A 71,053-nucleotide genomic window follows, 5' to 3' on the forward strand; every position below is an offset into this window, starting at 1 on the left:
GCAGGAGGAGACCCTTCCAGGACCTGCAGCTGCATGGCCCTACAGCCAGACCCTTACCTTGTCAAAGGCTGTGCAGGATTCTCCTGCAGGCAGCTCTCAGCATCCTCTCACTCACAACTGCCTTCAGCCCCTGTCCCCTTTTCTTCTTTCTGTGTCTGTGCCTCTGTGTCTCTTTCTTGCTGCGCTGTGCAGAGGAGCTGCTCCTGGGCACAGCTGTCTCTCTGCACCACGGCCCTCTTGCCACGAGCTCTCTCTGTTCCATGAGTCTGGCCCAGCTCAGCAGCACAGCACCAGCCCAAGGCACTGCAATCACCCCTCTGGGGCTTTGCTGATGAGCCCATGAACCTCAGGCACTCAGAGACAATTGAAGACAGCTCTCCAGAAGTGCAAGTCAGAGGCAAGTTTCCTGCAGTGTCCCCCTGAGGGCCAGCACTGACACAGGCTCCCTTGGAGCTCATTAGAGCAGAACCCTGGAGGCAGTGAGGACAAGGAGACAAAGGCAATGTGAAGGTGACACTGAAGTGTACATAAAGTGGATTTGTTTCACTAAGTACCAGGGTACAGACAATAATGAATGATTTAAAATTTGAAAATACAGAAAAGGAAGATAAAACAGTAATTAACATTGACAATAATAATAACAATAGTAATAACAATAACAATAATAATACGTACAAGGCAAGTGAAGCACCATGCAATTGCTGAGAAGCCCCTCACAAATGCTCAACCTGTCTCTGAGCTTTGGTCCCACTGACCCTGCCCAGCCTGCATCGGGATCTCTTATTCATGTCCCTTGACCTTAATTTATTTTCGTGCAAAATCAGCTCTCAGAGGAATTTGGAGTATTCTCTTCCCTTTCTCTAATACTCCCTCTGCTGTGTCACCCCACCCAGTAATGCCATCGATGTAGTGCAGGTGCTCAGGAGCTTCCTCCTCTTCCAGGGCAGTCGGAATCATGCTGCTGGCATGGCAGCACTCAGCATTGCGGGACTTCATTCAGGTCATGTTAGTCCTCTGTTAGTGCACTCGGTTGCTGCTATACTGACTCAGGTGCATGGCTGTGGTAGGGATTGGCACCAGCTGTCCTTCAGCCCTCATCAACCCCTCAACAGAAGGGTCCTGTGAGAGACCAAGGCAAGGCAGACAACAGTATAATGTCCTCTGTCTCCAAGGCAGCTATGCCTCAAGCCCACCGATACCCTTTTGGGTCCCTGAAATATCTATCCTCTCCTGAAGCAGTCTCTTCCAAGGATGCACAGAGTCTCTGGGCCAGTGTCAATGGGGTGCTTTTGCCACTTAGACACACTTCAGCCTCCAGTACAGTTCAGAGTTGGGATCCCCCTGTCACTGCAGACATACAAATGGGTTCGACCCTCTGTAGCTTGATGGCATTAGGGTACACTGTGCAGTGGTGCCCACTAGCACCTGATACTTCTGTGGGTCTGATGTGCAAGGCCATCAAATCCACACAGTCCAACAAACCCGACTGTCCCCTTCCTCCCCCTGGCTGGAGGCACAGCCCCTCTAGTCCTGCTCATAGTATTCAGTACTGTGTCTGCAGGACAGCCCGCTGGAAATTGGAGCAGCAGTTTTCTAAGAACCCCTTTTAGTGATTGTTTTTCCTTGCCACTCACATACATGTGCCTCTAGGCTGGAGGTAGATTTTCCATCCCACTTTCTCATGTCCTCTCCATGGTCACACCGGTAAAATCACAGGGTGGCACATAGTGTGTGCCCACCATATCTGCCTTCCTGCCCTCTAATTCCAGGGAGGGGCGCCGTTTCTCCCAGCACCAGAGCAGCATAGGGACAGGGATCGCGTGATTACTGATGCTCTTATGACTTCTTTCTCTTTGTCCTCCTACTCACATGATGGCCCAGCTTTTCTGAAGCCTGCCTCATCTTCTGACTAACTGACTTTCACATTCACTGTTTTTTCTTGCATATAGGAGCAACTGATACAGACACAGGTTGGTTTTCTGGCTCAGACACAGGGCCCAGAAAAGAGCTGGAGTTGCTGCAGGGCATTTTGCAGATGCTGTAGTAGCTGCAGGGTCTGTCAGAGGGGTTGGAGTGACTGCAGGGCTTTTCACAGAGGCTGGAGTGGCATTGATTGTGGCTCTGTAAGCACAGGCCAAGACCCAGCAGACTGCAGTGGCATGTGTCTCTTTGGAAATGCCAGGGTGATAACACCTCCTTTTCAAGCATTTAACTGTGAGATATGTTCATCTGATTCATGTCAATATGAACGATGCTAGGGGCCTCATGGTATGATGAATGTGACCTTCTGTCTTACATACCCTGTTATAACCATACGTATAAGTGAAACAGCATGATTAATGTATATAGTTCTTGTATCTTGCAAAAGAATCGTCTAGCAGTTCGTGTCAATAGAGGGTTTGAAGGGTAAACTTTGAGACTCGGGTCTAGGGGATAAGAGAGCAAAGGAGTTTCCAAAAACTGCTGACTTTTGCATGGGACAAGTATCTGATATCTGGGATAAGAGAACAAAGAGGTTTCAAAATAACTCCTAACTATTTCATGTGGCACTGCACGGGTCTCTGATATCTGGCAAAGATATGACCAAATAAAAAGAAAGGGGGAAGAACACAGAATCACAGAATCACAGAATTTCAAGGTTGGAAGAGACCTCAAGATCATCGAGTCCAACCTCTGACCTAACGCTAGCAGTCCCCACTAAACCATATCCCTAAGCTCTACATCTAAACGTCTTTTAAAGACTTCCAGGGATGGTGACTCCACCACTTCCCTGGGCAGCCTGTTCCAATGTCTAACAACCCTTTTGGTAAAGAAGTTCTTCCTAACATCTACCCTAAAACTCCCCTGGTGCATCTTTAGCCCATTCTCCCTCGTCCTGTCACCAGGCACGTGGGAGAACAGGCCAACCCCCACCTTGCTACAGCCTCCTTTGAGGTTGCTGTAGAGAGCGATAAGGTCGCCCCTGAGCCTCCTTTTCTCAAGGCTGAACAAGCCCAGCTCCCTCAGCCGCTCCTCGTAGGACTTGTTCTCCAGGCCCCTCACCAGCTTCGTCACCCTTCTCTGCACTCGCTCAAGCACCTCAATGTCCTTCTTGTAGCGAGGGGCCCAAAACTGAACACAGTACTCGAGGTGCGGCCTCACCAGAGCCGAGTACAGGGGGACGATCACCTCCCTAGCCCTGCTGGCCACACTGCTTCTTATACAAGCCAGGATGCTGTTGGCCTTCTTGGCAACTTGAGTACACTGCTGGCTCATATTCAGCCGACTATCAACCAATGCTCCCAGGGCCTTCTCCGCCATGCAACATTCTAACCACTCATCTCCCAGCCTATAGCACTGCTTGTATACCACAAGTTCCTCATCTATTCTTTACAGGTACATACTCCAGCCCTAGATTATCTTATCCCTCTCTTCCATCCTTGGTTACAATTTTGTATGGCCTTACAGATCAGGTGTTAGTGACTAAGGTAGCATCAGACATGAAAAGTTTCTAATCTTCTATCTAATTAAACATAGCAACATATTTCAAATCTGGTTTTATTATTCTAACAGGAAGAGAACCAAATGTCCTTCTGAACTTGTGATTTCACCAGGATATGCAGGGATGTCAGGAAGGGCCCAGGGCCTGCCTCTGCTCTGTGGTGCAGAAGGAGAGGGTAAAGACACGAGGTGTGGGGAGAAGCTGGAGCTGCTTGGCCTTCCGAGCAGGAAAAGCTTTGTCCTCCGGATCAGGGCTCTTCCCCAGTAAGGTGGCCACAAGCCCTGCCTGCCCTCCTCCTGCTACACTGCATGCGCTGGCTGCAGCAGAGGGGACCCTCAGCCAGCCCCTGCATGGGGATCTGCCACCCGCCTGGCCCCAGCCCTCTCCAGCGCCCTCCTTGCTGCTCTCTGATGCACGCCAGCACCTCCCCGTGCGTGCCGGCCAGCACATCTGCTGAGGGCCAGGGCGGCTGCTGCAGGGGCAGGGAGCTCAGCATGACCCGTGCAGTCCCCTGCCCTGGGCCTGCCTCTGCCCTTGGGCTCGGCCCTGGCCTTGGCTCTGCTGGCAGGAGCGCTCTTGGCATGCGCTTCCTGGCCTCCCCTCGCCTGCGCACAGCTGCTGCCCACTCAGGCTGCTGCCACAAACGTGTCCTCACAAGCAGCACCAGCCCTTGGGCTGCTTCTGCTGGCCTTCCCCAGCACACTGCCTTGACTCCTTGTCTCTTCTGGGCCCCAACTCCTGCACTGAAATTCATGCCATGGCTGTCAGTGCCCTCTCCCCTACCATGGTTGGATGTTTTTCCAGTGGGCCATCTACCATGCACCGTAATGAATACTATGAGCAGGACTAGAGGGGTCCTGCTTCCAGCCAGGGGGAGGCAGGGAGGAAAGGGACAATCAGGTTTACTGGACTGGGTATATTTAATGGCCTGACACATCACACCTACAAATGTATCAGGCTCTACTGAACACCGGTGCACAGAATATCCTTTTGCCATCAAGCCAGAAAGAGTTAGAACCCACCTGTATTTATGGAGTGACAGCGGGATCCCAAAAGTTAACTGTACTGGAGGTTGAACTTAGTGTAACTGGGAAGGAATGGCAAAAGCAGCCTATTGGGACTCACTCGGAGGCTATGTGCATGCTTGGCATAGACTGCTTCAGGAGAGGGAACTTCAAAGTTGCAAGAGGGCACCACCAGTGGGGCTTTGACATAGCTGCCTTGTGAAAAGAGCTGCCCAATCAATAGCTACTCTATTGACTGGGCAGGTCTTTTCACATTACTCAATTTAGTTTTCAGTGTCTGGAAGGGAACAATGTCCCCAAAGAGGCCAAGCTCATGGGTACAGCTACAGCCACTTGAAGAAATATTTTCTTTAGTTTTCATTCTGAGTTTTCCACAGCAGAACCAAGAGAGACTGTGGATGTCCAGTTTTCTAGTAAGATTCAGGCTGTATTTCTCAGGTTCCAATGGTCATTTCAAATTTATTTTATTTCAAATTTATTTTATATTATATTTTATTTTATATTATATTTTATATAATTTATTTTATTTTATTTTATTTTATTTTATTTTATTTTATTTATTTTAATTTTATTTTTTTCCCAAGGAACCCCTGACTTGTCTTAGAAAGGGTTTCCCGTGCTGAACTGGGCTGCATTTACAGGGACAAAGACCACTGCTGGCAGTGGAGGTGTCAGACCTCCAGTCTCTGCTTTTCCTCCCTATGGAGGTCTCCAAAGAAGTCAACCTGGATCAATAGCAATAGGAGAATGATGCTCAAAACTGAAATGCAGCAAAATTCACCCTTTAAAAACAGAATATATTTTTATTAGGTGCTTTTTTAAATCTTCTACCTTAAGTACGCCATGCAAGTTCTGCAATTAGGTGCAAAAGCTCTGAAGACTTGAAGAAAACTATGGAGGAGATGTTAGGAATTTCTGCATTTTAATGAGTTCCATGGTGTATTGTGGTGCTCAGTCTATGAAGCTCAGGTACTGAGAGGAGAATGATGCAACTGCTAGAGAAAGTAAAGTCAGGAGGAACAGCTGAAGTGACTTGGAGTATTAATGGGCCCCACTGAGGGCTGTTCCTAACAAAGCCTCCCCAGGGCCTTGTTAGGGCAGATAATAGGAGGCCATGGTTACAGCCAGGCAAAGCACTGTGTTGAGAAATGTCTTTGTTGGTTTTAGTGAAGCAGAAGAGCCAAGGCCTGACCCCTGGAAATGTGAGAGGAGATCCTGCACCCCCATGTCTGTGTCAGGGCTCTTGCTGGGGTCTGTGGGATGTGGTGGGCAGTGTGATGCCATGAGAAGAACAGTGGTACTACACCTCTGAGCTGCTGCACAGGGTTGTAAGGAATCCATGAGACCCCATCACAATGAATATAACATCTCTCCTCCTAAGCTCTAGTCAAGAGGACAAAAACCTCAGGGCTGTTGGGCCCTCCATTCTTGCTAGCATCCTCTGCCTTCTCCTATGTAGCTTTTCCTATGCTGTCCCACAATTTGTCCTATTTCCTTGAAGTCTTCAGACAACAATCTCTGTTCACCACCTTGCTCTCATCGCTTGCTTTCACCGATGTCTCGTCAACCCTCACCAGCTGTTCCTTGAAACATGAAGCCATGGTCTGATAAGAGGGTTACCTCTGGCACCACAGCATGACCCTTTGAGGGACATTTCTTCCTCCTTGTGGACAGTGCGCAACTTCCATGGTGCACTTTGTTGAGTTTCTTCTCCCCTGCTCTTTCCTACTAGCAAAGGAAAGTTCCATCAGGCTGGAAACCACTCCTGAAGTAGGCATCCCAACCCAGCAGGCTCCTTGCAGCCTGTCAGCAAACCAGACACAGGTTACCTCAGCAGCAGCTTCCAAGCCAGGGGCCTGCTGCTGGCCTTGCAGCTCCTTGGCTACACACAGCCAAGCCTTGCGCCTGTTGCTGCCCACTCATGGACTCAGGCAGAAGGGACAGGACAACCCATCTGGGGGCCTTCTTTCTGCCTGGGTCGTCCTGGGTCTGGAGGCAGAGGGGATCCCCCAGTCAGCATGCCAAGCAGGAGCCTTCTGCTGGCCTAGCAGGGCCACTGCCAGATGTCAGCCCAAAAGTGCAGATCCCAGGGAGAAGGCAAGGCTGACCTGCCACCTCCAGACACAAGTGACCTCCCAGTCCCTTTCCGTGACACGTTCCTGCTGCTGCCCTATCAAGTGCAGAGACAGAAGTGACCTCACAGTCCCTGCCACAGTCACATTCCTCGTGCTGGGGCAGGAGATGCTGAGGCAGAGCTGAGCTCCTCAGAGCATTGCCACCCATCTCCTCCTTGTGACCCACAAGCTGATCAGATCCATGGCCCCTCACATTCATTTGGAGTTAGGGTTTTGTTTAGGTCTCTTAAGCAGTTTTCCAGTGTTAAATAGACCATTTTGATGCTAGTATTAAGGGCAGAGATCAGAGTGATTAAGAGAATAAGAGCTAGGATGAATCAGCTATGGGCTGAGTTTTGTCTTCTAGGGGTACGCTGAGGTCACTCATTAGAGTAGTGGATTCCTGTCAGGGTGCTGAGTAGCATTTAGTTTTAGGAATTAACTTTACAGGTTGAAGCCAGGGAATAGCTTTGTATGACTATTTTAAGTCACAGTTACAGATGCATCAGCATAACCTGGACCCTCTTACCTCTACAAAATCCTTAATTTTAGCTGGCCAAGCCCCTATTCCCTCCTCTCAGTCTCACATTTCTCCTGGCCAGGCTTCTCCTGATTTCCCCATATCACTTATCTTTTTAGGGGCATGCTTATGATGCCTTTCATGATCTTAGACTATCTGTCAGTGCTCTGTTGGCTACTCTATTCCTGAGAAAAGTGGCACTTAAGACATGATGGAAAAGGACACAAATGTCCATCAGAGCACCCTGCACAATGTGCCCAGCAGCTCTGCACTGCCACAAGTGTGGTTCCTGCCTACAAGTTTTCTTTCCAGAATGGCTCCTATGGCTCCAGGGTAACTTTTCCCAGGCACTCACTTCCTCAGGCCACACCACTCTTGCCCGCAGGCCCCATGTGTCCCTCCAAGCCTCCCCTCTGCCCCTGCAGTAGTGGCACCTCAGCGCAGCAGGTTGGTGCATCTCCAGGCTCAGGGGTGTTTCCTGAGGGCCTGCCCCGTGTGGGGAGTGGTGGGGAGGAAGAGAGCAAGGTCATCTCCTGGGGCATAGCTGAGCACAGCCCAGCCATCCCGCACTGTGGGCAGGCCCCTGCTCCCAGGCTGAGGCACACATGCAAGGTGGACACTTCTCATTCATTCCAGCTTCATGCAGGGCCCTTCAGCCCTGCCCCAGTCCCAGGAGTGAACTCATCCTCCTACTCACACAGAATCACAGAATTTCTAGTTTGGAAGAGACCTCAAGATCATCGAGTCCAACCTCTGACCTAACACTAACAGTCCCCACTAAACCATATCACTAAGCTCTACATCTAAACGTCTTTTAAAAACCTCCAGGGATGGTGACTCCACCACTTCCCTGGGCAGCTTGTTCCAGTGTCTAACAACTCTCTCAGTAATGAAGTTCTTTCTAACATCCAACCTAAAACTCCCCTGGCACAACTTTAACCCATTCCCCCTCGTCCTGTCACCAGGCACGTGGGAGAACAGACCAACCCCCACCTCGCTACAGCCTCCTTTAAGTTACCTGTAGAGAGCGATAAGGTTGCCCCTGAGCCTCCTTTTCTCCAGGCTGAAAAAGCCCAGCTCCCTCAGCCGCTCCTCGTAGGACTTGTTCTCCAGGCCCCTCACCAGCTTCGTCGCCCTTCTCTAGAGTCGCTCGAGCACCTCAATGTCCTTGTAGCGAGGGGCCCAAAACTGAACACAGTACTCAAGGTGCAGCCTCAGCAGAGCCGAGTACAGGGGGACGATCACCTCCCTAGCCCTGCTGGTCACACTGTTTCTTATGCAAGCCAGGATGCCATTGGCCTTCTTGGCCACCTGAGCACACAGACAGCTGCTAAAGCCCTGAATTTCTTTGTTCCTCACAACCTTTACCCAAATCTTTGTTGTGGCCCTCCCCACTGCCCAGCACTGCCCCTCAGGTGGCACTCAGTGACCCTTCAGAAGGGCCTTTGGGCGTCCTCAATTGTCCTGGTGCTTATTAGCACCTTCCCAACTCCTTCCAGAGCTTCTTGTCCATTGTGGGGATGCTGACTCATCGCTGGGACGGTGTTTCTCTCTGCAGATCAGGCCCTGTGGTGCTGTGTTTTTGATATGTGACCAGAACAGTGTTGGTCACCCGTGGTTGCACAGCGTCAAGGCCTTCTCGGCTTCTCACTCTGCCCCAGGAGACAGTTGGCTGCAGGTGGGCAAGAGGCTGGGAGGAGAACCTGCAGTGACAGCTGATCCAGCCTGAGCAGTCTGAGCTGCCCATGCACTCCTCAGATTCACCTTGTTTGTTACCTGAAACGACCTTGCACAGTCATTTTATGAGGTTCTAATCACTACCCACTCAGCACCCTGTCCCTGGAGATCCCCTGACATCTCCTGGAAGCTCCAGATTCCTCTCCAGGCTGACATCGGCCATCAGCCCCACTGCAGGGGGCACAGTCCCATGCAGATGAGTCCAAGACCAGTTGTCATCCCCTTAGGCAAGTGCTGCCACAACAGGAGTACTTAGTCCTGCCCTTGTTTCCGCACAAACCACCCTGGGACTTTCATCCTGTGTCCTTCACTCCATGAAGATCCACAGGAAACAGAAGAGCAGGGAGCAACCCCTTGTCTGTGCTCCTGATAGCACATTTGGAAGAGGTGTCCAGGGTCCTGGGTTTGCCCTGAGCAAGACCCTCTTGTTACTGTGGTGCAAGCAGGGAGTCCAGCTGTGACCCAGGGCTGCACAGTGCCTGCTGCTGCCTGCAGCCACAGGGATGCCACTGTAGAGACAACAGGACTGTCACCAAGGTACACGACATATCAGGGCTTACCCAGAAAAAAAGAAGCACGTTGTGGAAACCAAAAGAGAGCAGCAGTGACAAGGCCATGTCCTGCTGCTGGCCATGGCCATGGCTCCAGGGAAGCAGCAGCCCCAAACCAAAGGCAGCAGAGAGGCAGAGCCCAGCGGGCAGGGAGGGACAGCCCCAAGGACCACCGGGGCTTCTCCTGCATGTGTCAGCTGGGCTCTTGGCCCTGAGCCCCTCCTGCATGCTGGGGCTGCTACCCTAAATCCAGAGGAGATGGGAAGAGATGGCAGCTGACACCAACAAAGTTCACAGCTTCTTTATTCTATTTATCCACAGAGAACCCAGTTCTGTATGTATATTAGATGATTGCGTGACAGATAATAAAATAATTAATAGGCAGGATGACACAAGTAGAATTCAGTCAAAATCACAAGTTTAAGAAATAATTTTAAAAATAATAAAAGTATTACAAGCTGTTGTATGCAGAGGTTTTTCAGAAAATCTGTCTGTCCTGTTCGTTTTATAGGCACATTATTGATGCCAAAGTAGCATGTGTCCAAAGAGTTTCCACAAGGCTTTCCTGAGCTCCCAGTTCCTCATGCCATAGATGAGGGGATTCACTGCTATAGGCACCACCATGTACAGAACTGTCACGGAATATTCTCTACAGGGGCTACTTGCAGTGCTACAGCTCATTTCTCTGACCCAGCCACAGGAGCCGGAGCAGCTGCAGGAGCAGGAGCTGGAGCGGCTGCAGGGTCCATCATAGGGGTAGGAGTGGCCGCTGGGTCTGTCACTAAGTTGGTAGTAGTATCAGCTGCAGCTTGATAGGCGTGGGCCAGATCCCAGCACACTACAGTGATTTGTGTCACTTTGGAACTGCCAGAATCATGACACCCTTTTTTCAAGCATTCTACCCATTTTTTAGGATTTTGCAGTTGTTCAGGGGAGAATTTCCAAAACATTGGAGGTGCCCACTGCTCTAGAAACCTGCCCGTATCCTCCCACACTCCCTGCCACTCACAAGTATCCCGCCTCAGGACAGAGCTCTGGATAAAATTCCTAAGTGGTTGTTTAACCTTAAACAAAACCTGAAACACATTCAGGAGACATAACAACAAGAACATGCTGGTCTGAGTATCCCAAGGATATTCAACATCTTGGAGAACTATCGTACCAAGCTCGGAGGATAAGAGGGAGGTGAAGGAGAAAGGAAGGTTAAATGTCTCCTTCTTTCCCCAGATAGGCTCCCTGACAAAAAAAAAAAAAAAAAAAAAAAAAAAAAAAAAGGCAATAGGTGTAATTGCTAATAGTTTCCAAGATATGGTTTCCAAAGTATAGAGTTGACGACAGCACTGAGTACAAATACCAGGTTAGGGTCATGACCAGAAATTTCATCATATCATAAGCCACTGTTACACCGCACAGTACCATAACAATTTTAAACCAGGGCCCGGAAAGGATAAATAGCATGGCAGGGAGCACATACATAAAGTAATGTGCTATAAAACAGTTTGGAAAACAGGTGCAGCAGACTTGATATTAAAGCAATCAGCATTGTGACTAGCAACTATTATGCAGGTCTAATACTTTTACTAATTTTAGTTTAACACATTCTGGTCAGATACGTCGTTATCTCAACGCTTCGAGCCCCACGTTGGGTGCTAAAAAGGATTGTTGTGGTTTAACCCGGCTGGCAGCTAAACACCACGCAACCATTAGCTCACCCTCCCCTCTGCCTCTCTGGGATGGGGGAGAGAAACGGGAAAGTGAAGCCTGTGAATTGAGATAAAGACAGTTTATTAAGACAGGAAAATAATAATAACAATAATAACAACAACAATGATTATAATAGAGCTACTACTAATAATGTGTACAAACAAGTGATGCACAGTGCAATTGCTCACCACCTGCAAACCGAAGCCCAGCCTAACCCCGAGCAGTCCAGCCCTCCCACCCCTGCTAGCCACCCCTATATATTGTTTAGCATGACATCAGATGGTATGGAATATCCCTTTGGCTTGTTTGGGTCAGCTGTTCTGGGTCTGTCCCCTCCAGGCTCTTACTGCACCCCCAGCCTGCCCACTGGCATGACAGAGTGAGAAGCTGAAAAGTCCTTGGCTTGGTGTAAGCACTGTTCTGCAACAAGTAAAACATCAACATGTCATCAGCACTCTTCTTCTCATCCTAATCCAAAACATAGCACCCTACCAGCAACTAGGAGGAAAATTAACACTATCCGAACTGAAACAAGGACAAATGCTATACCTAGATGTCACAAATTGCCTGATATTAACTTGAGTTAAACTAGAAAAGTGAGATAGCCAATTTATTGCTAAGTAAATATTACCACTAGAATCAGTTTCTTCAGTGTAGTTTTCAGGTCTTGGTTCCTCATGCTATAGATGAGGGGGTTCACTGCTGGAGGTACCACTGAGTACAGGAATGACACCATCAGGTCCAAGGATGGGGAAGAGATGGAGGGAGGCTTCAAGTAGGCAAATATGGCAGTGCTGACAAACAGGGAGACCACAGCCAGATGAGGGAGGCATGTGGAAAAAGCTTTCTGCCAGCCCTGCTCAGAGGGCATCCTCAGCACTGCCCTGAAGATCTGCACATAGGACAGCACAATGAAAACAAAACAAACTAATGCTAAACATGCACTAACCACAAGAAGTCTAATTTCCTTTAGGTAGTCTGAATCTGAGCAGGAGAGCTTGAGGATGTGGGGGATTTCACAGAAGAACTGGTCCACAGCATTGCCTTGGCAGAGGGGCAGGGAAAAAGCAGTGGTAGTCTGCAGAAGAGCATCAAGAAAGCCACTGCCCCAGGCAGCTGCTGCCATCTGGGCACAAGCTCTGCTGCCCACGAGGCTCTCGTAGTGCAGGGGCTTGCAGATGGCAACGTAGCGGTCGTAGGCCATGGCAGTGAGAATAAAATATTCTGCTGATATAAAGAAGAGAAAGAAAAAGACCTGTGCAGCACAGCCGTGATAGGAGATGGCCCTGGTGTCCCAGAGGGCATTGGCCATGGCTTTGGGCAGAGTGGTGGAGATGCAGCCCACGTCGAGGAGGGCGAGGTTGAGGAGGAAGAAGTACATGGGGGTGTGGAGGCGGTGGTCACAGGCTACGGCACTGAGGATGAGGCCGTTGCCCAGGAGGGCAGCCAGGTAGATGCCCAGGAAGAGCGCGAAGTGCAGGAGCTGCAGCTCGCGCGTGTCTGCGAATGCCAGCAGGAGGAACTCACTCACAGAGCTGCTGTTGGGCATTCTCTGACATTGGACACTGTTGTCTGTTGAAGAGGAGAAGGCAGAAAAATGTTAGTTCACACTTCTCTGAGGGAGACTTATTGCATGTCTTTGAGCAGACACCAGCCTGAGCATCTCTCTTTACAGCAGAACCTTTCTGCAGCTCTCTTGCTTGAGCTCTGGCTGGTGCTGGCTGAGAGTGGCACTGGGAGCAGGGGCTGCTGTAGGCTGCAGAGGAGTCCGGTCTGCTATACAGCAGGAAGGAATCAGCAATATGGGGGAAGCTCAAGTTCAGTTCACTGGTCAGATCAATGAGCTTTTCATTGTTACTTCAAACAACTTCTCTGAATGCAGAGTTACACAGGCCACTGCCATCAAGTCGTGTTCTAACCTGCCCTCTGTTTGCTGTCTTTGAGCCGCAGGACCATCCAGCTCTGGAGTTTCCTTGAGAAGAAACTGGAGACAACTGAGAGCAGAGAAGCCCCAGTCCAAGTGCAGCTGGACAGAAACTTCACCTGAGGTGAAGTTCTCACACAGACAGAGCTTGGAAGCATCCCTGTCTGAGCTCTACCTTCTCTTCTATCCCTGCCTGCCCCACAGCCCATGGGCTGCAGGGGGAGAGGAGGCCAGGGAGGGGCTGCACTGCAGGGCATGGCCATGAGGTGCCCGAATCCCCCCTGCCACGGCGTTTCTGCCAACAGCTCCTTCTGGCCACCTGCCCCTCTCTCTGCTGCCTGCAGCTGTCCCTGCCGGGACCGGTGCTCTGTGCCCACCTCTTCTTTCCCCCTGCCTGTGCTCACAGACCCCATCCCACTTGGCTGTGCTCAGCGCTGCCCTGCAGCACCCTGCCACCAACAGGGCCCTGCCAAGGGGCACCTCCATGGCTGCAGGAGCTATGGGGCAGCTGACAGAGAACCTGGCATGGCCAGCCAGGGCAGGGTGTTCTGGGCTGACCGGGGGCACCTGCCTTAGGGCACTGCAAGGGGCTTCTGCCAGACTTCCTCACCTCGCACTGCAACCCAGCAGGACTCTCAAAGCCTACTGCATTGCCCACTGCCCTCCCAGAAACAAGACCTAGCAGGAGGAGACCCTTCCAGGACCTGCAGCTGCATGGCCCTGCAGCCAGACACTCACCTTGTCAAGGGCTGTGCATGTTTGTCCTGCAGGCAGCTCTCAGCATCCTCTCACTCACAACTGCCTTCAGCCCCTGTCCCCTTTTCTTCTCTCTGTGTCTGTGCCTCTGTGTCTCTTTCCTGCTGCGCTGTGCAGAGGAGCTGCTCCTAGGCACAGCTGTCTCTCTGCACCACGGCCCTCTTGCCACGAGCTCTCTCTGTTCCATGAGCCTGGCCCAGCTCAGCAGCACAGCACCAGCCCAAGGCACTGCAATCACCCCTCTGGGGGCTTTGCTGATGAGCCCACGAACCTCAGGCACTCAGAGACAATTGAAGACAGCTCTCCAGAAGTGCAAGTCAGAGGCAAGTTTCCTGCAGTGTCCCCCTGAGGGCCAGCACTGACACAGCCTCCCTTGGAGCTCGTTAGAGCAGAACCCTGGAGGCAGTGAGGACAAGGAGACAAAGGCAATGTGAAGGTGACACTGAGGTGTAGACAAACTGGATGTGTGTCATCAAGCACAAGGGCCAGGCCTTCACCTCAAGCGCTTGGGAAGGGAGATCCTTTCTCTTCATGTAGTACTTGGGTCTCTTTGTGGGTCAGTAGGAGACGGGGATGTGCATGGCCAAGTGCAGGAGAATGGTATGACCCCTGCCTGCTTCATGCTTGGGGGTGAGGAGGCAATGAGGCCCTGGTGCTTTAACGATCAGCTGTCTCCTCATAGGCCTCAGTGACAGACACAACAACCATAGCCATGGATACAAAGACATTGGACCTTTTCAGACTTTGAGTCTTGCCATAGCCCTTGCTCCTCTCCAAACCAGGATACCCTAGAGACTCCCAGATCTGTACCTCTTTACTGGCTATTTGTAGACACACGTCTGTGTGGTGTTACACCAGATCTGAGCTGAGTTTTATAACTCGGATCATCTTGGTCACTATGCTCCTCATAAGGCAGCTCTGTAGGAAGCTGGCCTGGTTCCTGGTGAGCAGGCACCACTGCTCATATGGCATCCCTCGTGGTGCCCAGGCCCTCCTCCTCCTGGGCACTGCTCACTCAGCAGTGTCCCAGTCTGCTCTGATGTGTGGGGTTCCTCTTCCTTTGTTGCACGACTAGGCTCTTCTCCCTGTAAGTGTCAGGAGGGTTCTGAAGGTAAATCCTGGAATTTCTCGTGGTTCCCCCAACCAATGCTGCATTCTGTCAGCAGTTAATGTCTTCAGGAAGATGGCTCACCCTGACTGTGCTGTCTCTCACAAGATAACAGCATCAGCAGTTGCAGGACAGTTTGTATAATACAGGAGTAACTAGTTGAATGGATTTCCAGCACAAACTTAGAGAAGGTTAGAGGATGGAAAGTTGCCAGGTTCCACCTTTTATTTGCTTCTTTCCATCCATGCAGTCATTTTGTGTAGAATTGAATCCTGAATGTCATGAAGTTGTGCAGGGACAAATTCAGAATGGCCAAATCCCAACTGAAGCTCAATCTGACTATTACCTTCAAAGACATATGCTGCATATTTTTATGTGTAAATACATTAAAATAAAATAAAATAAAATAAAATAAAATAAAATAAAATAAAATAAAATAAAATAAAATAAAATAAAATAAAATAAAATAAAATAAAATAAAATAAAATAAAATAAAATAAAATAAAATAAAATAAAATAAAATAAAATAAAATAAAAAGAGCACTTAGGGGAATCTTCATCCTGTATGGGATGTAGGGGGAAGCATATTCACAAGAGTTGAGGAAAAGGCTGAGGTACATAATGTTCTCTTAATGTACTCTTTGCCTCAGTTTTCAGCAACATGACCTGTTGTTCTGATACTCAGCCTCCTGAGCTGGTAGATAGGTACAGGGAGCAGAATGAAGCCTTCATAATGAATGAGGAAATAGTTAGAGCCCTGCTACTGCACAAAGATTTACACACATCTATGGGACCACATGGGATCCACCTGTCACTACCGAGGGAGCTGGCAGAATCACTTCCCAAGTTGCTTTCCATCATTGATCAGCAGTCCTGGCTATCGGGAGAGGGACCAGTAGACTGGTGACTGACAAATATAATGTGCGTCTACAAGGGCTGGAAGGAGGTGTTGGGGAACTACTGGCCTGTCAGTCTGACCAGTGATGAGGAAGTTCATGAAGCAGATTATCTTGAGTACCATCAGGCAACACTTACAAGACTTACACTTACAAGGTGATCAGGCCCAGTCAGTAGGGCTTTATCAAAGTCAGAATCTACTTGACAAATCTGAACTCCTTCTATGACAAGGTGATGCACTCAGCGGATGACGTAATGGCTGTGGCTGTGGTTTATCTGGACCTCAGTAAGGATTATGGCACTGTTTCCTACAGCATTCTCCCAGAGAAACTGGTTGCTTGAGGCTTGGACGGGTATATGTTTCTATATGTTTCCTTGGATTAAAAACACTCTGGATGGCTGAGCCCAAAGAACTGTGGTACATGGAGCTAAATGCAGATGGAGGCCGTTCTGTAGTGGTGACCTGCAGGGCTCAGTTCTGGGGCCAGTTCCCTTTAATATTTTCATCAATGATCTGGACAAGGGGATCGAGTGCGCCCTCAGTAAGTTTGCAGACAACACCAAGTTGAGTGGGTGTTGGTCTGCTCAACGGTAGGAGGGCTCTGCAGAGGGTCCTAGATAGGCTGCACCCATGGGCCAAGGCCAAATCTATGAAGATCAACAAGGCTAAGTGCTGGGTCCTGCACTTGGGGCATGACAACCTGATGCAATGCTGGGGAATGGCGGGTGGAATGCTGCCCATTGGAAAGGGTCTTGGGAGTAATGGTTGATAGTCAGCTGAATATGAGCCAGCAGTGTGCTCAGGTGGCCAGGAGAGCCAACAGCATGCGGGCTTGTACCAGGAATAGTGTGGTCAGCAGGAGTAGGGAAGTGATTGTGCCTCTGTACTCAGCCCTGGTGAGGTCACACGTCAGGTATTGTGTTTAGCTCTGGGGCCCCCAGAACAAGAAGGACACAGGTCTATTAGAACGAATCCAGAGGAGGGCCACGAGAATGATCAAGGGGCTGGAGCACCTCTCCTCTGAAGACAGGCTGTGGGATTTGGTGTTGTTCAGCCTGGAGAAAAGAAGGCTCTGGTGAGATGTTATAGTGGTCTTCTAATACTTAACGGGGGTTGTAAGAAAGCTGGGGAGGGACTCTTCATCAAATAGTGTAGTGATAGGACCAGGGAAAATGGTTTTAAACTGAAAGAGGGTAGATTTAGATTAGATATTAGAAAGAAGTTCTTTACTCAGAGGGTGGTGAGGCACTGCAACAGGCTGCCCAGAGATGTTGTGGATCCCCCCTCACTGGAAGTTTTGAAGGCCAGGTTGGATGGGGCTTTCAGCAACCTGGTCTAGTGGAAGGTGTGTCTGCCCATGGCAGAGGGGTTGGAATGTTATGATCTTTAAGGTCCTTTCATACCCAAACTACTCTCTGATTCGCTGATTCTGTAGAGCACCATACCAGCTACTAGGAAGAAAAATTAAGTCTATCCCATCTAAAACTCAGACTGTATCCAGCCCTTATTCCGTACCATTGTTCCTATGTCATACTCAGGTCTTACACTTTCTAAATAACTATCACCACTTTTCCTGTCTTTTGATATACACACAGAGATATCTTGCCCTTAGCCTATTTGTGTCCTGGTTTTGGTTAGGATTTAATTAATTTTCAACCTAGTATCATAGAATCATAGTATGGCTTGGGTTGGAAGGGACCTTAAAAATCATCTAACTGAAGTCCTCCCAGATTCCACCCACTAGATCAGGTTGGCCAAGGCCCCATCCAGCCTGGCCTTGAACACCTCCAGGGATGGAGCATCCACAACTTCTCTGGGCAACCTGTTCCACTACCTTACTACCCTTACAGTGAAGATTTTCCTCCTAATGTCTAATGTCTAGTCTAAATCTCCCCTTTTTAGTTTAAGATCATTTCCACATCCTCCTGTCATTATCTACCTGAGTAAAGAGTCCTCCATTTTTTTAAAAAAGACCCCTTTAAGTATTGACAAGATGCAAGGAGGTCTCCCTGGAGCCTTCTCTTCTCCAGGCTGAACAAACCTAATTCATAGAATCATAGAGTCATAGAATATCCTAAGTTGGAAGGGACCCTTAAGGATCATCAAGTCCAACTCTTGACACCGCACAGGTCTACCCAAAATTCCTTCAGCCTGTCTTCATGGGAGAGGTGCTCCAGTCCTCTGGTCATCTTTGTAGCTCTCCTCTAGATTCTCTGTAAGAGGTCCACATCTTTCTTGTGCTGGTGGCCCCAAATCTAGACACAGTACTCCAGGTGAGGCCTCACAAGGGCAGAGCAGAGGGGGACAGTCACCTGCCTCCACCTGCTGGCCACTCCTCTGTTGATGCAGCCCACGATGCAGTTGGCCTTCTGTGTTGCAAGCGCTCACTGCTGGCTCACGTCAAACCTTTTGTCCACCAGTACCCCAAGTCCTTCCCCACAAGGCTTCTCTCAATGTGTTCTTCTCTCAGTCTGTACTCATGTCCAGGATCGCCCCCACCCCAACCCGGGTGCCACAACTTGCACTTGGTCTTGTTCAACCTCATTAAGTTCACGTGGGCCCAATTCTCAAGCTTGTCCAGGTCCCTCTGGATGGCATCCCTTCCTTCTATTGTATCAACTGCATCACACCGTTTAGGGTCATTTGCAACCTTGCTGAGGGTGCACTCAATCCTACTAAGTCATTGTTGAAGATATTAAACATTTCTGGTCCCAGGACAGACCCCTGAACAACACCGCTCATCACCAGCCTCCACCTAGACATAGAACCATTACCCCTACTCTCTGGTTGTGGCCATCAAGTCAGTTTCTTTTCCACCAGGTAGTCCACCCTTCAAATCCGATATCTTTCCCATTCAGAGAGTAGTATATCATATGGGACCGTGTCTAAGGCCTTACAGAAATCCAAGTAGATGACATCAGTCAGTAGATCGTCCTTTTCTAATTGCACCATGGCTTCCAAATCCTCCTGCTTGTTTCCCATTCTGCATGCATTGGTGCAGAGGCCCATCGGCTGGGCTATGGGCCACATCACCTTTTTAGAGGAGCCCTTCTTAATTCCTATGGGATGATTCACAGGTGTTTCCCTGGTATTTGTTAAGGTTATTGGCACTCAGGGGTTCTTCTGAGTCACTTACAAGTACATCCCCTTCCCCTACCAAATCTAGTTTAAAGCCCTGCTAATGAGTCTGGCCAGCTTGCTGCCCAAAACACTATTGTCCCACTTGGTCAGGTGCATCCATATGCTGCCTCCTCCTCAGTTCCCAGTCTCTGACTGGGAGGATCGAGGAGAACACTACTTGTGATCCAGATCCCTTCAGCATCTTTCCAAGGGGCAGAAAGTCCCTTTGGATGCTTCTGAGCCTCCTTGTCATGGCCTCAGTTGTCCCTATGTGCAAGAGCAGGAATGGGTGATAGTCCGCCAGCTTGAACAAGCTCGGTAGCTTCTTTGTGATGTCACAAATACCGGCCCCAGGCGGGTAGCAAACCTCTCAAGAGAGATTGTTTGGGCAGAAAATGGGTGCATCACTGTGTGGTGTAATTGCCTGAAGTAACTAGGAAAATAAAACTAACATTCACATTTTTAAGGAAAAGGTACAGCATTGAAGAGGTTTTCAGGGTAGGGCATAACTGCATTACCTGAGCATTCCCTAGGCTTCCAACCTTAGATGCTATTGCACTGGGGAAACTTGGTGTGTTAGCCCTAAGGAACAGCACGGTGCGTAGAGTGGAGTGGAGACACCACGGCTAGGCTCTGTAATCAGGTGGGGTCTCGATTGTTCTTGTGCACAAAGCTGCACTTTTTGCCACCCTGAGCCAAAGACCTGTCATGTTTTGACAAATGCTGTACCCTAGTGTACTTTTTGCTCATTATAATACCATTATAATACCAAAACACACCTCCGTCCCAAAAGCTACCCGCCTCCAAGGTGCGACCACCCCTCACTGAGCATGCGCTCTGAATTCCTCGGAGCCTATTACTTTAAACGGAGACGGGAAAACTTTACACCAATCATAACTAAGATATGCTTGACTAGAGCCACTCAAACTCCACCTAGAAGATAGAAAATAATATAAATTGGCCCAAGAGAAAGGGGATGTTAGGGAAGATACCACCGTCAGGGGAGATACCATCCCGAGGAAATACAACATCCTTAGGACCTCCTGACTCCTGGGATCAGTCGACGGGCTGAGCCTCTCTTCCCCCCCCATTGGGACGCCTTTGGGTGACATCTGAATACTTGCTTATAAATCTCTAGAGAGTCTTTGATCCTTTTAACGCGTTTATTTCTAGGCTGCGCACCTGTGACACCTGTGGCATCTGTGACACCTGTAAACACCTGTAACACCTGTAACATCTGTAACACCTATAACACCTGTGTATTTCATGCATACTAGCTTGCTTTTGCAGACAGTCACTATTGCCGGCAATCCAAAAGAACCTGATTATCTGTTGCTGTAATAAACCATACTTGATTGCATTGTGATAGCTCTCTTTAAGTGCAACGAGGGTGAGGGTGGTTATCCGTGGTAGTTCAGTGTTCTGAATCTAACCAGACCCCCAGACGATTAATGCGTTTTTGGTGAATGTCTGAACAGACCCCCAGACCGTTAAAGCGTTGATGGTGAATGTCTGATGGGACCCCCATCAGACACAGTTAATGTGTTTTTGGTGAATGTCCGACTGGTTCAGTACTCTGAATCTGACCGGGCCCGTAACGGTTAATCAGCTACACCCCTTAACGTGACACCCTCCTGTGCTGCAGCTCTGCCTGCAGAGGAGTCAGTTCATGTTCATTGCAACCAATCTGTAGTCATCTCAAACTGTCTGAGACCTCCCAAAGACAGGGCACTGGGCACTGGAGGATTTGCAGCTCTGAAAGATCAGCTAGGATAAAACCTGAGAGGACCACAAGAATGATGTTGATGGAGTTTCTGGGCTGAAGTGTGGGAAGGGACTTTATGAAGTTCATTGATGAAATATTGATCCCTCACTGCAATGCTCTAGCAGTCTGAATCTGTAGTACAAACTGACCACCTATTTTCATGATTCTGGCCTCCACTCTACTGCGGGTATCTGCAAGCACAGGCTACAGAACAAGTCTTGCCTTTCAGGTAGTTCCTGTCTTGGCCTTCCTCTTGGAAAATCCAATCATAAATGCCATTCTCTAAAGCATTTTCTACTCGTTTCTGGAGAAACAGAGAGACCCACCCTGATAGATGCTATCAGCCATCAGATGTGCCAGCTGTAGAAGACCCCTCTGGCAACCCCACCTGCAGTGCCCTGCTGCCAGAGCCTCACGGTGTCAAGAGGCTGCAGATGTGTCCTGCCACACGCTGCCCTCTGTTGTTGCGCTCCTCAGTGCCTCCAAGCCCTCTCTCCTCTCCTCTCTGCGTGCCAGATGCAGTCAGAGCCCCCAGCCCTGCTGCACTGTGCAGAGGAGCTGCTCCTGGCCACAGCTGTCTCTCTGCACCAGGGCCCTCTTGCCACGACCTCTCTCTGTCCCACGAGCCCGGCCCAGCTCAGCAGCACAGCACCCGACCATGGCATCGTTTGCTCTGTGCCCTTGGGTTCCCTCGAGGTGTCCCCAAGGCCTCAGGGCTGACAGCTCCCCAAGGCAGCAGGGTCTCTGCTGGGGTGTGCTGACTGAAGCACACTGAACGCATCACCAACTACTCCTTGCTGAATTTGGGAGAGACTGATTTTAGAAGCGTAATTTATTCTATTAAAGTTTGATTGTCAAACATGAGTAAAACAATACCCTTCCTTAACCCGTATTCCCCCCACACTGCATGGCAGGATACCTCAGCCATGACTACCAGGGATCATTTCACTCCTCTGAACGTGTTCTAACAAAAGAGGGGGGACCAGAATGCTCTAAAAGGGTTTCCATGAAGGGAATGGGACTCTAAGACACCATTTGTTGAGTTTTCCCAGTAATCCACATTGAAGATCCTCTACCCATAGACAACTCTCGTCTTCCTCTTTCTCATGACCAGCACGGTGACTGGGATGTGGAACACCCTCATCACTGTGCTGGTGCCTGCGTCCAAGCACCTACTGATGCTTGTGGCCTTCTTCCTGAGGGAGAGTTGTCCTCCTTGCACAGCTCCAGCAGCCTGCCCCAGATGCAGGCCAGCTTCCTGGCTGGGGACAGCACCCCCTTTGCTCAGAGGTGGCAGCACTCTCAGCTGCACCTTCTGCATGACTGCAGTGCTTCCTGCTGGGGGCCATGTCCTACGGTCAGCCCTGGGCTGTATGCCACCCCTCTCCTCTGCAAGGCTCGAGAAGTGGAAGGTCTGACTCCAGAAGGCAGCTGTACCTGAACCAGGGGAATTTCTCTCATGTACAGGAATTATTTCTCCTCCTCCCAGCTCCAGCTCTGTGGCCCCAGTGTCGTAGACACCTCTTGCGTGGTTTTGCCCCATTGCTGGAGCTGTCCTGCAGTGCCAAGGTGATATTCATGGTCTTTGATTTCATAATCTACATTTTGGATCCAATCTACCTCTTCCCTCGCATACAGTTTTTATGTGCGTGCATCCTGTGTTGGTAGACTCAAGCCCTTATCCACTTGGTCTTCTGTCCTCATGGGTGTCACTGTTTCCTATGACACCATGATATCTCCATGTGAAGTGCAGAACAGTGCATAACATAAGCTACTAATACAATCAGCAAGTCAAAAATAAATAAATAAATAATAAATCAGTATCTTATTTCCTTCAAGCATTTGTTAAGGCATCTTATTTATTTATTTATTTATTTATTTATTTATTTATTGTGACTGTACAGCAATCATAACATTAGTCCACACAGGAACAGGACATACTCTTAGGCATGAACAAAATTTCTCTTTTATTGAGAAGAACTTTTGGTCTTCCTCCTCAGAGATTTTAACCAAGCCCTTTCCCAAATCATCATCATCCTCCCTGTCCGTCCTCAGGTTGCTTAGAGGTGGTGTGGGAAGGGCGAGAGAGGTACTGGTGGAGATGCAGATGTCATCATAAGACCTCTCTCAAAGACCTTGGAAAAGCCAGATATAGGAGAGGCGTTGCTCAGGATTTGGAAAAGGCAGAGGTAAAAGGCATCTTCTACAAGAAGGGTAAACAGAAAGCTGATTAAGCGTAACTAAGGATTAAAATGCCATTCTTAAATCTAGCCTTCAAATCAAATCTAAGTTAAAAGCCTCAAAACTTGTCATTATCCTAAACCTTGAGCAGGCACCTTCAGCAGAACAGCAATCCAACCCTCAATGTCCTTGCCATTCCCTTAACCCTGGAGGGTGACCTCTAATTCCTAAACATTAACCTGATCATCTAACCCTCAAAGCCCTCCACCATGCACACAGCACATCTCAGCTTCAAACCCACTCCTATCCCTATCTTCAGCTTCTTGTCCCATTGGGGCAGGGCAGGGACTGTGAGGTCCTGCAGCAGTCCCATGGCATTGGAAGAGGCATGTGAGGTGACAGGTATGTGATCAGATCAGAGGCCACAAGGAGGAGCTGGCTGGGAAGGCTGGAATGGGATCAGGTGTGCCACAGGATCTCCTGGGCCTGCAGGAGGCAATGGCTGTGAAGGAGTTCTCATTTCTACCCTTTTTAAAAATGGGAGTGATGTTTTCCTTTTTCCAGCCAGCAGGGAGTTCACCTGACTGCCAGAACTCTTCAAACATGATGGAGAGAGGCTGGACAACTACATCAGGCAGTTCCCTCAGGACCCTGGGTGGCATGTCATCAGGCCCCATAGACTTGCACGTCTTTAGTCCTTCAGGTGGACTCAAACCTGCTCTTCACTTGCAGCAGGTGGGACTTGGCCCCTCAGCCTCCATCTCTGGCTTCAGAGAAATGAAAGACTTGGGAAGCCTGACTGGGAGGGAAGACTGAGGCAAAGACGCTGTTGAGTACCTCAGCCTTCTCCATGTCTGTCATTACCAGTTCACCCTTCTCATCCATCAGAAGGGGGTACACTCTCCTTGGCCTCTCATATCTGAGCAATGTATCTATGGAATCTCTTCCTGTTATTCTTTGCATCCCTTGCCAAGCTCAGTTCCATTCATGCATTGCTTTCCTTTTCCCATCCCTCCACATCCAAAAGAGAAACATGCTTGAGGGCTTGGGAAAAGTAACCCTGAATCGACAGAAGCCATTTGGGAAAAAAAAACATGTAGGTCGGAAGCATGACTTTGTGTAGGTGCAGAGCTGATGGGCACATTGTGCAGGATGCTCCTAAAGATCTTTGTGTCCTTTTCCCTCCTGACTACAATGCCACTTCCTTCTCAGGAATGAAGGAGCCAACAGAGGTGAGACAGATACACTGAGATGGTAAATGTCATCAGAAAGCTGATCTCAAGAAGATATGGGGAGGTCAGAAGCAGCCTGGACAAGAGGCATATGAGATTATGGGGTGGTAAGAGGAGCATGGCCAGCAGAAATTAATGATTTCATAGAGGTAAAAACATTCCTGCAATGCCAATACTGCAGTAACAATGAATTAAAAAAGCCACATATGGCCCTTAATTATTTGAACCAGTAATTTTAATCCCTAAACCTAAATGCTACTACAACACTCTAAAAGGAATCAATTTTCTCTCTTGATAACCGTAATCCCTTCCCTTAAAACTAACATTAAAATGCTCTATTCAACCCTAGACTCCCTGGCAGATGTAAAACACCCGTAAACCACAGAGCTTGTCCACACCTCAACCACAGACCTGACAGCACAAGCAGAACAACAAACACTCCTACTAAAACTTTGCTTAATCTCTAACATAGTAAGTGAAAAATAGGTACCGAGGGGGCTAGAGAAAACTTAGCTTTACCTCAGGATCTCATGGCCCAGCAGGAGCAATGTGACTGTGGCAGTGACTGTGAGGTCACTTCTGTCTCTGCACTTGATAGGGCAGCAGCAGGAACGTGTCACGCAAAGGGACTGTGAGGTCACTTGTGTCTGGAGGTGGCAGGTCAGCCTTGGCTTCTCCCTGGGATCTGCACTTTTGGGCTGACATCTGGCAGTGGCCCTGCTAGGCCAGCAGAAGGCACCTGCTTGGCATGCTGACTGGGGGATCCCCTCTGCCTCCAGAGCCAGGAGGACCCAGGCAGAAAGAAGGCCCCAACATGGGTTGTCCTGTCCCTTCTGCTTGAGTCCATGAGTGGGCAGCAGCAGGCACAAGGCTTGGCTGTGTGTAGCCAAGAAGCTGCAAGGCCAGCAGCAGGCCCCTGGCTTGGAAGCTGCTGCTGAGGTGACTTGTGTGTGCTTGGCTGAGAGGCCGCAAGGAGCCTGCTGGGTTGGGATGCCTACTTCAGGAGTGGTTTCCACCCTGATGGAGCTTTCTGTGGTAGTAGGAAAGAGCAGGAGAGAAAAACTTGCCACAATGTGTGCCCAGGAATGTTGGCAATGGCCATGAGGACGAAGAAATATCCCTCAAAGGGTCGTGCTGTAGTGCCACAGGTCACCCTCTGATCAGACCATGGCTTTGTGTTTCAAGGAACAGCTGGTGAGGGTTGACAAGACATGGGAGAAAGCAAGGGATGAGAGCAAATTGGTGAACAGAGATGTTTGTCTGCAGACTTCAAGGAAATAGGACAAATTGTGGGACAACGTAGGAAAAGCTACAGAGGAGAAGGCAGAGGGTGCTGGCAAGAATGGAAGGTCCCAACAGCCCTGAAGGTTTTGTCACCTTGGCTAGAGCTTATGAGGACAGATGTTATACTCGTTGCAGTGGGGCCTCATTGATTCCTTGCAACCCTGTGCAGCACCTCAGAGGTGTCATACCACTGTTCTCATGGCATCACACTGCCCACCACATCCCACAGACCCCAGCAAGACCCTTAAGCCAGATGTGGCAGTGCAGAATCTCCCCTTCCAGAGGCTGGGGCCAGACCTTGGCTCTTCTGCATCACCAAAACCAGCCAAGACATTTCTCAGCACAGTGCTTTGCCTGTCTGCAATCATGGACTCCAATTATCTGCCCTAACAAGGCCCTGGGGAGGCTTTGTTAGTAACAGCCCTCAGTGGGGCCCATTAATACTCCAAGTCACTTCAGCTTTTCCTTCTGACTTTACTTTCTCTAGCAGTTGCATCATTCTCCTCTCAGTACCTGAACTTCACAGACTCAGCACCAAAATGCACCATGGAACACATTAAAATGCAGAAACACCTAACATCTCTTTGATAGTTTTCTTCAAGCCTTCATTCCTTTTGCAGCTAATTGCAGAGCTGCAAGATGTAATTAAGGAAGATTTCAAAGAGCAACCAATAAAAAATTTTTCTTGTTTCAAAGGCTGAATTTTGCTGCATTTCAGTTTTGAACATCATTCTCCTATTGCTATTCATCCAGGGTGACTTCTTTGGAGACCTTCATCGGGAGGAAGAGCAGAGTGTGCTGGTCTGACAGCTCCACTGCCAGCAGTGGTCTTTGTCCCTGTCAGTGCAGCCCAGCCCAGCACATGAAACCCTTTCTAAGAGAAGTCAGGGGTGTGTTCAGAAAATAATAAAAGAAAATAAAAATATAAAATAAAATAAAATAAAATAAAATAAAATAAAATAAAATAAAATAAAATAAAATAAAATAAGATTCAAATGACCATTGGATCCTGAGAAATTCAGCCTGAATCTCAGTAGACACCTAGACATCCATGGACTATATTGGGTCATCTGTGGAAAACTCAGGGTGAAAAATAAAGAAAATACATCTTTATTGGCTGTAGCTGTACCCATAAGCCTGGCCTCATTGCAGAAATTGTTCCCTTCCAGACACAGAATCCTAAATAGAGTAAAGTGAAAAGAGCTGCCCAGTCAATAGAGTAGGGCAAAGTCCTACTTCCTGTGCTATAGATGCAGAAGGCAAAAAGAATTGCATTGTGCCTGACACTACTCTGGGACGTGTCACACAGGTCAGGCAACTTTACCTTAGTGCTGACAAGTCCATCACTAAACCACGCTCCCAAGCTCTACATCTACACCTTGGCTCTCCAGTCGATGACTCAGCTCTTGGATGGCAATCAGGGAGTCTCGGTTAGCGCGATGCTGCCTCAGGTGCACCAGCATGGTAGCCATTGGCACCTGCTGTTCTTCAACCCTCAGCAAACCCCAAACAGAAGGATTCTGTGGAAGGCCAAGCAAGGTAGACAACTGGTTCATGTCCTTTATCTCCAAGGCAGCTCTGCCAAAGCCCCACCGGTGGTGCCCTCTTGGAATTCTGAATTCCCTCTCCTGAAGCAGTCTATGCCGAGGATGCACATAGCATCTGGGCCAGTCTCAATGGGGTGCTTTTGCCATTCCTTCCCAGTTCGACTCACTTCAGCCTCCAGTACAGTTAACTGTTGGGCTGCCCCTGTCACTCCAGAAATACAGGTGGGTTCTACCTCTTTCTAGCTTGATGGCATTAGGGTACTCTGTGCACCGGTCTCCAGTAGAGCCTGATACATTTGTGGGTCTGATGTGCCAAACCATCAAATATACCGAGTCCAGTAAACCCGATTGTCCCTTTCTTCCCTGCCTCCCCCTGGCTGGAAGCAGGACACCACAAGTCCTGCTCATAGTGTTCATTTATGTTGCCGGTATAGAGACCAAAGGAAACACGTCCCACCGTGGCACTGTCATCTAACAGGGCAGGGGATAGGGTGCTGACAGTCAAGGAAGGCATTTGGGTGTGGAAGGTGGGGCCCAGCAGAGACAAGGAGTCAAGGCAGTGGGGTGGGGGAGGCCAGCAGAAGCAGCCCAAGGGGTGGTGCTGCTGGTGAGGACACGTTTGTGGCAGCAGCCTGAGTGGGCAGCAGCTGTGCGCAGGCGAGGGGAGGCCAGGAAGCACATGCCAAGAGCGCTCCTGCCAGCAGAGCCAAGGCCGGGGCCGAGCCCAAGGGCAGAGGCAGGCCCAGGGCAGGGGGCTGCAAAGGCCATGCTGAGCCCCCTGCCCCTGCAGCAGCCGCCCTGGCCCTCAGCAGATGTGCTGGCCGGCACGCACAGGGAGGTGCTGGCGTGCATCAGAGAGCAGCAAGGAGGGCGCAGGAGAGGGCTGGGGCCAGGCGGGTGGCAGGGGCTGGCTGGGGGTCCCCTCTGCTGCAGCCACTGTATGCAGCATGGCAGGAGGAGGGCAGGCAGGGCTCATAGGCCCAGGGCACAGCCTAGCCCTGGGCTGTTTCTGACATCCCTGCAGCTCTCTGCAGGCTGTGGTGAGGTGACCCACAGCCTTCCTTCCTGTGCTTCCAGGGCACACGGCTGCCTCCTGCCCAGCTCACTGCCCACCATGAACGTTCAACATGGCTGTTTCCGAAGCTGGACCTTGCCCAGGGTCAGTCCACTGCAGGGGCAGAAAATGGCCCTTGTCCTGGTGACTTTTCATGGCCTTCCTCTCAATACATGCTCTTCTCGTCCTTGATCTCTTTTACTAAATACAGAGGCCTAGGGGAGCTTTTTGGTACAGACTAAGACAGAAAAAGCGTTGAGTCCTCAACCCCGTCTCTGCCTGCTGCTATGAAGTGCCTATGAGACATGGACTTGCTCTCAGGTATTTTCCTCTGACAATCTCAGCAGTGCCCGGTGACAGGACAAGACATGGGAATACATGACATTCCCCACAGGAAAACACTTTTACTCTGAGCAATACCAAGCACTGGATCATGTTTCTCCAAAAGTGGGCGAATCCCCATCACTGGAGATACCAAAGCCCAACTGGAAATGGGCCTGGGCTGCCTGGTGGAGGTGTCCATGCATGGCTAGTGGGGGTGGCTAGATGGGCTGTGGAGGTCCCCTCCAGTCTCAGTGAATCTGTCACTTTGCAATGCCTGGCAGGGATTACAAATGCCAGTAATACCTCTGCCCACAGCAGTGTTCCCTCCCCCTACCTCCACTCTCTTGCTACTTCTTTCCTTCAGGATTAGAGTCAGAAGGGACCTCTGGAGGTTTCCAGTTCTAAGATCTGCACTTAGCAGGGAGAACTTTCACATCGGATCAGGCTGCTTCTTCAGTGCTTCCTCCACCTCACTTTTGAAAGCCATACTCACAGGGGCACTGGCTGGAAGGCCAGTTCTCATTCAGTGGTGCTACAAGACAGCAGTGTGGAAGAGAAGGGAGACCAGCACCAAAACGACCATGTCCTGCTGCTGTTAGTATTCGTGGGTTCAAGAAAGCGGTGACCCTGCCTCAAAGGCTGCAGGGAGAGAGTGCCTGCCAGGGCAGTAAAGGGTAGCCCCAAAGGAGGACACCAGGGCTTTCCACCACGTTGCAGCAGGGATCTTCATTCCACAACCACTGCTGTACCTGAGAAGAGTGTATGAGAAATGAGATCCACAGATACTGACTACCTGCTGGTTCCTTTATTTAGTTAGTTACAAAGAGCTTAGCAGCACCTCTACATGAGGTCTTTGGGTTAGAAGAAAAGGTAGAAGAGGAATAGAAATATCTTAAATTTATAAAATAAAATGATAAAAATAATATTTAGCATATTGGAATAATATTGAAAAGAATGAACAATTTTTTAAATATACGAACAAAGATATTTCTGACTTGTCCACGTATATTTCAGGGAATCAGATGCAGAAGATGGGTTCCTCGTTGAAATACTGAATATTGCAATAACATCCTCAGTGCCTCCTTGAGCTCTTTATTCCTCATGCTGTAGATGAGGGGGTTCACTGCTGGAGGCACCACCGAGTACAGAAATGACACCATCAGGTCCAGGGATGGAGAGGAGATGGAGGGGGACTTCAGGTAGGAAAACATGGCAGTGCTGAGATACAGGGAGACCACGGCCAGGTGAGGGAGGCACGTGGAAAAGGCTTTGTGCTGACCCTGCACAGAGGGCATCCTCAGCACTGCCCTGAAGATCTGCACATAGGACAGCACAATGAAAACAAAAAAACCAACACCTAAACATGCACTAACCAGAAGAAACCTGACTTCCCTGAGGTAGGCATCTGAGCAGGAGAGCTTCAGGATGTGGGGGATTTCACAGAAAAACTGGTCCACAGCATTGCCGTGGCAGAGGGGAAGGGAAAATGTGTTGGCCGTGTGCAGGACAGCAATGAGAAAGCCACTGCCCCAGGCAGCTGCTGCCATCTGGGCACAAGCTCTGCTGCCCACGAGGCTCCCGTAGTGCAGGGGCTTGCAGATGGCAACGTAGCGGTCATAGGCCATGACGGTGAGGAGGAAATACTCTGCTCCAACCAAGAAGAATAAAAAGAAGACCTGTGCAACACATCCTTGATAGGAGATGGCCCTGGTGTCCCAGAGGGCATTGGCCATGGCTTTGGGCAGAGTGGTGGAGATGCAGCCCAGGTCAAGGAGGGCGAGGTTGAGGAGGAAGAAGTACATGGGGGTGTGGAGGCGGTGGTGGCAGGCTACGGCGCTGAGGATGAGGCCGTTGCCCAGGAGGGCAGCCAGGTAGATGCCCAGGAAGAGCGCGAAGTGCAGGAGCTGCAGCTCGCGCGTGTCTGCGAATGCCAGCAGGAGAATCTCTGTGATGGAGCTGACGTTGGACATCTGTTATTTCTAGTCATGAGGTCCTGTACAAGGAAGAGAAAGGCAGTGATTGTGTACCACAGACATAACTGACGAAAAACCCTTTCCATATTCTCATTTAAAATCACCAAATTATTGCCCATTTCCAGGAAGATATTTTGAAGCTCTCTTTCATTGATTCTGCCTGAGAGTGTCTCTGGGAGCAGGGGATCCTCTGTTGGCAATGGAAGAATCAGTCCTGCACTACAGCCAGAGGGAGTAGCATGGTAGCAACATGGTAGGAACTTTACTGCTGATATCAAAGAGATTTCCCCAGTTTTGCTGCTAGTTCACCCTACTGCAGAGCAGAGGTGTGGAGGTTTAGATATGTAATTATTTGTTTTGTGGTTTTGGTTGTAGCTGCCCCACCACACCGGAGAACTGTTTCTAAGGCATAAATCCTGGGCATTCTGCTGCACTCCAAGTAAAACCTTGTGGATCCTCAGAGGCAAAGACACTGTGCCTTTAGTGCAGTGTCCCTCAGAGATGACAGCCAGCCTCTCCATCAGTGCTGGTCTCAGCTGCCCTGTGAGAGCTGCAGGAAAGTTGTACTCAGTTGTTCATCTGAAAAGAACCTGAACACTGCTGAAAGCAGAGGAATCCAGGCTCAAAGTGCCCATCTCCAGACCCCTCACCTTGTCCCCATACTCACCTTTCCCCAAACACCCCGAGGGCACACCACAGCCTCTGAAACCCCCATCCCCAGCCAGCCTGCAAACAAGACCAGCAGCAGCACGGCCAGCTGGAGAAGCCAGGAGGAATGCCAGCGTGCTGCTGCCAGGGGAGGCAAGGTCAGGGAGGGACAGACGGACACTCAGCAGACCCTCCTGTGCTGCAGCTCTGCCTGCAGAAGAGTCAGTTCATGCTCACTGCAGGCAATCGGTAGTCATCTCAAATTGGCTGACACCTCCCAAAGACAGAGCACTGGGCATTGGAGGGTTCGCAGCTCCTAAAGATCAGCTAGGATAAAACCTGAGAGGACCACAATGATGATGTTGGTGTAGTCTGTGGGCTGAGGTGTGGGAAGGGACTTCATGAAGTTCATTGATGAAATATTGATCTCTCACTGCAATGCTCTAGCAGTCTCAGTCTGCAGTACAAACCTGACCACCCATTACCATGAAAATGACGCCCACTCTAACAAAATCACAGGCTACAGAAAATGTCTTGCCTTTCAGGTAGCCCCTGCCTTGGTCTTATTGTTGAAAACTCCAATCATAAATGCCATTCTCTAAAGCATTCTCTTCTCGTTTCTGGAGAAACAAAGAAACCCATCCTGACAGATGCTATCTGTAATCAGATGTGCCAGCTGTAGAAGACCCCTCTGGCAACCCCACCTGCAGTGCCCTGCTGCCAGAGCCTCACGGTGTCAAAAGCCTGCAGATGTGTCCTGCCACACGCTGCCCTCTGTTGTTGCGCTCCTCAGTGCCTCCAAGCCCTCTCTCCTTCTCTCCTCTCTGTGTGCCAGCTGCAGTCAGAGCCCCCAGACCTGCTGCACTGTGCAGAGGAGCTGCTCCTGGGCACAGCTGTCTCTCTGCAGCACGGCCCTCTTGCCACGAGCTCTCTCTGTCCCATGAGCCCGGCCCAGCTCAGCAGCACAGCACCCAACCATGGCATCGCTTGCTCTGTGCCCTTGGGCTCCCTCGAGTTGTCCCCAAGGCCTCAGGGTTGACAGCTCCCCAAGGCAGCAGGGTCTCTGCTGGGGTGTGGTGGTTGAAGAAGACTGAAGGCATCACTGACTGCTTCTCTTCTGTAGATGTCAGAGACTGATTTTTAAGTGTGATTTGTGCTGTTGGACTGTGGTTGTCAAAAATGAGTACAAATGTTTCCCTCCCTTAACCCCTATTCTGTTCCCAGTGTATTGCAGGACACATCAGCCATGACAGGCAGGGATCATTTCACCCCTCCGAACGTGTTCTGACGAAAGAGGGGAGACCAGAATGCTGTAAAAGTTTTCCATGAAGGAAATGGGGCACTAAGACACCATTCATTGAGTTTCCCTAGCTGTCCATCTGGGAGATCCTCTACCCATACACAAATATCTTCTTCCCCTGTTAATTGTCCAGCACGGTGACTGGGATGTGGAACACCCTCATCACTATGCTGGTGCCTGAAACCAAACACCTGCAGATGCTTGTGGCCTTCTTCCTGGGGGAGAGTTGTCCTCCTTGCAGAGCTCCAGCACCCTGCACAAGATGCTGGCCAGCTTCCTGGCTGGGGACAGCACCCCCTTTGCTCACAGAGGTGGCAGCACTCTCAGCTGCACCTTCTGCATGACCACAGTGCTTCCTGATGGGGGCCATGTCCTACGGTCAGCCCTGGGCTGTATGCCACCCCTCTTCTCTGCAAGGCTTGGGAAGTGGAAGGCCTGACTCCAGAAGGCAGCTGTACCTGAACCAGGGGAATTTCTCTCATGTACAGGAATTCTTTCTCTTCCTCCCAGCTACAGTTCTGCGGCCCCAATGTCATAGACACCTTCTGTGGTTTTGTTCCATTTCTGGAGCTGTCCTGCAGTGCCACGGTGATACTCTTGGTTTTGCTTTCAAAATTTGCATTTGTATCCAATCTTCCAATTCCTAATCATGCAGATTTCATGTGTGTGCGCCCTGTGTTGGCAGGCCCAAAGCTTTATCCACCTGCTCTTCTGTCCTCATGAGTGTCACTGTTTTCTATGGCACAATCATCATTTTCTGTGTGAAGCACAGAACAGCCCACCTCACAGATCTTAACCAAGCTCTTTCCAAACTTTCATCATCCCCTGGTCAATCCTCAGGTTTCTTAGTGGTGGTGTGGGAAGGGTGAGAGAGGTGCTAGTGGAGATGCTGACATTGTCATAAGACCTATCTCAAATACCTTGGAAAGGACAGATGGATCAAATACTTTCCTCAGGATTTGGAAAAGGTAGACGTCAAACCCATCTTCTAGTAGAGGGGCAAGCAGAAGGATGATTAAGCCTAACCAAGGAGAAAAGTGCCAGCCTTAGCCTTAGGCCCCAAAGCAGACCTAAACTGAAGTCCTCAAAGCTTGCCCTTATTCTAAACCCTGAGCAGGTTCCTTAGGCACAACACCAAACAATTCCTTGAAGCCCTTGCCATTCCTTTAACCCTGGAATGTGACCTCTTATTCCTAAACATTAACCTGATCATCTAACCCTCAAAGCCCTCCACCCTGCACACAGCACATCTCAGCTTCAACCCCACTCCTACCCCTACCTTGTGTGGCTTTTATGCTTGGGGTAGGGCAGGGACTGTGAGGTCCTGCAGCAGTCACTCAGCATTGGAAGAGGTATGTGCGGTGAAAGGTATGTGATCAGATCACAGTCCACAAGGAGGAGCTGGCTGGGAATGCTGGAATGGGATCAGGTGTGCCTCAGGATGTGCTGGGCCTGCAGGAGGCCCATGGCTGTGAAGGAGGCTGGGAGGCCACTTCTGTCTGTACAGCTGATGGACCAGCTGCAGAAATGTGGCACAGATAGGGACTGTAATGGCCAGAAGCATGCACATGGCATTGAACATGATGGTGAGGCACCTTCTGTTCTAGTCAGGTGAGAGACCACAGGAAGGCTGATGGCATGGGAGTCATGCTTGAGGTATAGTTTGTGAGACCGTAGAATGAGAGAATGGCTCCTGTTGGAAGGGACCTTAAAGGTCATCTAGTTCCAACCCCCCCGGCCGTAAGCAGGGATGCCCCCCAGGAGATCAGGTTGCCCAGGGCCCTTTGCACAGGAATCCCTTCCTCTGTTGCATCAACTACACCTCTCAGTTTGGTGTCATCTGCACACTTGCTGAGGGTGCACTCGACCCCACTGTCTATGTCACTAATAAACATATTAAACCGTACAGGTCCGAGGGCAGACCCCTGAGGTACAAGACTTGTCACCAGCCTCCACTTGGACATAGAGCCATTGAGCACCACTCTCCGGGTGTGACCTTCAGGCCAACTCCTTACCCACTGAATGGTTCACCCATCAAATGCATATCTCTCTAATTTGGAGACCAGGATGTCATGTGGGACCATGGCAATGGTCTTACAGAAGTCCAAGTAGATGACATTGGTTGGTCTTCCCTTGTTGTCTGATGTGGTCACTCCATTGTAGAAAGCCACCAGATTGGCCAGGCACCATTTACCCTTTGGTGAAGCCATTCTGGTTGTCTCGGATCACCTCTTTGTGCCTTGACACTGATTCCAGGAGGATCTTTTCCATGATCTTTTGAGGCACAGAGCTGAGGCTCACCATTCAGTAGTTCCCTGGGTTATCCTTTCTACCCTTTTTAAAAATGGGAGTGATATTTCCCTTTTTCAAGCCACCAGGGACTTCACACAACTGACAGGAATCTTCAAATATGATGGAGAGAGGCTTGCCAACTGCATCAGCCAGTTCCCTCAGGACCCTGGGATGCAAGTCGTCAGGTGCCATAGACTTGTACTTGTGGAGTTCCATCAGGTGGTCTCAAACATGCACTTCATTTACAGTGGGTGGGACTTTGCACCCCCAGCCTCCATCCATGGGTCCAGGGAAATGAAAGACTTGGGAAGCCTGACTGGCAGAGAAGACTGAGGCAAAGATGTTGTTGAGTCCCTCAGCCTTCTCCATGTCTGTCATTGCCAGTTCACCCTTCTCATCCATCACAAGGGGTACACTCTCCTTGGCCATTCTTTTATGAGCAGTGTATCTGTAGAATCCCTTCCTATTATTGCTTGCATCCCTTGAGAAGATCAGTTCCATCTGTGCATTGCTTTCCTCATCCAATCCCTGAACACCCGAAACGGAAACATGTGAGAGGGCCTGGGAAAAGGAACCCTGGCTCCATAGAAGCCACTTGGGAAAAAAAACTTGTAGGTAGGAAGCATGATTTTGTGGAGGTGCAAAGCTGATGGGCACATTGTGCAGGATACTCCTAAAGACCCATGTGTCCTTTTGCCTCCTGACTACAATGCTGACTACAATGCTTCTCAGGAATGGGGTAGCCAACAGAGGTGAGACAGATACACTGAGATGTTAAATGTCATCAGAAAGCTGATCCCAATAAAATGTGGCACAGTCAGGAGCAGCTCGGACAAGAGACTGTAGATGCTAGATGCTACAGTAAAACTGATATAAAACAGTCATGTATTGCCGTCACCTTATTTGAACCAGTAATTTTAATTGTTAAAACTAAATGCTACTAAATACTAAACGCTACTCCACCTCTCTGAGAGGAATCCACTACTCAAAGTATGCACTGAAGCAAAACACAGCCCTTAGCCCCCTTCCCTTACCTTTCCCGGACCTTTACACTCCTGCTTACCCCAATCCCTACCCTAAACACTAACATTAAAATGCACTATTTCGCTCTAGAGAAGTTGTAGGCAGGCCTTAAAATACTCTTAACCACAGGGTTTGCCCATAAGCTTATGACAGACCTAATAGCCACAGAAGAACACCAAAGATTCCCATTAAACCTGTGTTTATCCTCTAACCTAGAATGGTGAGCCCTAGTCCCTAAATAACTAGAGAGAGGTCAGCCCTACCTCAGGATGTCCTTACCCAGCAGGAGGAATGTGACTCTGAAGTCACTTCTGCATCTGCACTTGATAGGGCAGCAGCAGGAATGTGTCACGGAAAGAGACTGTGAGGCCACTTCTGTCTGGAGGTGGCAGGTCAGCCTTGCCTTCTCCCTGGGATCTGCACTTTTGGGCTGACATCTGGCAGTGGCCCTGCTAGGCCAGCACAAGGCACCTGCTTGGCTGGTGGATCCCCTCTGCCTCCAGACCCAGGAGGACCCAGGCAGAAAGAAGGCCCCCAGATGGGTTGTCCTGTCCCTTCTGCTTGAGTCCATGACTGCACAGCAGCAGGCACAAGGCTTGGCTGTGTCTAGCCAAGAAGCTGCAAGGCCAGCAGCAGGCCCCTGGCTTGGAAGCTGCTGCTGAGGTGACTTGAGTCTGCTTGGCTGACAGGCCACAAGAATTATGATGGGTTGGGATGCCGTCTTCAGCTGAGAGAATGGAGCATCAGTGTGGGCGAAACTTGAGAAAATGCAGGATTTTGCCTAGAGAATCCTCTTGACATTTACAAGAAGAACCCAGTCTTGCACCAGAGGAAGAGGAACCCTACACATGGGCAGACTGGGACCCTGCTAAGTGAGCGGTGCCCAGCAGGAGGAAGGCCTGAGCACCACGAGGGATGCCATACAGCAGTGGTGCCTGCTCACCAGAAACCAGGCCAAGCTTCCTACAGAGCTGCCTTAGGAGGAGCATGGACACCAAGAAGATCTGAGTTATCAGACTCAGCTCAGACTCGGTGTAACACCTCACGGACAAGTGCCTACAATAGCCACTAAAGAGGTACAGGTCTGGGAGTCCCTAGGACAGCCTGGTGTGGAGAGGATCAAGGGTTATACCAAGGCTGAAAGTCCCTACTCTCATTTCTGACTGAAACTCACTGCCACTGATGAATTTGAAGAGACAAGTTGATAATGAGCCCAAGGTCCTCATTATTGCTATGCATGCACCCATGAACCAGGCAGGGGTTGTACCATTCTCCTGCACTTGGTCATGTACATCCCCATCTGCTACTGCACCACAAAGAGCCCTGAGCTGTCTCTGAATGTAAAGGATCTCCCTTCCCAGGGGACATGGGTCAAGGCCTGGCCCTTGTGCTTGCTGACACACATCCACTTTTCCTACACCTCAGTGTCACCTTCACATTGCCTTTGTCTCCTTGTCCTCACTGCCTCCAGGGTTCTGCTCTAACAAGCTCCAAGGGAGGCTGTGTCAGTGCTGGCCCTCAGGGGGACACTGCAGGAAACTTGCCTCTGACTTGCACTTCTGGAGAGCTGTCTTCAATTGTCTCTGAGTGCCTGAGGTTCGTGAGCTCATCAGCAAAGCCCCCAGAGGGTTGACTGCATTGCCTTGGGCTGGTGCTGTGCTGCTGAGCTGTGCCGGGCTCTTGGGCACAAGCAGAGCTCGTGGCAAGAGGGCCGTGGTGCAGAGAGACAGCTGTGCCCAGGAGCAGCTCCTCTGCACAGCGCAGCAGGGCTGGGGGCTCTGACCGCAGCTGGCATGCAGAGAGGAGAGAAGGAGAGAGGGCTTGGAGGCACTGAGGAGCGCAACAACAGAGGGCAGCGTGTGGCAGGACACATCTGCAGGCTCTTGACACCGTGAGGCTCTGGCAGCAGGGCCATGAAGGTGGGGTTGCCAGAGGGGTCTTCTACAGCTGGCACATCTGATGGCTGATAGCATCTGTCAGGGTCGGTCTCACTCTTTTGGTAATTTGGACTAGGAGAAACTTTAGAGAATGGCATTTATGAATGGGCATTTCAGGAGGAAGACTGAGGCTCGCTTAGTCTGAGGAGAAAGGCTTTTTTGGATTCAGTGCCCTAAGTGCCAAATTCTTGCAGTGGAGGGGAATCTGAGTGAGTCTGAGCACACAGCTTGTGGTCTGGGGTCTCTTAGCATGGACAGGGAAGAGATGTGGGGACAGAGAACCAGTTCCCAGCAGGGCTATAGGCAGGCAGTGAGAGGGAGCTGCTGACAGAAATGCTGTTTGGGGGAGGGCTCAGGCACCTCCCTGGGACAATCGCTGCTCTTCTCTCCCACCAGCACAGGGCAGCTGAGACCAGAATGGATGGACAGACTGGCTGTGCTCTCTGAAGTACACTCTGCACTAGAGGAATAGTATCTATGACTCTGAGGATCCACAAGGCTTTTTTTGTAGTGCAGCAGGAACGACAGCATAGAAAAAAAAAATTGCCACAGCCCTTCTCTGCCATTAGGTGATTTGGGAGTAAAAATTTCTTCATATGAAGAGTTAAACTGATCTGACAATACCCCATGCTCCTCTTTACTTTTTTTTTTTTTTTTTTTTATAGGTAGGGACTGCTAACTACACTGCCTACAGAAGAGTCCCCTGTTCCCACGGACTACTTTAGGCAGCATCCGTCAGGGCTCATGAAATGGACATGCCTAATGTCTGCTTAAAAGGCCAATATTGAATCAGATATCAACAGATAGTTGTGTTGTATTTTCTTACTGCCTTTTCCCTCCTTGTAGAACCCCATTACCACAACCAGCAAATGCCCAACATCAGCTCTGTGAGCGAGTTCCTCCTGCTGCCATTCGCAGACACGCGCGAGCTGCAGCTCCTGCACTTCGTGCTCTTCCTGGGCATCTACCTGGCTGCCCTCCTGGGCAACGGCCTCATCCTCAGCGCCGTAGCCTGCGACCACCGGCTCCACACCCCCATGTACTTCTTCCTCCTCAACCTCGCCCTCCTCGACGTGGGCTGCATCTCCACCACTCTGCCCAAAGCCATGGCCAATGCCCTCTGGGACACCAGGGCCATCTCCTATCAAGGATATGCTGCTCAGGTCTTTCTTTTTGTCTTCTTGATTGTATCAGAATTTTATCTTCTCACTGTCATGGCCTACGACCGCTATGTTGCCATCTGCAAGCCCCTGCACTACGGGGGCCTCGTGGGCAGCAGAGCTTGTGCCCAGATGGCAGCAGCTGCCTGGGGCAGTGGCTTTCTCAATGCTGTCCTGCACACGGCCAACACATTTTCCCTGCCCCTCTGCCACGGCAATGTTTTGGACCAGTTCTTCTGTGAAATCTCACAGATCCTCAAACTCTCCTGCTCAGATGCCTACTTCAGGGAAGCTGGGCCACTTGTGTTTAGTTTTTCTTTAGCATTTGGTTGTTTTGCTTTCATTGTGCTGTCCTATGTGCAGATCTTCAGGGCAGTGCTGAGGATGCCCTCTTCTCAGGGCCGGCACAAAGCCTTTTCCACGTGCCTCCCTCACCTGGCTGTTGTCTCCCTGATGGTCAGCACCGTCATGTTTGCCTACCTGAAGCCCCCTTACATCTCCTCCCCACATCTAAATCTGGTGTTGGCATTTCTGTACTCCATGGTACCTCCAGCACTGAACCCCCTCATCTACAGCATGAGGAATAAGGAGCTCAAGGAGGCACTGAGGAGGTTATTGCAATATTCAGTATTTCAACGAGGAACTGATCTTCTGCATGTGACTCCCTGAAGTATACCTGGACAAGGCAGAAACACCTTTGTTCACATATTTCAAAAACTGTTCATTCTTTTCAATATTATTCCCATATGCTAAATATGTCTTTATACTTTTATTTTATAAATTTAATATATTTTTCTTCTTCTGTGTCCTTCTACCTTTTCTTCTAAGCCAAAGACTTCATGTAGAGGTGCTGCTAAGCTCTTTGTAACAAACTAAATAAAGGAACCAGCAGGTAATCAGTTTCTGTGGATCTCATTTCTCATACACTCTTCTCAGGCACAGCAGTGGTTGTGGGATGAAGATCCCTGCTGCAACATGTTGGAAAACCCTGGTGTTGTTTGGGGCTGCCCTTTTCTGCCCTGGCAGGCACTCCTTGCCTGCAGCCTTTGAGTCAGGGTTGCCACTTTCTTGGACCCACAAACACTGACAGCAGCAGGACATGGGCGTTTTGGTGCTGGTCTCACTTCTCTTCCACACTGCTGTCTTGTAGCACCACTGAATGAGAACTGGCCTTCCAGCTAACACCCCTAGGAGTATGGCTTTCAAAAGTGATGTGGAACAAGCACTGAGGAAGCAGCCTGATCTGATGTGAAAGTTCTCCCTGCTCAGAGCAGATCTTGGCACTGGAAACCTCCAGAGCTCCCTTCTGACTCTAATCCTGAAGGAAAGAAGGGCAGGACAGGGAGATAGGGGGAGGAAATACTGTGGTGGGTTGAGGTATTGCTGACATATGTAGTCCTTGCTCCACATTGTCCTCAGGGTTACATCATGAATGAGTTCATCCCCAAAAGATCCTCTGCACCATGAGCACCCGGTGTCCAGCTGGTTTGGAGATACTGCAGAGACGTTCTTCTGATGCTTGTGTAACCAGATTGGTGATGGCAGGAAAAGACTGTTCCTTCACCAGTGATCAACTTTCTTCTTCATGTTAGGCCACAACTGAACATCCCTCACAATTCTTAGAGTGTTTGCTTTATGTCAGGGATGAACTGCATTAGGTCTCCTTGATTAGTCTGAGGCACAATGCAATACTTTTTCCCTTCTGCCACTCCAGCACAAAACCTCTGAATATTTTTTCCACATTGACCTGATGGGGCATTTCACATTTTTTACTTTCATATCCCTGATGGAAGGGGATGATTCCCAAACTAGGATACGCAGATGGGTTCTGCTTCAGCCATTTCAACTGTCATGGTCTTGAGTATTTCAGCCTGAGTTTTGCCACAACTCCTGCTCTGTAATGCATCCCTTGTCTGGCATCGCCCTGTCCCCTGTACTGTGGGATGACTGTGCTGCGGTGGGACGTGTTTCCAGTGGTTCGTCTACCAGACACCGTAAAGAATACTATAAGCAGGACTAGAGGGGTTCTGCTTCCAGCCAGGGGGAGGCGGGGAAGAAAGGAACAATCGGGTTTACTGGACTGGGTATAGTTAATGGCCTGGTACATCAGACCCACAAATGTATCAGGCTCTACTGATACATCAGTACTCACCGGTGCACAGAGTACCCTAATGCCATCAAGCTAGAAAGAGGTAGAACCCACCTGTATTTCTGGAGTGACAGGGGGAACCCAATACATAACTGTACTGGAGGCTGAGGTGAGTCTAACTGGGAAGGAATGGCAAAAGCACCCCACTGGGACTGGCCCAGAGGCTATGTGCATCCTCGGCATAGACTGCTTCAGGAGAGGGAATTCAGAGTTCCAAGAGGGCACCACCGGTGGGGCTTTGGCAGAGCTGCCTTGGAGATAAAGGACATGAACCAGTTGTCTACCTTGCTTGGCCTTCCACAGAACCCTTCTGTTGGGGGTTTGCTGAGGGTTGAAAAACAGCAGGTGCCAATGGCTACCATGGTGGCGCACCTGAGGCAGCATCATGCTAACTGAGACTCCCTGATTGCCATCCATGAGCTGGGTCATCGACTGGAGAGCCAAGGTGTAGATGCAGAGCTTGGGAGTGTGGCTTAGTGATGGACTTGTCAGCACTAAGGTAAAGTTGCCTGACCTGGGTGACACATCCCAGAGTAGTGTCAGGCATAACAGAATTCTTTTCGCCTTCTGCGTCTACAGCACAGAAAGTATGACTTTGCCCTACTCTATTGACTGGCAGGTATTTTCACATTACTCAATTTAGGTTTCTGTGTCTGGAAGGGGAAAATTTTCCCAAAGAGGCCAAGATCTTGGGTACAGCTACAGCCAATAAAAATATATTTTCTTTAGTTTTCACCCTGAGTTTTCCACAGACGATCCAAGAGAGTCCATGGATGTCCAGGTGTCTACTGAGATTCAGGCTGAATTTCTCAGGACTCAATGGTCATTTCAATCTTTTTATTTTATTTTATTTTATTTTATTTTATTTTATTTTATTTTATTTTATTTTATTTTATTTTATTTTATTTTATTTTATTTTATTTTATTTTCATTATTTTTCCCAAGGAACCTTTGACTTATCTTAGAAAGGGTTTCACATGCTAGGCTGGGCTGCACTTACAGGGACAAAGACAACTGCTGGCAGAGGAGGTGTCAGACCTCCAGACTCAGCTTTCCTCCCAATGGAGTTCTCCAAAGAAGTCACCCTGGATGAATAGCAATAGTAGAATGATTCTCAAAACTGAAACGCAGTAAAATTCACCCTTTAAAAACAGAAGATATTTTTATTAGGTGCTTTTTTAAATCTTCTACCTTAAGTATGCCATGCAAGTTCTGCAATTAGGTGCAAAAGCTGTGAAGACTTGAAGAAAACTATGGAGGAGATTTTAGGAGTTTCTGCATTTTAATGAGTTCCATGGTGTATTTTGGTGCTGAGTCTATGAAGCTCAGGTACTGAGAGGGGAATGATGCAACTGCTAGAGAAAGTAAAGTCAGGAGGAAAAGCTGAAGTGACTTGGAGTATTAATGGGCCCCACTGAGGGCTGTTCCTAACAAAGCCTCCCCAGGGCCTTGTTAGGGCAGATAATTGGAGGCCATGGTTACAGACAGGCAAAGCACTGTGCTGAGAAAAGTCTTGGTTGGTTTTGGTGATGCAGATGGGCCAATGGTTGGCCCCAGGCACTGCAACAGGAGATCATGCACCCCACGTCTGCCTCAAGGCTCTTTCTGGGGTCTGTGGGATGTGGTGGGCAGTGTGATGCCATGAGAACAACACTGGTGTTACACCTCCAAGGTGCTGCACAGGGTTGAAAGGAATCGATGAGGCCTCATCACAATGAATAAAATATATTTCCTCATAAACTCTAGCCAAGAGGACAGAAATTTCAGGGCTGTTGGGCCTGCCATTTCTACCAGCACCCTCTGCCTTCCCCTCTACAGGCTTTCCTATCATGTGCCACAGTCTGACCTATTTCCTTGAAGTCTGCAGACACCAATCTCAGTTCACCATCTTGCTTTCATGCCTTCCTTTCACTGATGTCTCGTGAGCCCTCATCTTGAAAGACAAAGTGACGGTCTAATCAGAGCGTGACCTCTGGCACCACAGCAATATACTTTCAGGGACATTTCTTCCTCCTTGTGGCCAATGCTTAACTTCCAAGGTGCACTCTGTGGAAGTTTTTTCTTCTGTTCTTTCCTACTGCCAAAGAAAGCTCCATAAGGGTGGAAACCCCTCCTGAAGTAGGCATCCCAACCCAGCAGGCTCCTTGCAGCCTCTCAGCCAACCACACACAAGTCACCTCAGCAGCAGCTTCCAAGCCATGGGCCTGCTGCTGGCCTTGCAGCTTCTTGGCTAGACACAGCCAAGCCTTGTGCCTGCTGCTGTGCAGTCATGGACTCAAGCAGAAGGGACAGGACAACCCATCTGGGGGCTTTCTTTCTGCCTGGGTCCTCCTGGGTCTGGAGGCAGAGGGGATCCCCCAGTCAGCATGCCAAGCAGGTGCCTTGTGCTGGCCTAGCAGGGCCACTGCCAGATATCAGCCCAAAAGTGCAGCTCCCAGGGAGAAGTCAAGGGTGACCTGCCACCTCCAGAAAGAAGTGACCTCACAGTCCCTTTCTGTGACACGTTCCTGCTGCTGCCCTATCAAGTGCAGAGACAGAAGTGACCTCACAGTCCCAGCCATAGTCACATTCCTGCTGCTGGGGCAGGAGTCTGGTGTTTTTACCGTGTTAGGAAGCTAAACACCACAATCGCTCTCTCACTCCCCCTCCTTAGATGAAAAAGGGACGAAGTAAAGTAAAGAACAACTAATAATTATTAAATAATAATTATTAAAGAAAAATTACTATGAACTAAACTATTTAACTAAAGAGAAAAAAAGGGTATGGGGAAAAAGGAGGCTGAAAGTGAAACATAAATAAACAAACAAAACAAATAAAGGTTATGTGGAAGTGCAGGAAAGAGGAAAAGTGCAGGAAAGAGGAAAGAAATTCCTCTCTACTTCCCACAAATGTGCCATGCTTGACCATGTCCTTGAAGCAGGGCCTCAACACACATAGACGGTGTTCAGAAGGCGGACCGACATTTTCCCAACGAGAGCCCACCCCTCCCCTCTTTTTCCTGTTTCCACCTTTTATTACTGAGTGTGACATCATATGGTATGGAATATCCCTTTGGTTGATTTAGGTCAGCTGTGAGGTTGCTTTTCTCACATTTTTTTTCCCACCTGCTAGGAGGGTTAAAGAGAGTCCTGATGCTGTGTGAGCACTGCTCAGCAGCAGACACAACGCTGGTGAGATAACACTGCTGTTCTAGCTCCACACGCAGAGCACAGCACTGTATGGGCTGCTGCAGGGAAAGTTAACATCCCAGCCATACCCAGTACAGTAACTTTGTTTGGACGTTGTTTCCATACATAAAGGCTCTCCTCAGAGCTTTTAACCAAGATTTTTGGTTATTCCAGCTGGCATCCTTACAAGTGGTGTCCCTAAGGGGTTGGTACTGGGACCTATCTTGTTTAAGGTCTTTATTGATGACCTAGATGAGGGGATTGACTGTACCCTCACTAAGTTTGCAATGACACCCAGTTGGGAGGTAGTGTTGATCTGCCTGAGGATCTGTAGGTGGCCCTTCAGAGGGATCTGAATAGGCTGGATTGCTGGGTTGAGGTGAATGGGATGAGGTTCAACAAGGCCAAGTGCAGGGTCCTGCACTTTGGCCACAACAACTCCATGCAATGCTATAGGCTTGGGGCAGAGTGGCTAGAAAACTGTAAAGAGGAAAAGGACCTGGGAGTGTTGATGGATGCTCAGCTGAACACGATCCAGCCATGTGCCCAGGTGGCTAAGAAGGCCAAGGGCATCCTGACCTGTATTAGAAATAGTGCAGCCAGCAGGAGCAGGGAGGTGATCATCCCCCTGTACTTGGCTCTGGTGAGGCCACACCTCGAGCACTGTGTTCAGGTTTGGGCCCTTCATTACAAGAAGGACATCGAGGTCCTGGAACATATCCAGAGAAGGGCAACCAAGCTGTTGAGGGTTCCAGAACACAGGGCTTATGAGGAGCAGAGGAGAGAACTGAGATTATTTACTTTGGCGAAGAGGAGGCTCAGGGGAGACCTCATTGCACTCTACAACCTTGTACAGCTAATTGTAGAGCTTGCAAGATGTAGTTAAGAAAGAAGATTTCAAAAAGCACCTAGGGAAAATATCTTTTGTTTTTAAAGGCTGAATTTTGCTGCATTTCAGTTTTGAGCATCATTCTCCTATTGCTATTGGTCCAGGGGGACTTCTTTGGAGACCTTTATCAGGAGGAAAAGCAGAGTCTGGAGGTCTGACACCTCCACTGCCAGCAGTGGTCTTTGTCCCTGTAACTGCAGCCCAGCCCAGCACATGAAACACTTTCTAACACAAGTCATGGGTTCCTTGAGAAAAAAAAAAAAAATAAAAATAAAATAGAAATAAAATAAATTAAAATAAAATAAATTTGAAATAAAATAAATTCAAAACGAGCATTAGAAGCTGAGAAATTCAGCCTGAATCTTACTAGAAAACTGGACATCCATGGTCTCTCTTGGGTTTTCTGTGGAAAACTCAGAATGAAAACTAAAGAAAATATTTCTTCAAGTGGCTGTAGTTGTACATATGAGCTTGGGGAAATGGTCCCCTTCCAGCCACGGAAAACTAAACTAATTAATGTGAAAAGAGCTGCCCAGTCAATAGAATAGCTATAGACTGGGCAACTCTTTTCATAAGGCAGATATCCCAAAACCCCACTGGTGGTGCCCTCTTGGAACTTTGCAGTACCCTCTCCCGAAGCAGTCTATGCCGAGGATGCACAGGAGGATGTCTCTGGGCCAGTCCCATTGGGGTGCTTGTGCCATTCCTGCCCAGTTAGACTCAGTTCAACCTCCAGTACAGTTAACTGCTGGGATCCCCCTGTCACTTGAGAAATATAGGTGGGTTCTATTTCTACCTAGCTTGATGGCATTAAGGTACCCAGTGTACCGGTGTCCAGTAGAGCCTGATACATTGGTGGGACTGATATGCCGGGCCAACAAATATACCTAGTCCAGTAAAGCCGACAGTCCCTTTTCTCCCCTTCTCCACCTGTCTGGAAGCAAGACCTTTCTAGTCCTGCTCCCAGTATTCATTACTGTGTCTGGTAGAAGGCCCACTGGAAAGCATGTCCCACCATGGCAGGGGAGAGGTCACTGAGAGCCAAGGAATGCAATTCGGTGCAGAAGTTGGGACCCAGCAGAGACAAGGAGTCAAGGCAGTGGGGTGGGGGAGGCCAGCAGAAGCAGCCCAAGGGGCGGTGCTGCTGGTGAGGACATGTTTGTGGCAGCAGCTGGAGTGGGCAGCAGCTGTGCGCAGGCCAGGGGAGGCCAGGAAGCGCATGGCAAGAGCGCTCCTGCCAGCAGAGCCAAGGCCGGGGCCGAGCCCAAGGGTAGAGGCTGGCCCAGGGCAGGGGGCTGCAAGGGCCATGCTGAGCTCCCTGCCCCTGCAGCAGCCGCTCTGGCCCTCAGCAGACGTGCTGACAGGCTGCAGGGAGGGGACGAATGCCCTGGGCCCCCTTCCTGCTCTGCCCAGGCCAGCAAGGGCCCAGAGCGGCCTCCTCTCCCCTGCCCCTGCAGCTCTGGGCTCCCTTGGTGCAGCCCTGGCTCTGCAGCACCAAGCCCTGCTGGGAGCCCTCCCCTGCATGCTGCCACCGCTCCCTGACGCTGCTGTTGCCCTCTGCTGGGCACTGCCCAGCCCAGCTCAGCTCCTGCCCACCTCTCCCCACCTCCCTGCCACAGCTCCACATTCCTCTCCAGCATGCCATTTGCCATCAGACTAAGCACCTTGGGGACAGTCCCAGGCCAGTCAAGGCCAGTTATTGTTTGCTGAGCCATGTGCAGCCAAGAAGGGAGCTCCCAGTCCAGCACTACACTGAGCACTCTTAGATTCTGATCCATAGTGAAGCTCAGTAAAGTAGGGTTCCCGTTCATGCAGCAGTTCCTTGGGTATATTCCTTCCACCAGCTTTGGAAGAGCTGTGCAATGAAAGAGATGCCACTGTACAGACAACAAGATTGTCAGCAAGATACATGAGATCTGAAGACTTAGTTGAATGTGAAAGCACAAGAGAACAATGAGGAAGCCAAAGGGAGCAGCAGTGACAAGGCCACATCTTGCTGCTGGCCATGGCCATGGCTCCAGGGAAGCAGCAGCCCCAACCCGAAGGCAGCAGAGAGGCAGAGCCCAGTGGGCGGTGAGCCTCTTGGCCCTGAGCCTCTCCTGCGTGCTGGGGCTGCTCCCCCCAGAAACAGAGGAGATGGGAAGAGAGGGATACTGAGTCCAATGAATTTATGCTGTCTTCTTTATTGTCTATACTTACAGAGGAAATCTAGTTCAATAGGTTGATTAGAAGACGTAGTTAAAGTAAATAAATTACTTAAAAAATTAAGCCAATATCAAAAGTTATGAAAATAATCAAAATGAAAAATGAAATGAAAATCTCTCATGTCAGCTTCTCAAATAGAATGGTAGCATTTAGAGGATTATTATTAGTAGTACAATATGATAATAATACTAAGTACAAAAAACGATATGATACAAATCACAATAATGTTAACAACACTGATGCATAAGAAGCACATATAGAAACAGTTTCCTCACTGGAACCTTGAGCTCCTGGTTCCTCATGCTGTAGATGAGGGGGTTCACTGCTGGAGGTACTACTGAGTACAAAAGTGACACCACCAAGTCCAGAGATGGGGAAGAGATGGAAGCGGGCTTCAGGTAGGCAAACGTGGAAGTGCTGAGAAAGAGGAAGACCATGGCCAGGTGAGGGAGGCACATGGAAAAGGCTTTGTGCCGGCCTTGTTCAGAGGGTATCCTCAGCATTGCCCTGAAGATTTGCACATAGGCTATAGGACAGCACAATGAAAACAAAAGAACCAAAGGCTAAAGAAATACTAAAACACAAGTGCCCCAACAAGTGCTCCCCCAGCTCCTGAGGGGATCGGAAGAGATGGCAGCTCAGACCAATGAATTTCTTCTGGATTCTTTATTGTTTATCTACACAGGAAGCCTGGTTCTGTAGGTAAATCTTTAACAAGTAGGAGGCTAAGATTAATATTATTTATATCTTAAACAATAGCTAGTGAAAATAACAACACAGACAAATAAAAAGAAAAAAAAAGTATCTTAAAGATTTCTGAAAAAATAGGTGTTTCTGATTATAAGCTTATTGTTATAGTCAAAGAACCAGAAGCATATGTATTCAAGCAGTGTCCTCACTGCATCCCTTAGTTCCAAGTTCCTCATGTGTGTTCACTGCTGGAGGCACTGGTGATGGGAAGAGATTGCAGTAGAGACTAATGAAATTGTCCCAGTTTCTTTATTTAAACAAGAATATTGATTGTAAAGGTATTTGAAATTATCAACGTCATAATAATAATAATAAAATAATAATTAGGAGGCTTAGAATAACATTAAATCAATGCCACAAGTTAAAGGAAATAATAATAAAGAAAATTACTTTCAAGAATTTGCACTAAGAGTGTTTGTTTGCAGAAATTCTATTAGTATTTTATGCACATTATTAATGCTGAAGAAAGAGGTATAAAATAGTTTCCTCACTGTATGTTTGAGCTCCTGGTTCCTCATGCTGTAAATGAGGGGATTCACTGCTGGAGGCAACACTGAGTACAGAACAGCCACCACCAGGTCCAGGGATGGGGAAGAGATGGAGGGGGGCCTCAGGTAGGCAAATATGGCAGTGCTAAGAAACAGGGAGACCACGGCCAGGTGAGGGAGGCACGTGGAAAAGGCTTTGTGCCGGGCCTGCTCAGAGGGCATCCTCAGCACTGCCCTGAAGATCTGCATGTAGGAGAAAACAATGAAAACAAAACAACCAAATGCTAAAGAAAAACTAAACACAAGTGCCCAAACTTCCCTGAGGTAGGCATCTGAGCAGGAGAGCTTGAGGATGTGGGGGATTTCACAGAAGAACTGGTCCAAAGCATTGCCTTGGCAGAAGGGCAGGGAAAATGTGTTGGCCGTGTGCAGGACAGCAATAAGAAAGCCACTGCCCCAGGCAGCTGCTGCCATCTGGGCACAAGCTCTGCTGTCCAGGAGGCTCTCGTAGTGCAGGGGCTTGCAGATGGCAACATAGCGATCATAGGCCATGACAGTGAGGAGATAGTACTCTGAACCAAACAAGAAGAATAAAAATAAGACCTGAGCAGCACATCCTTGATAGGAAATGGTCCTGGTGTCCCAGAGGGCATTGGCCATGGCTTTGGGCAGAGTGGTGGAGATGCAGCCCACGTCGAGGAGGGCGAGGTTGAGGAGGAAGAAGTACATGGGGGTGTGGAGGCGGTGGTGGCAGGCTACGGCGCTGAGGATGAGGCCGTTGCCCAGGAGGGCAGCCAGGTAGATGCCCAGGAAGAGCGCGAAGTGCAGGAGCTGCAGCTCGCGCGTGTCTGCGAATGCCAGCAGGAGGAACTCGCTCACAGAGCTGATGTTGGGCATTCTCTGACATTGGACACTGTTGTCTGTTGAAGAGGAGAAGGCAGAAAAATGTTAGTTCACACTTCTCTGAGGGAGACTTATTGCATGTCTTTGAGCACACACCAGCCTGAGCATCTCTCTTTGCAGGAGAACCTTTCTGCAGCTCTCTTACTTGAGGTAAAGCTGGTGCTGGCTGAGAGTGGCACTGGGAGCAGGGGCTGCTGTAGACTGCAGAGGAGTCTTTCCTGCTATACAGCAGGAAGGAATCAGGAACATGGGGGAAGCTCAAGTTCAGTTCTCTGGTCAGATTAATGATCTTTTCAGTGTTATTTCAAACAACTCATCTGAATGCAGAGTCACGCAGGCCACTGCCCACATGTCGTGTTCTAATATACCCTGTGTTTCCTGTCTCTGAGCCGCAGAACCATCCAGCTCATGAGTTTCCCTGAGAAGAAACTGTAGAGAACTGAGAGCAGAGAAGGCCCAGTCCAAGTGCAGATGGACAGAAACCTCACCTGAGGTGAAGTTCTCACACAGACAGAGCTTGGGAGCATCTCTTTGAGCTCTACCTTCTCTTCTACCCCTGCCTGCCCTACAGCCCATGGGCTGCAGGTGGAGAGGAGGCCAGGGAGGGGCTGCTCCAGGGGAAGGCGTCTGCACTGCGGGGCATGGCCGCAAGGTGCCCGAATCCCCCCTGCCATGGCGTTTCTGCCAACAGCTCCTTCTGGCTGCCTGCCCCTCTGTGCTGCCAGCAGCTGTCCCTGCAGGGAGCTGCTGCTCTGCGCCCACCTCTTCTTTCCCCCTGCCCGTGCTCACAGACCCCATCCCACGCGGCTGTGCTCAGCACTGCCCTGCAGCACCCTGCCACCAACAGGGTCCTGCCAAGGGGCACCTCCATGGCTGCAGGAGCTACGGGGCAGCTGGCAGAGAGCCTGGCATGGCCAGCCAGGGCAGGGTGTTCTGGGCTGACCAGGGGCACCTGCCTTAGGGCACTTCAAGGGGCTTCTGCCAGACTTCCTCTCCTCGCAGGGCAACCCAGCAGGACTCTCAAAGCCTACTGCATTGCCCACTGCCCTCCCAGAAACAAGACCCAGCACGAGACCCTTCAAGGACCTGCAGCTGCATGGCCCTGCAGCCAGGCACTTACCTTGTCAAGGGCTGTGCAGGTTTCTCTTGCAGGCAGCTCTCAGCATCCTCTCACTCACAACTGAATTCAGCCCCTGGCCCCTTTTCTTCTCTCTGTGTCTCTGCCTCTGTGTCTCTTTCCTGCTGCACTGTGCAGAGGAGCTGCTCCTGGCCACAGCTGTCTCTCTGCACCATGGCCCTCTTGCCACGAGCTCTCTCTGTCCCACGAGCCCAGCCCAGCTCAGCAGCACAGCACCAGCCCAAGGCACTGCAATCACTCCTCTGGAGGCTTTCCTGATGAGCCCACGAACCTCAGGCACACAGAGACAATTGAAGACAGCTCTCCAGAAGTCCAAGTCAGAGGCAAGTTTCCTGCAGAGTCCCCCTGAGGGCCAGCACTGAAACAGCCTCCCTTGGAGCTCGTTAGAGCAGAACCCTGGAGGCAGTGAGGACAAGGAGACAAAGGCAATGTGAAGGTGACACTGAGGTGTAGACAAACTGGATGTGTGTCACCAAGCACAAGGGCCAGGCCTTCACCTCAAGCGCTTGGGAAGGGAGATCCTTTCTCTTCATGTAGTACTTGGGTCTCTTTGTGGGGCAGTAGGACATGGGGATGTGCATGGCCAAGTGCAGGAGAATGGTACGACTCCTGCCTGGTTCATGGGTGGGGGTGAGGAGGCAATGAGGCCCTGGTGCTTTAACAATCAGCTGTCTCCTCTTTGGCCTCAGTGACAGACACAACAACCATAGCCATGGACACAAAGACATTGGACCTTTTCAGACTTTGAGTCTTGCCATAGCCCTTGCTCCTCTCCAAACCAGGATACCCTAGAGACTCCCAGATCTGTACCTCTTTACTGGATATTTGTAGACACGTGTCTGTGTGGTGTTACACCAGATCTGAGCTGAGTTTGATAACTCGGATCATCTTGGTGACTATGCTCCTCGTAAGGCAGCTCTGTAGGAAGCTGGCCTGGTTCCTGGTGAGCAGGCACCACTGCTCATATGGCATCCCTCGTGGTGCCCAGGCCCTCCTCCTCCTGGGCACTGCTCACTCAGCAGTGTCCCAGTCTGCTCTGATGTGTGGGGTTTCTCTTCCTTTGCTGCACGACTAGGCTCTTCTCCTTGTAAATGTCAGGAGGTTTCTGTAGGTAAATCCTGGAATTTCTCGTGGTTCCCCCAACCAATGCTGCATTCTGTCAGCATTTAATGTCTTCAGGAAGATGTCTCACCCTGATTGTGCTGTCTCTCACAAGATAACGACATCAGCAGTTGCAGGACAGTTTGTATAATACGGGAGTAACTAGTTGAATGGATTTCCAGCACAAACTTAGAGAAGGTTAGAGGATGGAAGGTTGCCAGGTTCCACCTTTTCTTTGCTTCTTTCCATCCATGCAGTCATTTTGTGTAGAATTGAATCCTGTATGTCATAAAATTTTGCGGAGACAAATTCAGAATGGCCAAATCCCAACTGAAGCTCAATCTGACTATTACCTTCAAAGACCTATGCTGCATATTTTTATGTGTAAATACATTAAAATAAAATAAAATAAAATAAAATAAAATAAAATAAAATAAAATAAAATAAAATAAAATAAAATAAAATAAAATAAAATAAAATAAAAAGAAAAAAAAAAAAAAGAGCACTTAGGGGAATCTTCATCCTGTATGGGATGTAGGGGGAAGCATATTCACAAGAGTTGAGGAAAAGGCTGAGGTACTTAATGTTCTCTTAATGTTCTCTTTGCCTCAGTTTTCAGCAACATGACCTGTTGTTCTGATACTCAGCCTCCTGAGCTGGTAGATAGGTACAGGGAGCAGAATGAAGCCTTCATAATCCATGAGGAAATAGTTAGAGCCCTGCCACTGCACAAAGATTTACACACATCTATGGGACCACATGGGATCCACCTGTCACTACCAAGGGAGCTGGCAGAATCACTTCCCAAGTTGCTTTCCATCATTGATCAGCAGTCCTGGCTATCGGGAGAGGGACCAGTAGACTGGTGACTGACAAATATAATGTGCGTCTACAAGGGCTGGAAGGAGGTGTCGGGGAACTACTGGCCTGTCAGTCTGACCAGTGATGAGGAAGTTCATGAAGCAGATTATCTTGAGTACCATCATGCAACACTTACAAGACTTACACTTACAAGGTGATCAGGCCCAGTCAGTAGGGCTTTATCAAAGTCAGGATCTACTTGACAAATCTGAACTCCTTCTATGACAAGGTGATGCACTCAGCGGATGACGTAATGGCTGTGGCTGTGGTTTATCTGGACCTCAGTAAGGATTATGGCACTGTTTCCTACAGCATTCTCCCAGAGAAACTGGCTGCTTGAGGCTTGGACGGGTATATGTTTCCTTGGATTAAAAACACTCTGGATGGATGGGCCCAAAGAACTGTGGTACATGGAGCTAAATGCAGATGGAGGCCGTTCTGTAGTGGTGACCTGCAGGGCTCAGTTCTGGGGCCAGTTGCCTTTAATATTTTCATCAATGATCTGGACAAGGGGATCGAGTGCACCCTCAGTAAGTTTGCAGACAACACCAAGTTGAGTGGGTGTTGGTCTGCTCAACGGTAGGAGGACTCTGCAGAGGGTCCTAGATAGGCTGCACCCATGGGCCAAGGCCAAATCTATGAAGAACAACGAAGGCTAAGTTCTGGGTCCTGCACTTGGGGCATGACAACCTGTTGCAATGCTGGGGAATGGCAGGTGGAATGCTGCCCATTGGAAAGGGTCTTGGGAGTAATCACAGAATCACAGAATCACAGAATAGTCAGCTGAATATGAGCCAGCAGTGTGCTCAGGTGGCCAGGAGAGCCAACAGCATGCAGGCTTGTACCAGGAATAGTGTGGTCGGCAGGAGTAGGGAAGTGATTGTGCCTCTGTACTCAGCCCTGGTGAGGTCACACGTCAGGTATTGTGTTTAGCTCTGGGGCCCCCAGAACAAGAAGGACACAGGTCTATTAGAACGAATCCAGAGGAGGGCCACGAGGATGATCAAGGGACTGGAGCACCTCTCCTCTGAAGACAGGCTGTGGGATTTGGTGTTGTTCAGCCTGGAGAAAAGAAGGCTCTGGTGAGATGTTATAGTGGTCTTCTAATACTTAACGGGGGTTTTATGAAGGCTGGGGAGGGACTCTTCATCAAATAGTGTAGTGATAGGACTAGGGGAAATGGTTTTAAACCGAAAGAGGGTAGATTTAGATTAGGTATTAGAAAGAAGTTCTTTACTCAGAGGGTGGTAAGGCACTGCAACAGGCTGCCCAGAGATGTTGTGGATCCCCCCTCACTGGAAGTTTTGAAGGCCAGGTTGGATGGGGCTTTCAGCAACCTGGTCTAGTGGAAGGTGTGTCTGCCCATGGCAGAGGGGTTGGAATGTTATGATCTTTAAGGTCCTTTCATACCCAAACTACTCTCTGATTCGCTGATTCTGTAGAGCACCATACCAGCTACTAGGAAGAAAAATTAAGTCTATCCCATCTAAAACTCAGACTGTATCCAGCCCTTATTCCGTACCATTGTTCCTATGTCATATTCAGGTCTGACACTTACTTAATAACTATCACCACTTTTCCTGTCTTTTGATATACACACAGAGATATCTTGCCCTTAGCCTATTTGTGTCCTGGTTTTGGTTTGGATTTAATTAATTTTCAACCTAGTATCATAGAATCATAGTATGGCTTGGGTTGGAAGGGACCTTAAAAATCATCTAACTGAAGTCCCCCCAGATTCCACCCACTAGATCAGGTTGGCCAAGGCCCCATCCAGCCTGGCCTTGAACACCTCCAGGGATGGAGCATCCACAACTTCTCTGGGCAACCTGTTCCACTACCTTACTACCCTTACAGTGAAGATTTTCCTCCTAATGTCTAATGTCTAGTCTAAATCTCCCCTTTTTAGTTTAAGAGCATTCCCACATCCTCCTGTCATTATCTACCTGAGTAAAGAGTCCTCCATTTTTTTAAAAAAGACTCCTGTAAATATTGACAAGATGCAAGGAGGTCTCCCTGGAGCCTTCTCTTCTCCAGGCTGAACAAACCTAATTCCTTCAGCCTGTCTTCATGGGAGAGGTGCTCCAGTCCTCTGGTCATCTTTGTAGCTCTCCTCTAGATTCTCTGTAAGAGGTCCACATCTTTCTTGTGCTGGTGGCCCCAAATCTAGACACAGTACTCCAGGTGAGGCCTCACAAAGGCAGAGCAGAGGGGGACAGTCACCTGCCTCCACCTGCTGGCCACTCCTCTCTTGATGCAGCCCACGATGCAGTTGGCCTTCTGTGTTGCAAGCGCTCACTGCTGGCTCACGTCAAACCTTTTGTCCACCAGTACCCCAAGTCCTTCCCCACAAGGCTTCTCTCAATGTGTTCTTCTCTCAGTCTGTACTCATGTCCAGGATCACCCCCACCCCAACCCGGGTGCCACAACTTGCACTTGGTCTTGTTCAACCTCATTAAGTTCACGTGGGCCCAATTCTCAAGCTTGTCCAGGTCCCTCTGGATGGCATCCCTTCCTTCTATTGTATCAACTGCATCACACCGTTTAGGGTCATTTGCAACCTCGCTGAGGGTGCACTCAATCCTACTAAGTCATTGTTGAAGATATTAAACATTTCTGGTCCCAGGACAGACCCCTGAACAACACCGCCCATCACCAGCCTCCACCTAGACATAGAACCATTACCCCTACTCTCTGGTTGTGGCCATCAAGTCAGTTTCTTTTCCACCAGGTAGTCCACCCTTCAAATCCGATATCTTTCCCATTCAGAGAGTAGTATATCATATGGGACCGTGTCCAAGGCCTTACAGAAATCCAAGTAGATGACATCAGTCAGTAGATCATCGTTTTCTAATTGCGCCATGGCTTCCAAATCCTCCTGCTTGTTTCCCATTCTGCATGCATTGGTGCAGAGGCCCATCAGCTGGGCTATGGGCCACATCACCTTTTTAGAGGAGCCCTTCCTAATTCCTATGGGATGATTCACAGGTGTTTCCCTGATATTTGTTAAGGTTATTGGCACTCAGGGGTTCTTCTGAGTCACTTACAAGTACATCCCCTTCCCCTACCAAATCTAGTTTAAAGCCCTGCTAATGAGTCTGGCCAGCTTGCTGCCCAAAACACTATTGTCCCACTTGGTCAGGTGCATCCATATGCTGCCTCCTCCTCAGTTCCCAGTCTCTGACTGGGAGGATCGAGGAGAACACTACTTGTGATCCAGATCCCTTCAGCATCTTTCCAAGGGGCAGAAAGTCCCTTTGGATGCTTCTGAGCCTCCTTGTCATGGCCTCAGTTGTCCCTATGTGCAAGAGCAGGAATGGGTGATAGTCCGCCAGCTTGAACAAGCTCGGTAGCTTCTTTGTGATGTCACAAATACCGGCCCCAGGCAGGTAGCAAACCTCTCAAGAGAGATTGTTTGGGCAGAAAATGGGTGCATCACTGTGTGGTGTAATTGCCTGAAGTAACTAGGAAAATAAAACTAACATTCACATTTTTAAGGAAAAGGTACAGCATTGAAGAGGTTTTCAGGGTAGGGCATAACTGCATTACCTGAGCATTCCCTAGGTTTCCAACCTTAGATGCTATCGCGCTGGGGAAACTTGGTGTGCTAGCCCTAAGGAACAGCACGGTGCGTAGAGTGGAGTGGAGACACCACGGCTAGGCTCTGTAATCAGGTGGGGTCTCGATTGTTCTTGTGCACAAAGCTGCACTTTTTGCCACCATGAGCCAAAGACCTGTCATGTTTTGACAAATGCTGTACCCTAGTGTACTTTTTGCTCATTATAATACCATTATAATACCAAAACACACCTCCATCCCAAAAGCTACCCGCCTCCAAGGTGCGACCACCCCTCACTGAGCATGCGCTCTGAATTTCTCGGAGCCTATTGCTTTAAACGGAGACGGGAAAACTTTACACCAATCATAACTAAGATATGCTTGACTAGAGCCACTCAAACTCCACCTAAAAGATAGAAAATAATATAAATTGGCCCAAGAGAAAGGGATGTTAGGGAAGATACCACTGTCAGGGGAGATACCATCCCGAGGAAATACAACATCCTTAGGACCTCCTGACTCCTGGGATCAGTCGACGGGCTGAGCCTCTCTTCCCCCCCCCCCATTGGGACGCCTTTGGGTGAGATCTGAATACTTGCTTATAAATCTCTAGAGAGTCTTTGATCTTTTTAACGCGTTTATTTCTAGGCTGCGCACCTGTGACACCTGTGGCATCTGTGACACCTGTAAACACCTGTAACATCTATAACACCTATAACACCTATAACACCTGTGTATTTCATGCATACTAGCTTGCTTTTGCAGACAGTCACTATTGCCGGCAATCCAAAAGAACCTGATTATCTGTTGCTGTAATAAACCATACTTGATTGCATTGTGATAGCTCTCTTTAAGTGCAACGAGGGTGAGGGTGGTTATCCGTGGTAGTTCAGTGTTCTGAATCTAACCAGACCCCCAGACGATTAATGCGTTTTTGGTGAATGTCTGAACAGACCCCCAGACCGTTAAAGCGTTGATGGTGAATGTCTGATGGGACCCCCATCAGACACGGTTAACGTGTTTTTGGTGAATGTCCGACTGGTTCAGTACTCTGAATCTGACCGGGCCCGTAACAGTTAATCAGCTACACCCCTTAACGTGACACCCTCCTGTGCTGCAGCTCTGCCTGCAGAGGAATCAGTTCATGTTCATTGCAGGCAATCTGTAGTCATCTCAAACTGTCTGAGACCTCCCAAAGACAGGGCACTGGGCACTGGAGGATTTGCAGCTCTGAAAGATCAGCTAGGATAAAACCTGAGAGGACCACAAGAATGATGTTGATGGAGTTTCTGGGCTGAGGTGTGGGAAGGGACTTTATGAAGTTCATTGATTCAATATTGATCTCTCACTGCAATTCTCTTGGAGTCACAGTTTGCATTACAAACCTGACCACCTATTACCATGAAACCGGCCTCCACTCTAGCACAGGTATCTGCAAGCACAGGCTACAGAAAAAGTCTTGCCTTTCAGGTAGCCCCTGCCTTGGTCTTCCTGTTGAAAACTCCAATCATAAATGCCATTCTCTAAAGTGTTTTCTACTCGTTTCTGGAGAAACAGAGAGACCCACCCTGACAGATGCTATCAGTAATCAGATGTGCCAGCCGTACAAGACCCCTCTGGCAACCCCACCTGCAGTGCCCTGCTGCCAGAGCCTCACAGTGTCAAGAGCCTGCAGATGTGTCCTGCCACACGCTGCCCTCTGTTGTTGCGCTCCTCAGTGCCTCCAAGCCCTCTCTCCTTTTCTCCTCTCTGTGCACCAGCTGTGGTCCCAGCCCCCAGCCCTGCTGCGCTGTGCAGAGGAGCTGCTCCTGGGCACAGCTGTCTCTGCACCAGGGCCCTCTTGCCACGAGCTCTCTCTCTGTCCCACAAGCCCAGCCCAGCTCAGCAGCACAGCACCCGACCATGGCATCGCTTGCTCTGTGCCCTTGGGTTCCCTCAAGGTGTCCCCAAGGCCTCAGGGCTGACAGCTCCCCAAGGCAGCAGGGTCTCTGCTGGGGTGTGCTGATTGAAGCACACTGAACGCATCACCAACTACTCCTTGCTGAATTTGGGAGAGACTGATTTTAGAAGCGTAATTTATTCTATTAAAGTTTGATTGTCAAACATGAGTAAAACAATACCCTTCCTTAACCCGTATTCCCCCCACACTGCATGGCAGGATACCTCAGCCATGACTACCAGGGATCATTTCACCCCTCGGAACGTGTTCTAACAAAAGAGGGGGGACCAGAATGCTCTAAAAGGGTTTCCATGAAGGGAATGGGACTCTAAGACACCATTTGTTGAGTTTTCCCAGCAATCAACATTGAAGATCCTCTACCCATAGACAACTCTCGTCTTCCTCTTTCTCATGACCAGCACGGTGACTGGGATGTGGAACACCCTCATCACTGTGCTGGTGCCTGCGTCCAAGCACCTACTGATGCTTGTGGCCTTCTTCCTGAGGGAGAGTTGTCCTCCTTGCACAGCTCCAGCAGCCTGCCCCAGATGCAGGCCAGCTTCCTGGCTGGGGACAGCACCCCCTTTGCTCAGAGGTGGCAGCACTCTCAGCTGCACCTTCTGCATGACCGTAGTGCTTCCTGCTGGGGGCCAGGTCTTATGGTCAGCCCTGGGCTGTATGCCACCCCTGTTCTCTGCAAGGCTCGGGAAGTGGAAGGTCTGACTCCAGAAGGCAGCTGTACCTGAACCAGGGGAATTTCTCTCATGTACAGGAATTCTTTCTCCTCCTCCCAGCTCCAGCTCTGTGGCCCCAGTGTCGTAGACACCTCTTGCGTGGTTTTGCCCCATTGCTGGAGCTGTCCTGCAGTGCCAAGGTGATATTCATGGTCTTTGATTTCATAATCTACATTTTGGATCCAAGCTACCTCTTCCCTTCCATAAAGTTTTTATGTGCGTGCATCCTGTGTTGGTAGACTCAAGCCCTTATCCACTTGCTCTTCTGTCCTCATGGGTGTCACTGTTTCCTATGACACCATGATATCTCCATGTGAAGTGCAGAACAGTGCATAACATAAGCTACTAATACAATCAGCAAGTCAAAAATAAATAATTAAATAATAAATCAGTATCTTATTTCCTTCAAGCATTTGGTACGGCATCTTATTTATTTATTTATTTATTTATTTATTTATTTATTGTGACTGTACAGCAATCATAACATTAGTCCACACAGGAACAGGACATACTCTTAGGCATGAACAAAATTTCTCTTTTATTGAGAAGAACTTTTGGTCTTCCTCCTCAGAGATTTTAACCAAGCCCTTTCCCAAATCATCATCATCCTCCCTGTCCGTCCTCAGGTTGCTTAGAGGTGGTGTGGGAAGGGCGAGAGAGGTACTGGTGGAGATGCAGATGTCATCATAAGACCTCTCTCAAAGACCTTGGAAAAGCCAGATATAGGAGAGACGTTGCTCAGGATTTGGAAAAGGCAGAGGTAAAAGGCATCTTCTACAAGAAGGGTAAACAGAAAGCTGATTAAGCGTAACTAAGGATTAAAATGCCATCCTTAAATCTAGCCTTCAAATCAAATCTCAATTAAAAGCCTCAAAACTTGTCGTTATCCTAAACCTTGAGCAGGCACCTTGAGCAGAACACCAATCCATCCCTCGATGTCCTTGCCATTCCCTTAACCCTGGAGGGTGACCTCTACTTCCTAAACATTAACCTGATCATCTAACCCTCAAAGCCCTCCACCATGCACACAGCACATCTCAGCTTCAACCCCACTCCTATCCCTATCTTCAGCTTCTTGTCCCACTGGGGCAGGGCAGGGACTGTGAGGTCCTGCAGCAGTCGCATGGCATTGGAAGAGGCATGTGAGGTGACAGGTATGTGATCAGATCCGAGGCCACAATGAGGAGCTAGCTGGGAAGGCTGGAATGGGATCAGGTGTGCCACAGGATCTCCTGGGCCTGCAGGAGGCAATGGCTGTGAAGGAGTTCTCATTTCTACCCTTTTTAAAAATGGGAGTGATGTTTTCTTTTTTCCAGTCAGCAGGGAGTTCACCTGACTGCCAGAACTCTTCAAATATGATGGAGAGAGGCTTGACAACTACATCAGGCAGTTCCCTCAGGACCCTGGGTTGCATGACATCAGGCCCCATAGACTTGCACGTCTTTAGTCCTTCAGGTGGACTCAAACCTGCTCTTCACTTGCAGCAGGTGGGACTTGGCCCCTCAGCCTCCATCTCTGGCTTCAGAGAAATGAAAGACTTGGGAAGCCTGACTGGGAGGGAAGACTGAGGCAAAGACACCGTTGAGTACCTCAGCCTTCTCCATGTCTGTCATTACCAGTTCACCCTTCTCATCCATCAGAAGGGGGTACACTCTCCTTGGCCTCTCATATCTGAGCAATGTATCTATGGAATCTCTTCCTGTTATTCTTTGCATCCCTTGCCAAGCTCAGTTCCATTCATGCATTGCTTTCCTTTTCCCATCCCTCCACATCCAAAAGAGAAACATGCTTGAGGGCTTGGGAAAAGTAACCCTGAATCGACAGAAGCCATTTGGGAAAAAAAAACATGTAGGTCGGAAGCATGACTTTGTGTAGGTGCAGAGCTGATGGGCACATTGCGAAGGATGCTCCTAAAGATCTTTGTGTCCTTTTCCCTCCTGACTACAATGCCACTTCCTTCTCAGGAATGAAGGAGCCAACAGAGGTGAGACAGATACACTGAGATGGTAAATGTCATCAGAAAGCTGATCTCAAGAAGATATGGGGAGGTCAGAAGCAGCCTGGACAAGAGGCATATGAGATTATGGGGTGGTAAGAGGAGCATGGCCAGCAGAAATTAATGATTTCATAGAGGTAAAAACATTCCTGCAATGCCAATACTGCAGTAACAATGAATTAAAAAAGCCACATATGGCCCTTAATTATTTGAACCAGTAATTTTAATCCCTAAACCTAAATGCTACTACAACACTCTAAAAGGAATCAATTTTCTCTCTTGATAACCGTAATCCCTTCCCTTAAAACTAACATTAAAATGCTCTATTCAACCCTAGACTCCCTGGCAGATGTAAAACACCTGTAAACCACAGAGCTTGTCCATACCTCAACCAGAGACCTGACAGCACAAGCAGAACAACAAACACTCCTACTAAAACTTTGCTTAATCTCTAACATAGTAAGTGAAAAATAGGTACCGAGGGGGCTAGAGAAAACTTAGCTTTACCTCAGGATCTCATGGCCCAGCAGGAGCAATGTGACTGTGGCAGTGAATGTGAGGTCACTTCTGTCTCTGCACTTGATAGGGCAGCAGCAGGAACGTGTCACGGAAAGGGACTGTGAGGTCACTTGTGTCTGGAGGTGGCAGGTCAGCCTTGACTTCTCCCTGGGACTTGCACTTTTGGGCTGAAATCTGACAATATCCCTGCTAGGCCAGCAGAAGGCACCTGCTTGGCATGCTGACTGGGGGATCCCCTCTGCCTACACACCCAGGAGGACCCAGGCAGAAAGAAGGCCCCAACATGGGTTGTCCTGTCCCTTCTGCTTGAGTCCATGAGTGGGCAGCAGCAGGCACAAGGCTTGGCTGTGTGTAGCCAAGAAGCTGCAAGGCCAGCAGCAGGCCCCTGGCTTGGAAACTGCTGCTGAGGTGACTTGTGTCTGCTTGGCTGAGAGGCCGCAAGGAGCCTGCTGGGTTGGGATGTCTACCTCAGGAGTGGTTTCCACCCTGATGGAGCTTTCTGTGGTAGTAGGAAAGAGCAGGAGACAAAAACTTGCCACAATGTGTGCCCAGGAATGTTGGCAATGGCCATGAGGACGAAGAAATATCCCTCAAAGGGTCGTGCTGTAGTGCCACAGGTCACCCTCTGATCAGACCATGGCTTTGTGTTTCAAGGAACAGCTGGTGAGGGTTGACAAGACATGGGAGAAAGCAAGGGATGAGAGCAAATTGGTGAACAGAGATGTTTGTCTGCAGACTTCAAGGAAATAGGACAAATTGTGGGACAACGTAGGAAAAGCTACAGAGGAGAAGGCAGAGGGTGCTGGCAAGAATGGAAGGTCCCAACAGCCCTGAAGGTTTTGTCACCTTGGCTAGAGCTTATGAGGACAGATGTTATACTCGTTGCAGTGGGGCTTCATTGATTCCTTGCAACCCTGTGCAGCACCTCAGAGGTGTCATACCACTGTTCTCATGGCATCACACTGCCCACCACATCCCACAGACCCCAGCAAGACCCTTAAGCCAGATGTGGCAGTGCAGAATCTCCCCTTCCAGAGGCTGGGGCCAGACCTTGGCTCTTCTGCATCACCAAAACCAGCCAAGACATTTCTCAGCACAGTGCTTTGCCTGTCTGCAATCATGGACTCCAATTATCTGCCCTAACAAGGCCCTGGGGAGGCTTTGTTAGTAACAGCCCTCAGTGGGGCCCATTCATACTCCAAGTCACTTCAGCTTTTCCTTCTGACTTTACTTTCTCTAGCAGTTGCATCATTGTCCTCTCAGTACCTGAACTTCACAGACTCAGCACCAAAATGCACCATGGAACTCATTAAAATGCAGAAACACCTAACATCTCTTTGATAGTTTTCTTGAAGCCTTCATTCCTTTTGCAGCTAATTGCAGAGCTGCAAGATGTAATTAAGGAAGATTTCAAAGAGCAACCAATAAAAAATTTTTCTTGTTTCAAAGGCTGAATTTTGCTGCATTTCAGTTTTGAACATCATTCTCCTATTGCTATTCATCCAGGGTGACTTCTTTGGAGACCTTCATTGGGAGGAAGAGCAGAGTGTGCTGGTCTGACAGCTCCACTGCCAGCAGTGGTCTTTGTCCCTGTCAGTGCAGCCCAGCCCAGCACATGAAACCCTTTCTAAGAGAAGTCAGGGGTGTGTTCAGAAAATAATAAAAGAAAATAAAAATATAAAATAAAATAAAATAAAATAAAATAAAATAAAATAAAATAAAATAAAATAAAATAAAATAAAATAAGATTCAAATGACCATTGGATCCTGAGAATTTCAGCCTGAATCTCAGTAGACACCTAGACATCCATGGACTATATTGGGTCATCTGTGGAAAACTCAGGGTGAAAAATAAAGAAAATACATCTTTATTGGCTTTAGCTGTACCCATGAGCCTGGCCTCATTGCAGAAATTGTTCCCTTCCAGACAGAGAATCCTAAACTGAGTGACGTGAAAAGAGCTGCCCAGTCAATAGAGTAGGGCAAAGTCCTACTTCCTGTGCTATAGATGCAGAAGGCAAAAAGAATTGCATTGTGCCTGACACTACTCTGGGACGTGTCACACAGGTCAGGCAACTTTACCTTAGTGCTGACAAGTCCATCACATATGCACGCTCCCAAGCTCTACATCTACACCTTGGCTCTCCAGTCGATGACCCAGCTCATGGATGGCAATCAGGGAGTCTCGGTTAGCGTGACGCTGCCTCAGGTGTGTCACCATGGTAGCCATTTGCACCTGCTGTTTTTCAACCCTCAGCAAACCCACAACAGAAGGGTTCTGTGGAAGGCCATGCAAGGTAGACAACAGTTTCATGTCCTTTATCTCCAAGGCAGCTCTGCCAAAGCCCCATCGGTGGTGCCCTCTTGGAATTCTGAATTCCCTCTCCTGAAGCAGTCTATGCCGAGGATGCACATAGCATCTGGGCCAGTCTCAATGGGGTGCTTTTGCCATTCCTTCCCAGTTAGACTCACTTCAGCCTCCAGTACAGTTAACTGTTGGGCTGCCCCTGTCACTCCAGAAATACAGGTGGGTTCTACCTCTTTCTAGCTTGATGGCATTAGGGTACTCTGTGCACCGGTCTCCAGTAGAGCCTGATACATTTGTGGGTCTGATGTGCCAAACCATCAAATATACCGAGTCCAGTAAACCCGATTGTCCCTTTCTTCCCTGCCTCCCCCTGGCTGGAAGCAGGACACCACAAGTCCTGCTCATAGTGTTCATTTATGTTGCCGGTAGAGAGACCAAAGGAAACACGTCCCACCGTGGCACTGTCATCTAACAGGGCAGGGGATAGGGTGCTGACAGTCAAGGAAGGCATTTGGGTGTGGAAGGTGGGTCCCAGCAGAGAAAAGGAGTCAAGGCAGTGGGCTGGGGGAGGCCAGCAGAAGCAGCCCAAGGGGTGGTGCTGCTGGTGAGGACACGTTTGTGGCAGCAGCTGGAGTGGGCAGCTGTGAGCAGGCGAGGGGAGGCCAGGAAGTGCATGCCAAGAGCGCTGCTGGCAGCAGAGCCAAGGCCGGGGCCGAGCCCAAGGGCAGAGGCAGGCCCAGGGCAGGGGGCTGCAAGGGCCATGCTGAGCTCCCTGCCCCTGCAGCAGCTGCCCTGGCCCTCGGCCTCCTCTCCCCTGCCCCTGCAGCTCTGGGCTCCCTTGGTGCAGCCCTGGCTCTGCAGCACCAAGCCCTGCTGGAAGCCCTCCCCTGCATGCTGCCACCGCTCCCTGACGCTGCTGTTGCCCTCTGCCAGGCACTGCCCAGCCCAGCTCAGCTCCTGCCCACCTCTCCCCAGCTCCCTACCCTTACCTGCTCATCCTTTTGGCCCTTTCAACTGAAGGCCTCTGAGACCTTCGCACTGTGACCCAGCTGTGTGCCCTGACATTGCAGAGCTCCCATCAGTAAATCCATCCTTTGACTTAGCTTTACTGTGAAGATCCACTCACTGCCCACCCAACACAAGGCACACAGTGTCCCAGGATAACCCTTAGGATATTCTGGTGGCTCCCAATACAACCTTGATGCCACCAGTCCTGTCAAGTTTCAAACCCAGGAAGCTGCTTCTTGACTGGTCATGTTCTCCAGGGGCACTGGGCATCCACCAGTGATGACTCAGTCCAGCCCTGACTCCCTCACCCAAAACCTGGTTCCCCCATGCCCCTGTGTCCAGGTGGAACCCCAGTACAAGACCACGCCCTTCAGTCTGGTACTCCCTGATTATCTTCTGCAATCCAGTTTGGGAGCCCTGAGCACTGGGCAACTTCCTTTTACTATCAAGATACTACAACAAAGGCCAGGTGTCATTTAGGGATAAACACATTCAGAGATAGCCTCTGGCTCATGCAGAGAACTGGTTATCTGGAAAAGAGGAATGAAAGCACACATTTAACAGCAAGCAGAATTTTAAAGAATGCTCTACCCAAAGGTCAGAAATTGCCTGAGATTAACTTGAATAAAACTAGAAAAGTGAGATACCAATTTATTGCTAAATAAATATAATCAGTTTCTTCAGTGTGGCTTTCAGCTCCTGGTTCCTCATGCTGTAGATGAGGGGGTTCAGTGCTGGAGGCACCACCGAGTACAGAAATGACACCACCAGGTCCAGGGATGGAGAGGAAATGGAGAGCGGCTTTAGGTAGGCAAACATGACAGTGCTGATAAACAGGAAGACCACAGCCAGATGAGGGAGGCATGTGGAAAAGGCTTTGTGCCGGCCCTGCTCACAGGGCATCCTCAGCACTGCCCTGAAGATCTGCACATAGGACACCACAATGAAAACAAAACAACCAAATGCTAAAGAAACACTAAACACAAGTGCCCCGACTTCCCTGAGGTAGGCATCTGAGCAGGAGAGCTTGAGGATGTGGGGAATCTCACAGAAGAACTGGTCCACAGCATTGCCTTGGCAGAGGTGGAGAGAAAATGTGTTGGCCGTGTGCAGGACTGAATAGAGAAAGCCACTGCCCCAGGCAGCTGCTGCCATCTGGGCACAAGCTCTGCTGCCCACGAGGCTCCCGTAGTGCAGGGGCTTGCAGATGGCAACGTAGCGGTCGTAGGCCATGGCAGTGAGAAGAAAATATTCTGCTGATATAAAGAAGAGAAAGAAAAAGACCTGTGCAGCACAGCCTTGATAGGAGATGGCCCTGGTGTCCCAGAGGGCATTGGCCATGGCTTTGGGCAGAGTGGTGGAGATGCAGCTCAGGTCGAGAAGGGCGAGGTTGAGGAGGAAGAAGTACATGGGGGTGTGGAGGCGGTGGTGGCAGGCTACGGCGCTGAGGATGAGGCCGTTGCCCAGGAGGGCAGCCAGGTAGATGCCCAGGAAGAGCGCGAAGTGCAGGAGCTGCAGCTCGCGCGTGTCTGCGAATGCCAGCAGGAGGAACTCGCTCACTGAGCTGATGTTGGGCATTTGCTTTGGACATGGAGACTGCAAAATGAGAAACAAATATACATATATAGAGTCTTATGATTAAAGTCTTTGACTAAAATTCAGTAAATTCCCAGTGAAAGCCTTACATTCCCTGTTTCCAAGAGCACCTTTGTCTATCTCCCTGTCTGGAGCCCTGCTTTGTATTTGCTGAGTGTCCTGTACACAGCAGCCACTTCTGCCCATCAGCCCCCAGTGGGACACATGCTCCACTGCACTGACAAATGTCATTGCTGTGGGGGCAAAGCTCAGCCAGAGGTCACATCCAGGAGGGCTGCTCTGTCCATCCCCTGGTGCCCAGCTGCTGGCTGCTTGCAGCACTCAGCTGGGGGATGGATGCACACAGAGGTTGTGTTGAAAAACCACATCCCCTTGTTTGCAGGTCCTAAAGAAGAGCTCAGAAAAACCCTGGTGCAGTGTGTAAGCAGAGTGAAAAGAAGGGATATTCTCACGTTCATCACTAACCTGTTTGTGTCTCAGTTCAATGCAATAGGAAGCTCAGTCACCAGTGCAAATCCAGCTACCCCATTAACATAGAGCCTGCCCCACAATCAGAGCAGGAAGAGGCAGGCAGAGAGTGCAGAAAGTGCCTTCTCTTTTCAGGCAGCCCCTGCACTGCCCTTCCTTTGCCCAAGCCCCTGGGCTCCCAGGCAGGCTGAGTGCAGGGACCCTGCTCTCCACCACAGCCCTGGGCAGCCCTTCCTGCACCCCCGGCTTCTCCTTCCTCCAGGACCTGCAGCTGCATTGCCCTCCAGCAAGAGACTTACCGGGTGCAGGGCTGGGAAGTGTTCTCCCCCAGTGAGGTCTGTGCATCCTGCCACTTCTGCCTGCCTTTAAGCACTCTGTCTCTGCAGGCAGTGCCCCCAGCCCTGCTGCACTGTGCAGAGGAGCTGCTCCTGGCCACAGCTGTCTCTCTGCACCACGGCCCTCTTGCCACGAGCTCTCTCTGTCCCATGAGCCTGGCCCAGCTCAGCAGCACAGCACCAGCCCAAGGCACTGCAATCACCCCTCTGGGGGCTTTGCTGATGAGCCCACGAACCTCAGGCACTCAGAGACAATTGAAGACATCTCTCCAGAAGTGCAAGTCAGAGGCAAGTTTCCTGCAGTGTCCCCCTGAGGGCCAGCACTCACACAGCCTCCCTTGGAGCTCGTTAGAGCAGAACCCTGGAGGCAGTGGGGACAAGGAGACAAAGGCTATGTGAAGGTGACACTGATGTGTAGGAAACATGGATGTGTGTCACCAAGCACAAGGGTCAGGCCTTGTCCCTTGGCCCATAGGAAATGAGATCCTTTCCCTTGACAGGTTGCTCAGGGCTCTTTGTGGGGCAGTAGGAGATGGGGATGTGCATGGTCAATTGAGGAGAATGGTACGACCCCTGCCTGCTACATGGGTTGGCGAGGAGTTAATTAGGCTCCGTTGCTTTGATGATTAGCAGTCTCCTTATAAGGTTCAGTGGCAGAGACAACAGACATAGCCATGAACACAAATATCTCATAAGGCAGCTCTGTAGGAAGCTGGCCTGGTTCCTGGTGAGCAGTCACCACTGCTCGTATGGCATCCCTCGTGGTGCCTAAGACCCTCCTCAACCTGCGCACTGCTCACTCAGCAGGGTCCCAGTCTGCCCCCATGTGTGGGGTTCCTCTTCCTCTGCTGCATGACTGGGCTCTTCTTCTTGTAAATGTCAAGAGGTTTCTCAAGGCAAAATCTTTCAGTTTCTAAAGATTCCCCCACATTGATGCTCCATTCTGTCAGCCATTCATGGCTGCAAGCAGACAGTTCAACCTTTGTGTCATTGTGCTATCTCTGAGAAGACAGCAGCATCAGGAGCTGCAGGAAAGTTTGGATAATACAGGAGTAACCAATTGAATGGAATTGCAGCACAGAGTCACAGAAGGTAGGGGATGGAAGGCTGCCAGGTTCCACCTCTTCTGTGCTTCCTTCTCATGCATGCCGCCAGTTTGTCTGAAGCAGTGTCCAAAATGTTTGGGGCTCTGCAGGTGAAAATTGGAAGGGCCAAAGACAAGGTGGAGCTCAATCTGTATATAACTCTCAAAGACAAACACTGTTGAAAGAAATACTTTAAAAAAGGAGGATTAAGGAGAATCATCACCCTTTATTGGATGTGGGGGAAATCTGGTAAGGATCTCGAGATAAGGTAAAGGCTGAGGTACTTAATTCATTCTTTACCTCTGACTCTACCAGCAAGACCAGTTGTTGCTCTGGACATTTCTTCCTCCTCATGGACAGTGCCAACATTCCAGGGCACGCTTCGTGGGTTTTTCTCCTCCCCTTCTCTTTCCTACTACCAAAGTAAACTCCATCAGGGTGGAAACCAATCCCGAAGTAGGCATCCCAACCCAGCAGGCTCCTTGTGGCCTCTCAGCCAACCAGACACAAGTCACCTCAGCAGCAGCTTCCAAGCCAGGGGCCTGCTGCTGGCCTTGCAGCTTCTTGGCTAGACATAGCCAAGCCTTGTGCCTGCTGCTGCCCACTCATGGACTCAAGCAGAAGGGACAGGACAACCCATCTGGGGGCCTTCTTTCTGTCTGGGTCGTCCTGGGTCTGGAGGCAGAGGGGATCCCCCAGTCAGCATGCCAAGCAGCTGCCTTCTGCTGGCCTAGCAGGGCCACTGCCAGATGTCAGCCCAAAAGTGCAGATCCCAGGGAGAAGTCAAGGCTGACCTGCCACCTCCAGACACAAGTGACCTCACAGTCCCTTTCTGTGACACGTTCCTGCTGCTGCCCTATCAAGTGCAGAGACAGAAGTGACCTCACATTCACTGCCACAGTCACATTCCTCCTGTTGTGGCTGGAGATGCTGAGGCAGAGCTGAGCTCATCAAAGCATTCCCAGTTATTTCCTCCTTGTGTCCCACAAACTGATCAGATCCATGGCCCCTCACATTCAGCTTTGAATGCCATTTGACTACACAGCAACCTCAGTTCCTGCCTTGCCCCAAGGTGCCAAGCGTCTTAAGGTAAGGTTTAGGAGGGGTGTTGAAGCTGAGAAGGTTAATGCACAGGTACAGGGACTTTCAATGTTATTTGTACATGTATGGTATTAGGGACTACGGCTCACCTATCTGAATTAAAGATTAAGGAATAATTAGTTTTTTGTGTTACCGAGTGTTTGGTATTCTGTTTAAGGTGTGACATCTGTGGTTAGGGTATTGTCAAGTTTTGTGGTCTAGGGTTTGTTTAGCTCTGTTAAGAAGAATGAAGTGATCTTTAATGTCCCTTTGAACCAAAACCATTCTATGATTCTGTGATCCCATGTTTCTATGATTATCTGTGACACTGCTACTGTTGTCCATACAAAGCCCATAAAGGCTCTCCTCAGAGCTTTTAACCAAGATTTTTGGTTAGTCCAGCTGGCATCCTCTTACAAGTGGTGTCCCCCAGGGGTTAGTACTAGGACCTATCTTGTTTAAGGTCTTTATTGATGACCTAGATCAGTAAGTCTACAGATGACACCCAGTTGGGAGATAGTATTGATCTGCCTGAGGATCAGGGTCGTGCACTTTGGCCACAATAACTCCATGCAACGCTATAGGCTTAGGGCAGAGTGGCTAGAAGACTGTGAAAAGGAAAAGGATCTGGGAGTGTTGATGAACGCTCGGCTGAACATGAGCCAGCCGTGTGCCCAGGTGGCCAAATAGGCCAAGGGCATCCTGGCTTGTATTAGAAATAGCGCAGCCAGCAGGAGCAGGGAGGTGATCATCCCCCTGTATTCGGCTCTAGTGAGGCCACACCTCGAGCACTGTGTTCAGTTTTGGACCCTTGTTACAAGAAGGATATCGAGGCCCTGGAACATATCCAGAGAAGGGCAACCAAACTGTTGAGGGTTCTGGAGCACAGGTGTTATGAGGAGTGGCTGAGGGAACTGGGATTGTTTAGTGTGCAGAAGGGGAGGCTCAGGGGAGATTTTATTGCACTCTACAACTTCCTGAAGAGAGGTTGTGATGTAAAGCGGGGATCAGCCTCTTCTCTCAGATAACTAATGATAGGACTCGAGGAAATGGCCACAAGTTGTGCCTGGGGATGTTTAGATTAGGTATCACGAAAAACTTCTTCTCTCAAAGAGTAGTCGGGAACTGGAATGGTCTGCTCGGGGAGGTGGTGGACTCACTGACCATCACAGTGTTCAAGAAGAACCAGGACAAGGTGCTAGGAGATATGGCTCAGTAGCTTAGTGGGTAGTATTAGTGATAGGAAGGTTGGACTAAATGATCTTGTAGGTCCTTTCCAAATTTGTGTTTTTATGATTTCTATGACTCTATCATAGGACAAGGGGGATGGCTTTAATCTTCAAGAGGGTAGATTTAGATTCGATAGTCAGAAGAAATTCTTGACTTAAAGGTGAGGCACTGGCACTTGTGCAGTGGGTCAAGAGGTCACCCAGAGGGAGTTTGGATGAGCCCATGCCCTTGTGTTTGAAGGAACAACTGGTGAGAGTGGAGAGGCAGCAGTGAAATCATGGGAACAGCAGAGTGAGAGCAAGGTGGGGAAGAGAAGTGTCTGTCTGCAGCCTTCAGGGAAGTGTGGGACAGCATAGGAAAGTGTGCAGAGGAGAAGAAAGAGGGCTCTGACAAGAATGGAAGGCTGCATCAGCACTGACATCTTTGTCCCCTTGGCCATGGCTTATGAGAAGACGTGTTATACTCATGGCATTTGGACCATGAATTCTGCTTTCAACCCTGTGCAAACACTGGGAGGTGTCATATCACTGCCCTTCACATGATATTGTGGGCATCACCCCCTACCCCACAGACCCCAGGAAGAATGAGACATGGGGGATGCTGGGGGTGCAGGTTCTCCCCTCCCAGTGGCTGGGGTCAGGCCTTGGCCCTTCTGCTTCACCAAAATAAACAGTGATTTTCTCAGCACAGTGCCTTTGCCTCTCTGTAATCATGGCTTCCAGTTATCTGCCCTAACAATTCCCATGGGAGGCTTTGTGAGTAACTGAATAAAATAGCCAACAGAGTACTGCGTATTCTAATACTACAGAATAGTGTAGCCAACAGAGGTGACACAGGTACTCTGATATAATGACAGACATCAGAAAGCTGATCCCAGTTAGCCCAGTT

The 71,053-nt window shown here is 49.5% G+C and overlaps 4 protein-coding genes across 4 annotated transcripts; all 4 read right to left on the reverse strand.

The window, feature by feature from the left end:
* Window positions 1-11,748: 11,748 nt before the first annotated feature.
* On the reverse strand, window positions 11,749-12,681 carry LOC311427879 (olfactory receptor 14C36-like; the record flags this gene model as incomplete). The annotated part of the gene is made up of 1 exon (XM_084539467.1): window positions 11,749-12,681. One exon carries the CDS (start codon window positions 12,679-12,681, stop codon window positions 11,749-11,751), a length of 933 nt encoding a protein of 310 aa, XP_084395593.1.
* A 15,486-nt stretch (window positions 12,682-28,167) lies between these two features.
* Window positions 28,168-30,295, reverse strand: LOC311427880 (olfactory receptor 14C36-like; the record flags this gene model as incomplete). The annotated part of the gene is made up of 2 exons (XM_084539468.1): window positions 28,168-28,239; window positions 29,405-30,295. The coding sequence occupies 2 exons, from the start codon at window positions 30,293-30,295 to the stop codon at window positions 28,168-28,170; spliced, it is 963 nt and encodes a 320-aa protein (XP_084395594.1).
* A 3,376-nt stretch (window positions 30,296-33,671) lies between these two features.
* On the reverse strand, window positions 33,672-49,203 carry LOC311427881 (olfactory receptor 14A16-like; the record flags this gene model as incomplete). Its single annotated transcript, XM_084539469.1, has 5 exons — window positions 33,672-33,765; window positions 34,441-34,520; window positions 34,953-35,066; window positions 47,344-47,571; window positions 48,538-49,203. 5 exons carry the CDS (start codon window positions 49,201-49,203, stop codon window positions 33,672-33,674), a joined length of 1,182 nt encoding a protein of 393 aa, XP_084395595.1.
* Window positions 49,204-65,028: 15,825 nt separating this feature from the next.
* LOC311427882 (olfactory receptor 14C36-like) lies at window positions 65,029-65,949 on the reverse strand (the record flags this gene model as incomplete). The annotated part of the gene is made up of 1 exon (XM_084539470.1): window positions 65,029-65,949. One exon carries the CDS (start codon window positions 65,947-65,949, stop codon window positions 65,029-65,031), a length of 921 nt encoding a protein of 306 aa, XP_084395596.1.
* Between the last annotated feature and the right edge of the window lie 5,104 nt (window positions 65,950-71,053).

The sequence above is a fragment of the Aythya ferina genome (genome assembly GCF_964211825.1).
Source record: "Aythya ferina genome assembly, contig: HAP1_SCAFFOLD_29, whole genome shotgun sequence".
Taxonomy (NCBI): domain Eukaryota; kingdom Metazoa; phylum Chordata; class Aves; order Anseriformes; family Anatidae; genus Aythya; species Aythya ferina.